We start from the raw sequence: 72,089 nt of genomic DNA on the forward strand, positions 1-72,089 counted from the left end.
GTTAATGCTAAGTTGTTAATGTACCCCCCCACCCCCCCAAAAAAAAATAATGGGAAAAATGGCAGTTGACCAAAGGCTGTAAGTAAATGTAGCTTAAATGTTGAAGCAAAACACAAAAGCGAGTCCGCCGGCCACGGCCACCGGAGCGGCATAAGCGCAGGCCCCGCCTACGTGAGGACATGTGTGTAGCATTCAATGTGGAATGCAAGTCATCAACCACTGTCTCATGCAACGACGACCTACTTGGGGCCAGAATTTATTGCATGCCATTGTTATCACAGTGTCACTTCTAAAGGGAATCTTTGTTGCCCATTACAAGGCCAAAACTCACTACCCCACATAATTGATATTACAACTAGTGCCAATCAAACTCAGTACTCCCCGACATATATTAAATTTAGATTATTGCTTTAATAACAATATAAATGTACATGATTACTATTTACAAGTAAATATAATTTTTAATACTAATTTTCTCAAATACACAAAGAGAGAAACTCTGGTAGAGTAAAAAAAATTTGATAAAGAAATAATATTTTAATGAAAAGTAGTTTAAAATAGATAATTTGGTGTAGGTGTTTTTTGAAAAAGGTTGTGTAATATAGACAAAATAGGTCATTATCCTAAAATAAACAAAAAAATTTGTATGAGTTAATTTGAATGCTCTTACAATGATTTTACTTTACTTTAGAGTAATAACTACTTGCCATGAAACTAAATATGAAGTTTTATTTTTTTGCCAAGAACCATGTAGCTCAATTAGTTGATACCTACCACCTCTTGATGTTACAATAGAGATATCTATGGTTTAAATTCCTTCACCCTCAGTGATCAATGTATAAATATATATGGGTTATAAAAAAATAAAAAACCTAAATATGAAGTTAAAACACTAGTACTACTTCTCACACAGACCTATACCTTGTCATGATATTTTTTATAAACTTTTATCCACTTATATGGATTTCTCATATTAATCTCTTATATGTGCTTAAGAAATAAAAATAATATTTGATAGGAAAAACTTAGGTCCAATCATTAACCATTGTACCTATCTTATGCTCTTCAATTAAATTAAGCCACGTAACGCATTTCAAATAATTTTATCATTCTCAAGAATAATTAAATTAATCTATGTGACTTTTTTTATATTAAAAAAAAAATCAACTGTGTGACTTATTTATTTTATAAAACTGCATAATTTATTTTAAGTGGTGAAATGTAAATTTTGGATCATATAGAATTGTATCTACATTTTACCAAATTTTAAGTAATTTTTATGAGATTAATTAAATTCTATAAGGATGTGGTCTCACTTTTCTCTTTTCTGTTCTCACTGTGAGAAACTCAAGGTTGAGACTCACTACCTCAATCCTTCACTGGTAACCACCATTGCCACAATCAGTTCCTTCACCTCAAACACCGTGACACTGTTTTCTGCACCATTGATTTTGATTTGACTTTGAGAAGGTGGTTTTTTTTTTTTTTTTGTGGGTCAGTTTGAAATGGTGAATTTGGAGAATTGGTGAGATGTTGAGGGGAGGTGATTCGATTGGAGTCAAGATCAAGAACAAGAACGATGGCAGTTGCAACTGGTGATAGGCGGATTTGAAGAAGATTGGCCCATGGTGGCTGTTTGGTAAGAGAGAAGATAGGTTTTGGAATTTTGATGAGTAATGATTGTGTCTAATACTATTTCTTCATTATTTTTTAAAATTTTAATATGACATTTGGGAGGGTATAAACCATAAGCATCACACCGCATCCTTATCAAATGTAAACACAATGATTATTACCTATAACAATATACCATTATAATAAGACCAATGGCGACCTAGTTGTCTATTTTCCTTTTATTTTGTGTAATTGTAAATAATTGTGAATTTGTGAAAGCTACTAGGATCCTAATACGATAGCACAACAAAGGACGTGCAAAGATGATTAAGAAAGATAAATAGAATAAAATTGAACACCCAAAAAACAAAAGGAAAAACAGAAAGAAAAAGAAAGATTTTGGACAGTAGCTAAAGGGGTGAGAGATTAAAATTCTAACAGTGTAGGGCCAGGAGTAAAGACAGAGATTCGGACATAGGCCCCACCTTTTTAAGTGGCCCCCAGAACAAAAAAGGTCACGGTCTCTCAACACGTCAGTGACGAGATTCACATAGCAGCGCATGCGTTTGTAGGACCCATCAGATGCATGTCCCGCCACGTCGGACTTGTTTTGTTTTTTCATATTACCACGTACGGCATCGTCGGCAACTGACTAACTGCTGGGAGATCAGCTTTTCTGAAAAATTAAAAAATTAAATTAAAATTAAAAAAGGTTTTTGTACTAGGGAGTACGTAACTGTGTGTGTCTGTCATTCCTTCTATTTCTATAGCTTAAAAGCTAAAGGCGTGGCCGGTTTTTGTTTATCTGTTCACGTTAAGCAGCTCGGCCACAGGAACCGATTACTGTTGTGACTGATTAGATTTTGCGGTGACGATGCGGATCCATCATATCAAACACCCACTTTTTTACATTTCTTTCTTTTTCTTTTTCTTTTAATATTTTCAAAAATATGAATATTATTTTTAGTTAAAAGTTGAGATTACTGCTTGGAGTAATCACATTGGTCAATGCAAAATTTTTGAAAAATAATTTTCAAATTTTTTTTCAGATTTTAAATAATTTTTAAAAACAATAATTTTTCGTTTTTAAATAATATTTCATGTATTTTCATATATTTTTTCACTCACATGTATTTTCAAAAAAACTGAAAACTATTGTTTAAACACATGTATCAAACAAACTCTTACTTTTTCTATTTTGGGTAAGACTTAAGTACAGTATTTAGGTGCTGTTCATTAGGTTATCCTCTTAAAATTCTGCTATGTGGATTTTTTTCTCATGGGAAGAATGTGTATTTTTTATTTAAGTAGCTACATGACTAAATCTTAAGAAGAGAATTTAAGAAACAACACTTAAAATACTATACCTAAATTTTATCATTCTATTTTATACACCTATTTTTACAAAATACCCATATTAGTTTGTCTATTCTACTATCTATTTTATTTAAATAATCATTTTTCTCACTTTATTATTATTATTATTATTATTATTATTATCTCTCTCTCTCTCTCTCTCTCTCTCTCTCTCCATTCACGGTCTGAAACTCGTTCTCTCCATTCCCCATCTAAAACTCTCTCTCCATTCACGGTCACAAGCAACGATCCAAGCACCGATCCACCACAATTGAAACTCGCCAATCCACAAGCACTGATTCACAGAGATTTGTTCTAGTTGACCCAAACATTCTGATCTCCTCCAATCACCAACCCATAGCCACAAGTTCACAAAAATGCTCTCTCTGTCTCTATTGGTGTGTCCATGTGTGGGTGTGTTTGATTTTTGGTTGATTTTGTGGTGTGTTTGATTTTATGGTTAATTATGCGGTGCTGGGTCTGTGTAGATAGTGGGTTTGTGTTGATTTTGCAGTGTTGGGTCTATTGGTGTGTCCATGTGTGTGGGTGTGTTTGTGTGTATCAATGGAAGAAGAAGATGATGAGGGAGAGAAGATGCCTGAGTTGGTTTTGCAGATGGAGAAGAGAGAGGAAAAAAGGAGTGAAATGTGGAATTAATAAAATATTAGTATGCAAAGCTACAATAACTATGCATATATGCACGGTTACTATAGCACTTTTGTATATATGCACAATTTTACAAGCAATTATGTAGGTGTTTTTTTGGTTAAAATGTGTAAAACTAGCCACTTTTTATATTTTGCACAATTTTGCATTGACTGATGCGGTTGCTCTTAAAGTTTGAGAAAAATGGATATTTGTCACTAATTTACAAACTATGTAGAAAAATGTTTATATTTTGAAACTATTTAATGTCTCTATTTTGAAACTATTTAGCAAAATGCCCTTATTTTTTAAACATGATTTTAACAAAATCGAGTTCTATGTAAAACTCGATATTTTTAAAATTGAGTTCTATATATATTTTGAAGTGGAATTCGACATTAGCAATGTCAAGTTTTACTTAAATTTTCCAAAAAAAAAAAAAAAAATTTAAGTGGCAAAATATGCACAAAACTCGACATTTCTAATGTTGAGTTCCACCTGCAACTTGAATTTCAAAACATGGACATTTTGCTAAATAGTTTCAAAACTGGGGCATTTTACCGCATAGTTGGTAAATTAGGGGAAAATGTCCATTTTCCCCCCTTAAATTTGAGGAGTTTTTGAATTTTGTATCATGAAGCTTTGAGATTTAAATTTTATCTCTTTGAAGTTATATTTTAAATTTTATCTCTTTGAAGTTATATTATGTTTACATAGTAGTTATTCAGTTTATATTTTTTGTTAAATGTCAAGTTTGTCATATATGTTTACTTCATCCAATAAGATGATGACATATTATTTTTAAGATTAAATTAAAAAATGATGTGGCATCAATTCACCGAACGAACTAAATATACAGGACAAGGTTATGTGGTACTTAACAAAAAATATGTACGAAAAGGTTGTTGTTACAAATAGAATATAACTTTATGGAATAAAATTCAAATTCTAAAATTTTAGGGTGTAAAATCTAAAGAACACTTTAAGGGTATAGTTTTCACATTAGCCTTATTTTTATTTTCAAACATTCAAAATTAATTTCTTTTTTTTTTTTTACCAAAAAAAATAAATACAATAAATAAAAAATACACTCGTATGGCATAGTAGTATTTTTTGGGGGTATTTAAAAAATTATAATAAAGTTAAGAGTTAGCAAAATTTATCATAATATTTTTGACAATTATTAAGTTGACATTGATGTGGCAGATTGGATTTGAAATTAACAAACTGTTAGGTTTAATTTATAATATTATTAAACTTTAGATCTACTGTTTTTAAAGTATATGGTTTAAAATATAATTATTCAAAAATTAAAAGATGGTGAAATTTTTTACGTATCTCTCTACTCTAGCATTAATATTTTAAAAAATAGGAACCACACAAATGCAGGCCATTATTGGTTAGAAAATAGAAACTCCTCCATGACACAACAAACAAATACCCTTTTGTTTGCAATGTAAAGAAAAGTCCTCTCTACGGCTGAAATTGTTTTCCCCAATTGTTTGGTTTCCACTGCTAGAACAAAAGATAATAAATTGCAAAAGACGTGGTGATGTTTTGTTTGTGAGCGAGGGATCGTTGTCAATGAGGAAAGACAAGACAACCACAAGACAATGTTTTTATTTGTGACCCCATAATTCCATATGTGTTGGGACTGGATAGGGCGTGACAGTAAAGCAAACTGATGAGGAAGAAAAGCAAAAGCCCCAACTACATCGTTGAGAGGTCAATTAATTCTAAATTAATTTGGTGGGTCGTTCAAGTTTTTTGAGCTTTTGTTGAACAATGGGGTTTTAATTAGTAGATGGAATAAAGAAGACAAATTTTGTGTCGTTTTCAATGTTTGTTTTCGACCTCAACTCTTTTTTTTGTTTGATCCAATTACGTCCGTTTGTAGCTAATATGTCTGGTTAATGGGTCTCTTTCTAATTTCTAGCTGCCGTGAATGGTTACCAGATTCTCTGCAATGTTTGATATTTATATATATTTTGTTCATCAAATGATAAACTTTCTTTGCTTCCCATGTATATAAATTCATACCGTGTCTGACTGATGAAAGAAGGTATAAAAAAGTTTAGGACTTTGTGATAATTAACAAGTAGAGCGAATGAAAATAAAACTAGTATATGAATTGAATATCAGGTGATCTCTCTCTCTCAAACAAACCTGTGGGGTCATAGTCCAGCACAGGAATGCATCTACATTGCGACCCCACTTTAACCTATTGAAAAAACATTTCTTGCACTGATTGGTCTCCGAGTTAGACCCCTCATGGAACATGCCACAAGAGGGGTGTCGAACACTTGAGGGGAAAAACCTCAAACTCCGAGTAAAGATTTGTAGAGCTTGGTAACCGAATTTCACCAAAGAGCATATGAGAGAGGTCATTTAGTTCATAGCATTAACATTAATTACTCTAACCACCCACCAATCCTTTTGCATAAAATGCAGTGGAACAAGCCATCATGGTATAGGATTTGAAGGAGTACCCTAGGAGCACAACCCTTCAGCCAAATTGTTGAGGCCTATCCCACTATATAGGGAACTGATCAATAACCTCGACTCGAAAGTCGAAACCTCCCATAATACTCCCTTTAAGCCATTAACAATGGCATGTCCTCAAAATCTCATTACTCTACTATCATTTCTTTAAGCTTATTTTAGGAATTTTTTTTTTTATTGGCTAAACATTTTGAGTGCCTTTGAGGCTTCAACCAACCCTATTGATTGGTCTAAATATCATACGAAGTAGCTTGCTTTATCCTTGCAAGTTCTCATCCAGTGAATTAAGAGCACCATGTGATGTCGCCACTTGTACTCCTATTTAGAAAATTGGATATTGTTTGAAGGGGAAAGGAAGTATATTCTCAAGTATTAACTTGTGCATATATATATATATATGGTTCCTTGAGTTTACTTTGTTTTTAAGGTTGCTTATAAGAGCTATTCAATGAGAAGTCATTTTTTGGAATATTGTTGTCATGCATTTATTGATTTTGTATGTAGGGACCTTGCCTTTTGGTTTGTTTCAAATGAGATATTAGGTGGACTAAACACCTTGGCCAAACAAGTGTTTTTCTTTGGTTGGATACATGACATGTTGTGTCAAGTAGAAGTATTCTATTTGGGTTAGGTATACTAGGTGGGTTGAGCTAACTTGGTTACATGCCATTCTCTGTATTATACATGTAATTGATAACTCTAAAAAGTCGATTAATGGCAACTGACTAACCCTATAATTTTTATATAATGTAATGAAACCTGATGAACTCTGGGATATCAGTGGACTGAAAATGCCGGGCCTTGGTAAAGTTGCGACTGAATCCTGAGAAAACAAGTAAAAACTCAGAGGAGACCGGTGGAAGCCGGCCAAGAACCCTCCGATGGTGAAGTTAGTCTCTGACTGAAAGAATGAAAACTTAGTTTCTTAAGAACAGAATAGAATGCCTTACTCTTTCATTGGCGTGTGCTTATATAGTATACGGGAAGCGGTTACTTGCTTGGTAACCGCTCCTACAGTTGAGGAATCCAACAGGCTCGGAAATAACTGATTCAGAAGTTCGTATTTCGTAACGGTTGGGCTTGGCTGGTGACGGTTTGTTCTTCCACTCGGCGGAGATAGTAATCCTCCCTTGTCCTTTATGGACGAAGAGATGCTGCCAAGCTCGTCCGTCCTTTACAGACGGACGAATGCTAAGAAGCCCGTCCGTCCTTGAGGACGGACGGATGATAGCAAGTTCGTCTGTCCGTCTGTGTTGAGAACAGACGGACGAGTAACTGATGAATAACCTCGTCTATCCTTTGGACGACGCATATGGACAGGAGACTGACCTAGCGAATTTTCGTTGCACATCAGTTGCCCCCTTGTTCATATGGGTCGTCTAAGGAGACGAACAACCAGGTGTTGTACCTAGAAAGCCCATACGTCAAGATGCCATGTGTCACAGTCTCATTGGTGACGAGTTTCGTCGATTCATTTTTCGATACGAATGCCACGTGTCACTCCCCTATTGGTTGTGTCGTTTTGTATGCCCAGGTCAATTTCCTATAAATAGGGGAATTCCTGCGTTGCCCCTTGCATTTCTAAGATTTTCGCTCCTTGACATTCCTCGTCTAAGATATTCCTCGCGTCCGTAGCCTCCATTCGTCTTAGAGCCAGGTATTCCCTCTTCTCTCGTCTTTTAGGTTTTTTAATCTTCTTGAAGAAAATGTCGTCTAGCGACAGCCTAGAAAAAACCATAGACGAGTACCAATCCGTGTCTAGTACCAGTTCTAGTGGTTCTAGTAGTAGTGATGGGGGGGAAACTCTACGGACGAGGAATATGTTTCCGGCGTCCCTGGGTTTCCCTTAGAGGCTATACAACAAGAAATTAGGAAGGCCTCAGGGTCCCAGGCAGGTACCTCGTCCAGGGTTTCCTCGTCTATCCCTCCAACTGTCCCTTTGGACGAGGAGGAGGTCACTGTATTTAGTTGCGCAGTAGACATACCTTCTAAAACAGACGAACAAAGGTTAGATAATCTGAGGGCATGGTACCAGATCCCAGACGAGCTTAACCCTAGGTTGCCCGTCCGTGGAGAATGGTGTTGTGATCCTCGTTTTGGGATAGGCGTCTATGAGGCTTATCTTCTGGGGGGTTTGAGATTCCCTTTAAACGCTTTCATTAGGGAGTTACTAGTTAGGTTAGGTTTGGGGATATGTCAGTTTAACCCAAACGCATGGAGATTAGTCATTTCTATGCAAGTCCTATGGAGAGAGGTGTTTAGGGGGGACCGTCCTCTTACGGTGGACGAGTTCCTCTACTGTTATAAACCCTCCGAAATTCATCAATCCCTTGGCTTTTACCAGTTTACTGCCAGGGGCAAAGATTGTAGAATGATTAGGTCCCTACCCTCGTCTGACAGAAAGTGGAAGACGGAGTTTTTCTTCGTCTCCGGGAATTGGGCTGGAAACCCTTCAGACGTTGGACGGGACACTTTTGGTCGTTATACTGGGGACCTAGGGAACCTTCGTCCTCAGGGTAAGTCTTTTTTTTTTTTTTTTTTTTTTTTAAAGTTATTATTATTTTTTGCATTCTAACTCATTCCTTTACAGCTGTTAGGCGTCCTTCCCTTAGCAAGTTCCACCGTGATCGCGTCCACAGAGCACGTCTATACGCAGATAGGAGTTTCCACTTCCTAGTGACTCTTAGACGACTTGCTAAGTGGGGACTTGGTCCTGATCCTTCTGACGAAGCACTCGCGCACGAGATAACAGTAAGGAGAAGTAAGCCTCTAACTCAGGACGTCTTTTACCCTTTTTTTTATGTTCGCTCTAAAAACTCTTTTTTTTTGTGTTTTAGGAATGGCGACAATGAAGGGTAACAAGGGAAAAGAGGTAGCTGGCGAGGGGGATCGTCCTGAGGCTGGGGACGCTCGTCCTGACACTGTACCTCAGACTCGTCCGTCTGCTGGGGACAAAAGGAAGTCCCTACCAAAGAATTTGGACTTAGGGAGCCTCCCCAGCTGTCGTGACAAAAGAATGAAACAGTCGTCTAAGGTGGCCAAGCCTGTTTTGCCTCAGCCCAACCTCTCCGTCCAAACAATCGATGTGGACGTATCTCCACCTGTGGAGACAACCTCGTCCAAGACTCCTCCCAGGACGACTACGTCTGTCTCGTCTCAGCCCCCGCCGAGGGTATCTTCGAACATAATTGAAAACGAAGACTTGGCTTGGCAACGTTTTCAAGAAGCTGTGAAGGATGAGGACATACAGGCTTGCTATGACATGTCTTTAAAAGATTTCGAACATTCTGGTGTTCATGATCTGTTCAAGGTAAATTTCCTTTCGTCTTGCCTTTATTATTTCACTGTCTTTTAGACGTCTTAACCAAGCATTTCTCTTTTGCAGGCCATGTCTAAGTTCATCGCAGCATCCAGGCAAGCCACTGAGTTGGACAAGACGAGAATTTTGCTGGAGACGACCATAAAGAGCGTGAGGGACGAGAGTAAGAAATGGGCTGGGGTTGCTGCTGAGGCTAAGCAGAAAGAAGCGGAGCAGCAAAATTTGATCGCAGAGTTGAAGGCTGCCGTGGTGGAGAAAGATTCTCGTCTCGACCACCTTCAAGTGAAGAATGACGAGCTGAGTAGTTCCCTCTCCAAGGCCAAGGACGATGCCATTGCGGAGTTCAAAGCGTCCAAGGAATTTACAGACTTGCTGGACCGCAACTATGCAGCGGGTTTTGAAGATTTCAGGATGGACGCTGTTGAAAACTTCCCTAAGGTGGACTTCAACTCTATCAAACTTAATTTGAACGCTGCTACCAGCTCTCTTCTCCAAACCAGCTCTGAGGACGTCAATATTGAGGACGATGCCTCCACCCAGCCACCCAGTGCCCCTCCTGCTTAAGAACGAGTTTTTTTTTTTTTTTTTTTTTTTTTTTTTTTTTTTTTTTTGTTTTGATCCTTTGTTTTGGGATCTTTTGATGTAATTCAAGTACACTGATCTCGTCCAAAATTCTTAGGACGAGGTATGGAAACTTGTTTTTCGCAAGGGTGTTTGGACGTTGGTTGTCCGCCCTTGAACAGTTGGTGGATTTTTACTTTTTATGTATGGACGAGATTTTTCGTTTCGCATTTTTAGCTTCTTGCTTTACTCGTCCATATTTGGTGTGCTTAAACCATCTATTAAAATTTCAATGGCTATTTCTCGTCCTTAGACTAAAAAATTGTCATGCACTCTGATCGTCCACGGACTTATGGACCTTGCCCGTCCGTAGACTGGGTTTTGGCTCAAAAATCTCGTCTATGGACTTTATTATGGATGTGCGTTTTGCCTCGTCCTTTATATAAGTTTGCCCAGGGCCTAGGCAAGTTGTGGGTTCTTCCTCGTCCTTTGATCTGGACGAGGACGCCTTTACCTTGCTTTTTACCCTTATGGACGAATACGCCTTGGGCTCGTTATAGGTTCCACCTTGTTCTTTGACTAAAATAAAGGTGTCTTGCTTTACCCTTAGGAAAGTTTTAGACGTTACATCTCCGCGTCCAAAGAATTTACTCGTCTGATTGACAATTAAAAAATATTTTGTTCTTAGTCACCCTGTAGGTTAGCTTTGAACGAGAATGCCATGGAAATCTGAAATTCACACAACATTTTGTACATTACATAAATATCGTTTACAGATAAGGCAAATACATGCTAATGCCTTTTATTTAGTAAGCACTCCATAACTTCGTCCATAATCATGATAAATAACCACAACACAAATAACAAAGTGATAGTATCAAACACAGCATAAAACATAAGTAGAATGTAAATAGGGTAGCAAGCTTCAAGCTCGTCCACAGTGAACCTCATTTCGGCCCGCTTCTACTGGTAGTACCTCCTCAGGTGCTCCACGTTCCAAGGATGTTCTAGCTTTCTCCCGTCCAGGGTCTCCAGGTAATAGGATCATTGTCTTTTGAAGTTGATGACTCTATAGGGTCCTTCCCAATTGGGGCCCAATTTCCCATGAGCTGAGTTCTTGGTTGCTAAAGAGACCTTCCTCAGGACAAGATCTCCTATGTTGAAACGTCTTGGTTTCACCCTTGCATCATATTGCCTAGCCATGAGGTTCTTGTACTTCGCTGCCCTGTGCTCTGCTTCTGTCCTTACTTCGTCCATAAGATCGAGGTTCAAGCGGAGTTGCTCCTCGTTATCCTTCTCCTCATATGTCATCACCCTATGGTTAGCCATGTGCACTTCTGCAGGTATAACTGCTTCACTTCCATAGGCTAGTTTAAAAGGGGTCTCCCCTGTAGGGGTCCTCACTGTCGTCCTGTATGCCCATAGGACACCAGGTAACTCATCTAGCCATACTCCCTTTGCCCCCTCAAGACGAGTCTTGATGATCTTCAGCAAGGATCGGTTTGTAACCTCAGCCTGACCGTTTGCCTGTGGATGTGCGGGGGAGAAATAATGATTTTGGATTCCAAAGTGTAGACAGAAGTCCCTGAAAAGGGTGTTGTCAAACTGTCGCCCGTTATCGGAAACTAGTACCCTGGGTACTCCAAACCTGCACACTATATTCTTCCAGACGAAGTTCTTTACATTCTGCTGTGTAATGTGTGCCAATGGTTCTGCCTCCACCCACTTAGTGAAATAGTCAATCCCTACCACCAAGAATTTCATCTGTCTAGTTCCAAGTGGAAATGGACCTAGGATATCTAGGCCCCATTGAGCAAAGGGCCACGGGGCCATCATTGGGGTGAGGTACTCTGATGGTTGTCTGGGGACATTACTGAATCGTTGGCACTTGTCGCATGCCTTGACATAAGCTTTTGTATCCACTTGAACAGTTGGCCAATAGTACCCTGCACGGACGACTTTTTGGATAAGCGACCTGGCTCCTGAATGGTTTCCACAGGCTCCTTCATGAACTTCCCTCAGCACACTTGGCTATGATAGCATCCTCTGCATTCATAAAATTCTGGGCCGAGTGGACGAGTTCGGCCATAGTCTGAGGCTCTTGCTCATATAGCTTGTGGATGAACAAGTCAGAGTGAACCCCATTGTGGAAAGCCGCCAGGAGTAGCTTGTCGTCCATCTCGTCCACCGCTAAAGCTTCCCTATTGAACCGCGTAATGAACGACCGCAAACTTTCATTCTCCCCTTGTTCTATGGTCAGCAAACTAGACGAGGAACGCTTGTGCCTCTGTCCTCCGATGAAGTTGTTGACAAACAACTTACTTAATTCTTCGAAGGACGTTACCGTGCTGGGAGGTATTTTGCTGAACCACACTCGTGCGGGTCCTTTAAGAGTAGTAGGGAAAGCTCTGCACATTATTTCATCCGGAACCCCTTGAAGATGCATAGTAGTTTTGAAGGTGGCAATGTGGTCAAATGGATCTCGCGTCCCATCATATGAATCTAAGGAAGGCATCTTGAACTTCGGTGGCAAAGGGTGAGCATTGATAGGAGGCACAAATGGGGAGTCAGTCCTGTGAACCAAGTCCTCTACAGGGTTGGTCCTCTTCATATTTTCCTTCATCTCATTCATAGTTCTTCTCATTTGGTCCATCTCCCTTTCCAAGTGAGGCACCCTCCTTGAAGGGGTACCCCTTGACTGGCTCTCAAACTCGACATTCCTCTCATCTTGGCTCTGGACCTGTCTTCCAACATTCTCATCGCGATGCTGCCTCCTCATGTTAAGTTCTCTAACCAACTCCTGGTTCTGGCGGGTCAATTCTGCCATAGTAGCAGCCATGGATTGCACGTGTTGGACAAAAGGCGGTTGTACGGTGGGCACCGATTGACGGTCGCCTCTGCTATCTTGAAGGCCTGGGCTGGTAGCCCTTGACCTTGTCCGGACCATTTCAGCCCTTATGTCCAAGAAAGAAATCGCAGAATCCAACAATGGAAATCAAACGTTATTCCTCCCACAGACGGCGCCAACTGATGAACTCTGGGATATCAGTGGACTGAAAATGCCGAGCCTTGGTAAAGTTGCGACTGAATCCTGAGAAAACAAGTAAAAACTCAGAGGAGACCGGTGGAAGCCGGCCAAGAACCCTCCGATGGTGAAGTTAGTCTCTGACTGAAAGAATGAAAACTTAGTTTCTCAAGAACATAATAGAATGCCTTACTCTTTCATTGGCGTGTGCTTATATAGTATACGGGAAGCGGTTACTTGCTTGGTAACCGCTCCTACAGTTGAGGAATCCAACAGGCTCGGAAATAACTGATTCAGAAGTTCGTATTTCGTAACGGTTGGGCTTGGCTGGTGACGGTTTGTTCTTCCACTCGGCGGAGATAGTAATCCTCCCTTGTCCTTTATGGACGAAGAGATGCTGCCAAGCTCGTCCGTCCTTTACAGACGGACGAATGCTAAGAAGCCCGTCCGTCCTTGAGGACGGACGGATGATAGCAAGTTCGTCTGTCCGTCTGTGTTGAGAACAGACGGACGAGTAACTGATGAATAACCTCGTCTATCCTTTGGACGACGCATATGGACAGGAGACTGACCTAGCGAATTTTCGTTGCACATCAAAACCAAAAATAAATAGTGTTTAAAACAACACATTTTTTTAATTATAAAACAACACTATTATATTTGAAGGGGTAGTTTTTTGGATGAAAAAAAAAATCCCTATGAAAAGGGGTTGTTTTAAATCAAACCCTAAGTTGATTTACCTTCTTTGTGTTGTCAACACTTTCATCGTCAATCATATCTCGTCCCATCAAAATCGAACAACCCACAACCAATACTAGCCAATAGCCAACCAACAATTTCCTCTACCCAAAAAAAGAGAAAAGGGTTATATTTGGGGGATCAAATTTATAAAGTAAAGGGGCAAAAATACAATATTGGAAATATAAACACACATGACCCAAAAAAAAAAGAGTCTTGCTCACATAATAATTTTTTTTTTTTTTTTAATTTGAGTTAAAAATTTCTCTCATTATAAGATAAATCCAAGCACTAACTAACGAATTCAACATCTTTTTAGCCATCCACATAAGTGATATGTGGCAGACAATTCACCCAACCACACTTTCTTTTGTTGCTTAGAAAATTACCATCATGAAAAACAAATGTCCTATAAACTATAAGAAGTCCGACCAAGGTCGTCTGCCGAATGTCTTGGCTTTTCTAAACAAATTACATTTTCTTCAGATTACCTTTGCACTTACTCTCTATGTCGTTGTAACATTGCATAATTAGTTGCTCAATCCAAAATTCAATTTGCTTTATCTCTTAATATTGGCATATTACTATCAGCTTAATTAGCATAATGTCCCTATTTGGATTAAGACCTAAGCATAACTAATTAAAAATTAAGTACCTTGCGTTGAATCTCTATGTCCTTGTCACATTGCATTAGTAGTTCCTCAATCCAAAAACCAGTTTAATCTCTTACTCATGGCATTTTACCAGCTTGCGGATTACCCACAATGACCCCATTTGGATTGAGACACAAAAGCATAAGAACATTCACATTGGCCTAAATATTGGTTAATCCAACTAAAATTTTACTCACAATCCAAAAATAAAACACAAGCTATTCGATAATTACAAACCAGGCAAAATGTATTTAAGCTACAATACTTGGGTAAAAAAATTACCTAGCATAATTCAAGTATGCATTCATTGTTATTATTGATAGATAAGATATAATTTCAACTTATGTCGTTTACTCAACGATGATTATCATGCTAAGATATTAATCAATTTATGGTGTAAGCAGAATTTGAATTTCAAATCTCCTATTCAACAACAAAATACTTTACCAATTAAAGTAACTGAAAATCACAATTCATTATATTATTTAAATATTTAATTGACACAAATTGTAAACTTTTTGTAATCAAAGCGATGGTAATTCTAATGTTTTCTAATAAGCTTTTCAATGTAGATAAATGATGTTCCAACATATATCAATAATATACTCATAGCGGATTTTGACTCATTTTCTGTTTAATGAAATCGTCCATCTTTCCGCTATTAAAAAAAAAAAAAAAATTTGTGTTTTACTTTTTACGAGTTTACCATACTGCCCTATTTTTATTCCTAAAATTACCATTAACAAACCTTGGACCCGACCAAAAATCCGGAACACTCAACAAACCCATGACAAAGGGTCTTGGTGTTGACCGATGACTATGGAGAGGGAGAGCTAGAAAAGTAAACTGGCCCTAGGGTTAATTAACCCTAGAGTTAGGGGCCTGGGAGCTGGGACGGCATAAACTTGACCATGGTTGAGGTACATGGTTAGAGATTGTTGCCTTCGTTTCAGGAATGCACATGGAACATGTTAAATTTGTGATTACCTACATTCATTAATTGTCATTGACGATCTTGCTCTGCGTACCCAAAATTGCTACACGTACAGGAAGTTATCCAAATTTCAAATTTCAATTAATGTTAATTAATACTTAATTGAATATCACTAATTTATTTAATCTATTTTTTTATTATCTAATTAATTGAATGCTTCGATCTTTTGCAACTTCTAGGATTTTGATTTTTTTTTTACCTCCACTTGCTTCGTGACGCGTGGACGACAATTGAATATCAGTGATTCAATATATAATCTATTTGACTTTGGTTTTGGCAGTGGGGTAAATGTTGGATACTCATTTTGTAACCCATAATACTCATCGAATTAACACTATGGTATTACTTGCTTGTAATTTGCAACCCTAAAACTCATCGAATTAACTTCGATGTTTGTAACTTGTACTAATTTTCATGTTTTGGTCTTGTTTAAGATGTAATTTTATAAAAGAACATCACTAAAACACATTGTCTCACAAACAGAAAGATAGATGTTTTCAAAACATCTTTATTTAATTTAAACAAAAAGGGGTGTTCACATTTTGAATAAAATAAAAGGCAAGTTGTAAAAATTATTGATATTAACTCCATTACTTTTCAAAAACGGTTGTATTTTAAGAAGACATCCCAAAGTAGAAAGAATCAAACAATATATAACAAAAAAGAAATCTTTCCTCGTTATGAAAAAATAAAGAAAAAACTAAAAGGTAAGGGAAAAAACCGATTATGTAATGAAGAAACTTATTGAGATTTGATAAATATATATACTTTTATAATAATGATAATAACAAGTAGAGTGGGGGGGTGGGGGGGAATCATGCCAGGGGTAGGCCTAAAAATTGAGTTAGAAAGCTCTAATCTGAGTAAGCATGTCCTTGTTAGCTTAACTCAACAAAGTCGAGACCCAAACACATAACCTAATATTGGTGAGTCGGGGCTAGCGATCCTCAAAAATTTGTCTAGGGTCCAAAGTCTCTTGACAAACAACCTGATAAGTTTAAGTTATATCATGGGTTGACTTGGTTCTTACACTGAGACATTTTATGTCAGTACTGGATCCATAAAAGCTTAAGGAAAGTTCAATGCCTATCCTCCTCCTCCTCCCCCCCCCCCCCCCCTTCCAAATCAAGATTAAGGTCAATAGAGAGGCATCCCCATTTTGCATGTATTAAGGCAAATTTATCATTGCTGGCACTAAATTTAACTTGATTGCTCGTGAGTAGGTCATTCTCGTTTTGCACTTAGATGATTAGTGAGTTTGAAATATTTCTAATTTCTTAGAATTATCCAATCACACACTACCCTTAATTTGGTACACGTTAAGTCTATGAATCAATATCTAACCCTTTTGACGTTTAGTAGGCTACTTTAATTTGTATTCATTTATTCATTTTATGCTTTAAAGAAATAAAGAACATGTGATACATGTTAAATGTACGAGGACAGGAATTCAAAAGGTTGGGCATGAAAAAAGATAGCAAAAGAAAAACATCAAAACGAAATTTAACCCAAAAAAAAAAAAACGATTCTAAAAAAATTCATAATGGCCAAAACAATGTATGTGAACACAATCATTATTTACTTTAGATCCAAAAAAAAAAAAAAAAAAAAACCCATAAGCCAATACAATACATGCACCGTAATACTGTATCAATTATCAACCGTGATGTTGTTATCAAAAAAAAAAAATATCAACCGTGATTTAATTTTTTATATATATTAAATGTGATGTATTTATTTTTATAAATAATTTGATAAAGCAGAGAGTGACAACACGTGCTTGAATCGAGAGTAAGACTGAAAAAAATATAGAAGTACGTGTGAATTCAGTGTTTAAGATCTGAAGAAGAAGCAGAAACAGAAGATGGAAAAAGAAGAAATTCACCTGAATGATGGCATTGGTCTAAACTTAGACTTTTCGAATCCCAAAAAAAAAAAACAAAACCCATTTTAAAAAAAACAAAGAAAAAAGAAAAAAGAAAAAAAAAAAAGGGAAACTGTATGTGTCAGTATTGCCTATATGTTTGTTCTGTTCCGTCAAATCTCTCTCTCATTCGCATTCACATTCACATTCACTCTTTCTCACTCACTCACTCGTTCATTCATTTGTACAGTCTGGTCGGCAACCGAAAGAAGCTTCAGGTGGCTATAACACTTCAGACATAAAACAAAACACAAACCTCATCAAAGTCTCATCTCAAACAGTACTGTTTCTTTCTCTAACCAAGTCACAACCTTTCTCTCATTCTCCGTTCTCTCTAAGAATTGGGTTGAGACTTAAAACTCTTTTAGAAGAGTTGCGTAATCCGGATTTTTCGTTATCTTATCTTGATTGAAAGGTAAATCGTAACCGACTCAGACTCTTTTATATCCTCTATATAATACGCAATATATCTTTAATGTTACCTATGTAATATTCTTGAACGTCTTGTATGGTTTATGAGAAACCTGCCGGAAATTTTCCAAGGTTTGAAGAAACCCAAGTTTTAGAATTTTGTTTTTCTTTCTTTCTTACTGATTTAGTGTTTAGATTTTATCAAAAGCTACAATTTTCTCAGTGTCTACACACAGACTATTTTCTCTGTCTGTTTCTATGTTTGAACAAAGAAAATTCTGGTTTTTTTTTTTTTTTTAAATATATTTCTTACTCGAGCTTTTTGATTGCTAGCAGTGTTCTTACTTGGGAAAAGTCAAGGACTTGAGTACTATAAAGGCTTTGGATTCGAACAACAATGATTACTGTGATGGATTCTGTGAAAGAAATACCAATGAGAAACTCCGACAAGAGCTTGGATTCTCAGCTATGGCACGCCTGTGCTGGTGGGATGGTTCAAATGCCACCCATTAACTCAAAGGTCTTCTATTTCCCTCAGGGCCACGCTGAACACGCTCTGGGAGGGAACGTGGACTTTGGGAATTCTCGGATTCCTTCTCTGATTCCCTGCAGGGTTAATACTATAAGATACATGGCAGACCCTGAGAGCGATGAGGTTTATGCTAAGTTAAATTTAGTACCTTTGAGAAATAATGAATTGAATTTTGAGGATGATGGGTTTTTAGGAGCTAGTGGGGTTGATCAAGGGCAAGAGAAACTTGTTTCTTTTGCTAAGACTTTGACACAATCTGATGCAAACAATGGTGGGGGTTTCTCTGTGCCTCGTTATTGCGCAGAGACAATCTTTCCTCGTTTGGATTATAACGCTGAGCCACCGGTTCAGACTATTTTAGCCAAGGATGTGCATGGTGGGGTATGGAAATTTAGGCATATTTATAGAGGGACACCTCGTCGTCATCTTTTGACTACAGGGTGGAGTAATTTTGTGAATAGGAAGAAGCTTGTTGCTGGGGATTCAATTGTGTTTTTGAGAGCAGAGAATGGGGATCTTTGTGTTGGGATTAGGAGGGCTAAAAGGGGTATTGGTGGTGGAATTGAGTACTTGTCCGGTTGGAACCAAGAGGCTGCTAATTGTGGCTCTACTTTTGGGGTATATTCTAGTTTTATGAGGGAGAGTAAGAATAGTAGTAAACCAATGGAATTAGGGGGAAAAGTGAGGAATGAATCTGTTGTAGAAGCTGCAACTCTTGCTACTAATGGAAAGCCCTTTGAGGTTGTGTACTATCCGCGTGCAAGCACGCCGGAGTTTTTTGTTAAGGCCTCTGTTGTGAGAGCTGCAATGGAAATTCACTGGTCATCTGGGATGAGGTTTAAAATGCCTTTTGAAACTGAGGATTCCTCTCGGATTAGCTGGTTCATGGGAACCATATCTGCTGTTCAGGTCGCCGATCCTGTCCATTGGCCTGATTCTCCATGGCGTCTTTTACAGGTACTGCATACCTTGACATTCATATTATGTAACTAGTTTCTCTGTTTATTAAACAAAATATATATATATATATATATATATATTTTTTTTTTTTTGATAACCAAACAAAATATTTTATTTTGTGTGTATCAGCTAATAATGTGACTTCAAGTTTTTGTGCTTGTTCATAGAAATCTTAGTTTCTATATTGGAATGGTTCGTTTTATTGCATGTCTCTGCAAACAAATCATATATAAAATAGCACACTTTTGGATTTATTGATTATCTTTCTTTGATTATAAGACCTTGAAATGTTCAGTGAACAGAATTCATACACTGCTTTGCTTTAATCACAGTGATGACTAGCCATATCTGTTTTAATTATTTGTTTCAGATCAAATGGTTGTTCTTTATGGTTATCAAATTTGGTCGATCATTCTAAGAATTTTGGGCAAATGATCTTCCCAGATAGTACCCAAAATTATTGTTCAATTGTTGACACAGGATATTCACACGCGTTATATTCAATGTATGCTAAATCTGAACAAGGAAAATTCCTAATTGTGTGAAGTAAATAGACTTATCTCTTCATGATTGTAGTACATCCAATGCAGCAGTTAATACATTGTTGTCCTGCCCTGTGTAGTTTTTCTTGTAGGCTTAAATCAGGTCTTATTTAAATGAATTATTTGCTTCTGACAAATTCCTTGCAAAATTCTATCAGGTCGCATGGGATGAGCCAGATTTACTCCAAAATGTGAAGTGTGTCAACCCATGGTTGGTCGAATTGGTATCAAACATACCAGTCATGCATATACCCACATTCTCACCACCAAGAAAAAAGATGCGGTTTCCACAGCAAGCAGATTATTCCCTAATCAGCAAATTCCCAATGCCATCGTTTTCCAACAACCTCCTTCATACCAGCAGCCCCTTTTGTGGATTTTCGGACAATATTCCTGCAGGCATACAGGGAGCCAGGCATGCTCAATTTGGAATATCTTCAGAAGATCTCCACCACAACAACAAAATGCACTCAAGTCTATTTCCAACTGGTTTTCAGCAACTTGATCATGCTGCTACACGTAGAGTCCCTGGTGGCAACTTTATTGACCATGCTGAAAAGAATGATGCACCTTGCTTGCTTACAATGGGGAATACAACCCGGAGTTTGAAAGATAACAATGAAGTAAAGGCGCCCCACATTGTATTGTTTGGTCAACTCATTTTCACTGAGGAGCAGATTTCTAAAAGCTGCTCTGGTGATACAATTGGAAATAGCTCATCAGATATGAGTCCTGAGAAGGCGGCAAACTTCTCTGATGGCTCTGATTCGGTGTTACATCAAAATGTTTCATTGGAAAATTCTTCAGATGGAGGGTCTCCCTGGTACAAAGATCACCGTAATAATGATCTCGCTTTAGAGCCAGGTCATTGCAAGGTTTTTTTAGAATCAGTTGATGTTGGTTGGACACTAGACCTGTCCAGCCTTGGTTCATATGAAGAACTGTATGTAAAGCTGGCCAAAATGTTTAGGTTGGAGAGTTCACAAATGCTGCTTTACCAGGATGCACTAGGTGCTGTTAAACACACAGGAGAAGAAAGCTTTAGGTATTGAAATCTGCTTTCTTTATTCACCAATTTTTCTTGTTTGGCATTGAGAGATTTTAATTGGACCTTACTAATTCTTTTTTTCTATTTTTATAATTCTTTGCAGTGAATTCGTGAAGACAGCAAGAAGGCTAACTGTTCTTACAGATTCAGGCAGTGACAACATTGAAAGTTAGCAAATGAGTAGCATTTGTTTATTGTACAGCTGAATTTTCAACTTTGGTTGTTTTGATTATCACCTAACTACTCATGTTTTGGAGAGTTGTGGGAAATCTCACTTCATCCAATTTTGGAATATTGTAGCTTAGTTTTAGTTGTTTCCAAGAAACGAGTATTGTATTGATTTCGATAAATGCCAAATTCCATTCTGCAAATTCTTGGTTTTACCTTATAGTTTCTCTCGAAAATCATATAAATACATGCAATATAGCAAAGCCCTTTTTCTAGTACATGGAGCCAGGTAGATGCTAAATGTTGGAGTAACTTTGTTTAAGATGACATTGAAAAAAATTAGTCTAAATATAGAGGGAAAGTCTTCTGTTCTTTTATCCAAGTTCAATGACATGTTGAATTGCCTAGTGGTGATAAATTTTGTCGGATGCTTCTATGTTTTGCAAAAATACAAAGTACTAAGAATGTAGGGTCCTTGCAGAGATAAAAATATTCCTCACATGTTTTGAGTGCAGATAAAAACAAGTACATTTTTTGTTTTGGCTGTTAGCAGGATTTACTTCAGCTGATTTACTTGTGTTTTTATCTGCACTCAAAAAAATTGTACTTGTGTTTTTATGTACTTCAGCTGATTTTATGCATGAAGACTAGTGTATACTGTATATTTTCTCTTATACATTGTTCCTTTTCATCTGCATGTTAGTATAGAAAAATGTTAAAAGTTATTATCAATCAAAACTTACAAACTAAATATATGTTTGAATTAATTTTTTGTGATTAGTGACAATTTATAGTATCATTAACATAATATAACCTAGCAGCGATAACTGTCTTTACATGGACCACGACCAAAAGGAATATGCTGCAAATTTTGGTTCATGTCTCATCAATTTTTTATAGGGCAATAGAATGGCAGACATTGATGCTTTTTTCTCATCCATTGGTAAATCCCAATTTGAGACGTGTGGGGTTCTTCTTTATCACATTGAAGTGTCATAAGATGTCTCAATGAATTGTTTTAAAATTTGTTGTGTATAGGCTAAGATTGAATCCCATTACAGAACAAAAATATTTCTGTTAAGATCATGACATGGTATGGGTCATTGGTCAACAAATCCGTAGATTGAGGCATGAGAAGCGAGGCACTAAAACCAAAAATCTACTCAGAATTACTTTGCCAAAGTCAACAAAATCCTACTCAGAACTAACAACAATTTGCTAAGTCAAATATACATTACTGTCCATTACGTAACCTCACACAATATTTTAGTAGCAACTCCTATCACCATTCAGTATTTGATCACCTTGATATAAAAGATTTGGTTCTTACACTTTGTTTTGAACAATTACCTCTCGATTTGATAAATCACAACTTATGTTAGTGTTTTTGGTTAAAAAATAATAGGCAGAGTTTGAAGACAAACTTAATTATAGTTTAAGGATACAATTCTCACTAATATAATTAACATGATTACATATTTTAAAAATATAATTGTTGGATTGCATATTCTTTATTGTTTTAACACATGTTGAATTTCATATCAATTGGGTATTATTTACTATTTGATCCATAAACTTTTTTTTTATGCATAATTATATACTATAAAAACATGAAATTTAAAATTTTGATTGATGATATAGCTATTTATCTTAGAATTTCTTAAAATTTACAAGCGTGGATGATATAAGAAGAAAATTTAATATAATCATGGATTTGTTACATTCAATAAAAAAATATTCAATGAAATTGTAGCCTTAGGTTACAACCAAATTTATTACTAAACTTTGTCCAAAAATAATGAATTTTTTGAAACGAAAATATTAATGAGTTTAATCAAGTGATAAAACCTAAAGCTCAAGGGGTTAATTGTTAATGTCAAAAGTTCAAGCACAAGTTAAAGTAGTAGGGTAACATTTATAAAAAAAATAGAACCCTTTTTTTCTTCGGTCAAACTTTCTTCCATTAATTAATTAATGATTCAATTAAATACTTTAACCCTTGCTTGCTTATAATATTCCATATCCATTGTAATACTAGTACATTTAATACTATCTCCCCCACTCTTTTATTGCAACGGTAAGAACCCTATGACGCCTATTGTAACGAACCTTGTGCTGTGCTTTAAACTTAATTGGTTCTCACATTGCAAAAACAAGGAATTCATTGTGTTTCTATTGAATCAAGAAAATATGTTTAATTTACTATTAGCACATTCAAAATTTTCTAAGTTTCGGAACATAGTAACTCGAGTGGTTTCACAATTTCAATGTCACCTAGTTGAATAAACATGATTTTAGCTTGATTTCATAAATGAGACAAGCTTTGAAACCCTCCCTAGATGAATTTTTTTTTCTTTTTTGTAGCAACAAAAAAATTTATTATTATCTCTCTCTCTCTCTCTCTCTCTAATAAGTCATACCAAGCAGACAAAGATTCACAAGTCAAGGAATGCCTTGCCTAGCCCTAGACACTTTCATTGAAGGACCTATCCCTAGTATAAAGTATTTTGTGTAACAAGTTGGAAGCAAAAAATATTTGCAAAATTAAGATGACAGACAAGACACACTCTCTGTCCGTGGAAATGGGATCAATAAATAATCAACATTGACGAGTGTGATTTAAAAAATGAAGTTTTTTTTCACTATAAATTAACAAATCCCAAAGTAATTAAAAGAATATATGTATATACTATCAAACGGCTTAGCCATTATAACAAGGTCAACCATGCCACCACGATGTTAGAGGAAATTAACAAAAGGAAAATGTTATAGAATTAAATTTTACTAACTTTCTTGACAGACACAAAGTGTTGAATTTGAGAAGTGACCACAGATTTCAATGGCTTGGATCCGTGTTACACTGCTCTACATGTTTATTTTAGTGACTTAGATCCAAGAATTTTATAGATATGTTCGTGGGTCAAACGAAAAATCTGATTTCCAACATGGGAATTCGAGTACTCCAACCTGTTCTCCAATCTCTTCTTTCTTATTTTTTATATGTAATTACGGATCACAAAGGAAAACAAACTTAAAACATGGAGCATTGAGACCAGTATTATCTACTATTTATTCATTCTAAGTCAACTCACAATTTTTTTATAAAAAATTTCGTCAACTCACAAATTGTCAAACATCATTGTGTTTTGTATATATTGTTTCTTGGAGATATTGTTATGAAAGATAAAATTACAATGAACAAATTGGTAAATGGATAAGAATCTAAAATTTCGAACAAAAGAATGGAGACATGAATGAGAACATAAAACTTCGTTTAATTGTTTTTTTCATGAGCATCTGTTTATGGTTGAGTATGTTGTTTTCATTTGATTTAATATGTTGAAAGGAGAGAAAGCCTCCATCACAAAAATTTTCTTTTAACTTTTCACATTCTTTATAGAAATGTAGAACTCCTCAACCTCACGCAAAGAGAAATAATAATACCACAGAACCACTATCGATGAAAGTAACTCTTTTGAGGTCAATTTGGTACTAATCTTTAATTCTTCATTGGTTAAATCTTTTTTATGTACAATTTTTTTTGAGAAAATGTACAATTAATTAGTTATTGTACCTGTGGGGCCAAGGAACTTACTAACCCCGGCCCACTCTGTACTGGGCCCAAGGCCAGCACCGAGGAGGGAAAAATGCCCGAGGACGTACGAAGAAAGCCCAAACGTCCTAGAGACGATGTCGAGGACGATCTTGTCCTCGGCACTCCAGAACCCAGGGGGAAAGGACGACACGCCATCAAAGGCATCTTCCCAGAGCGCCCCCAGAAGAAAGGACGAGTACAGAATGACACACACGGAGGTATGGTGTTAGAGCAATTCAAGGAGAAGCTGTCACCTCCGCATTGAATGCACCCAACTAACGTTCTGGCCGCATTAATGAGGAAAAGACCCCTGAACAGTGCGGCTTTAGTTGTCACAACTCACAGAGGGTTTGGGAAAGTGGCTGATGGGACGAGCACTCGAGTGATGACCTGCACGATAAACAAGTGGAGGGTTAAGATCGATTGAAAAGAAGTATATAATGTGAGAAGCCCTCCAAGAATGGGGGATCGTGGAAAGGAGAGGAGGAGGAGAGAAAAAGGAGAAAGCGGTGTCAATCTGCATGGTCTTGAAAACCACTGTAACCTAGTACTGAAAGTAGAAGAAGAAGAACATTAAGTTCCTCGAACGAAACGCCCGAGGACAAAATTTCATACTTTAATCCATTTCCTTATTGCCCAGCCTACATCTAACCGTGCCCAGTGATTGTGGTTCAGACTAGGATCTAGTTCTTAAACCCATTCTCTAAAAATTTATTGTATTGGGTCAGTTGAGCTTGAGACCTTTCGTCCAATAGGAGGAGCGCTCAAACCCACCCCTTACAGTACCTTAAGTTTTTTTTATTAAATTGTTTTTGAGAAAACCTAATGTTTTTTATATTGTATTAGTCAATGGAGTTGCATGATTGGATTTAATTAAAAAAACCTAGGGTATAATAGTACCTATATGAAATTACACATAAGTTTTGCCCATACTTATAAATTTGATCTACTCATCTACTTTATTCACTGAATTATTTACTTGTAAAACATAAAATGTTTTTTTGGGTAAAATTCATAAATACCCTTGGTACCATTAACGTGGTACTCCACACCAATAAAAATTAACCACCTAATACAAAAATTTATCACAACTTTTAAAAATCAAGTGAAACAATTAAATTTTGTGTTAGGCGATTTATTTTTATTGGCATGATGTATCATGTGACTGTGCTAATAATTACTCATGGTTTTTGGTAGAGAAGGGGCTAAAGTTTTTGAGAAGTGCTACTTTCACAGCAAATTATATGTGGTAAATTGTTGCTGGTGCTAATTTGAACTTACTATAAAAATTATTTTTTTACCTACCAGTAACAGCTAATAATAATTTATCACTTAGAATTTATTACGAAAGTATTCTAAAAATGCTATGAAGATAGTGAGAGTTTTTTGCACGGCCACAATCTTGTTTGCTTGTACTTTCCAAATGATCTGTGGTACGTTTTTTGGGAATAAGACCTCCCCCAACCTAGTCATTTTAGTATATCTGCTTGTTTTTGTTCGAAAAAAAGACTAATAACATTTTTGACTTTATGGGGACTTCCATGAGCCAATTAGTCAAAGTTTGGTGTTCTCTCTTGATGAATCTATTCTAATAAAGAAAATATATAAATAGATTTTTATTACCAATTTGTTATAATTAATTAAAACTTTTGTTAATTATCTCACCTACTATTTATTCCAAGTTCCTAACTAATTCTCTTTCTTCATTTTTATTTCTTTCATGAAATAGTTTACCTCTCTCTTTGAAACAATAGTAACGTTGCAAATGTAGGTTCAAAATTGTCAAAAAGAAATAGCAAAAGGAATTAACAGGAGCTATGTTGAAAAAGGAACGATATTGTTTAAGAGCAAAGTAGAATTTGCTAGAGTGATTCTTTTGACATAGGTTTTAGTCTTTAAAATTACAGTAACTCCATATTATTCCCACATTTTTAGAGAGAGAGAGAGAGAGAGAGAGAGAGGTGCAAGTTGAAGTGAAGTATTGTTAGATATCATAAATTTTTGTGTAGAATTTAAATTTATATGAGATAGTTTGTACTTGACAAAACTTTATGCAATACAAGCAACAATTTAGAATGCTATTACAATTAACCACTTATCATTAAAATCATGCTATTACAATTAACCAAATTGGTTTAAACTTTTAACTAACTAGATCCATTAGCAAGGTGAGTTTTCTTTCTTTGATCTCTTCTTCTGTTAAATAAGATCCATATGAATCTCTTAATTTAGTGTTAAGTTTTAATTTTTTTTTTTTGGTTTGACACTTGTGTCTTTTCTTTGATGCATGTTAATTTGACCATGAATTGATTTTGCTTCATTATTAGTTTTTTTTTTTTCTTCGTTTGTGTTTCCTATGGTTTATGCCCTTAGATTTTAAGTCTTTATGTTCTAACGTGTAGCAATTTTCACATGTGCTTTTCTGATGATTATGATTTTTGTTTGATTTGTTAATATTATCATAGATTAGTTGTATTTGATTCTTAGTGCTGGTTGATGTTAAAATGATTAGTTTATGTATTGGACTTTCGAATGGTGCAATCCAAAATGTAAACTTCAAGTTCGTGTATTAGGATGTGTACGCATCATCAAGACTGTGTACAGTGATTTCAATCCTATGTACATAATTGAACATGTTAATTGTCCTTTGCTTTAATTGAATGTTTCTACCCATTGTACATAACACCACTAAGGCATGGGAGAATGCATAAGTGGTTGAATCTGGATTTTACATGTGGAGCAATTGTGAGAAAAGGGAGAGGAAGTGTTGGCTAAGAGACTTTGTCTTGGTCTGTGCTAAAGGCATGACTATCTTGAGAAGGAAGTGAAATTTACACCTAACATGATACTCAAGCACTCACCAAAAAGGAATATAATGACTTTCCAAGGTCAAAGGTTATGAGGACACCCTTATTGGTTGAATGCACAATGAGTCACCTCAGAGACACGTGTATCAATCACAGTACTCCTAATATCCCTCTCAATGACCAAGACTTATCTCCCAAGCAGAGGCAAAACTACCTACCTACGGGTCCAAATGCCACGTTGGCGCAGTTCTTATCCTCTAGTCAGTAGATAATATCACAGTTGTGAAAAGGTCTAAAAGAGAAAATGATGACTTGACACCTGTCCTTGTACTCAACCATATTTCTCAGAGTATAAGATGAACATGCAGCTGTGCTATTAGGGCAAGAACCTAAGTAGATATTTTGGGAAGAAAGTAGAGAGTTGGTAGGAAAGGAAAATAACCTGATTGTAAGAAATTAATCTCTTTTCACAGATAATACAAGCTGAGTAGAGCAAGAATGCTACATTCTTACTTAAACTGGGTTTTTTTATTCATTCTTTAGGGTTTTCCAAGTACATCTGGTATTGCTTTAGTAATCAGTTTCTTCTTCTTGTTTAAATGTGCGTCTTTTTCATGTCCTATCATCACTTTCTTTCTTTCTTGTTTGAGTGTCATGTCAAAGTTTTCATCTTTTCGAGCTTTCTCATGTAGATGTACTATTAGATAACTTATTTCACTTCTCTATATAAACTCAAATCTAACTTGCACGTACATCCATGTATTGTAATTTTGTTAACTTTGAATTCCTAGAATTATTTTAAGTAATTTTGATAAATTGTTTGTTATATATATTTTAGTCAATTTTTTGTCATATTAGGTATTATATGAACCATGTCACTATTTGTCTAATATGATTTCTAATTCCTATGTGGTTGAATCTGATTTCATTATGGGTTTAAATGAGTTTCTTTCTATGGTGAATGCAATCTTTGACATGTGGTGTATGTGTGTGTGTGTGTGTGTGTGTGTTTTAATTAATACTTTGTGTGTGGTTAGGATATGATTAGAGCTCGTTTAATAAAAACTATATTTAAACATGGTTTATCAACACATAAGTGGAGGCTAGCCAACAGGCTGGGCAACTTAGCTGCTTAACACCTTCCCAAGCCGTACCTTAACTCTAGACCTAATGTCTAGTGTGTATGCCTTTGCAAGAGGCTCAAGTTGGTTCCTAAAGCTACACCAAGTGACAACTCCCAACCTTTTGCCTCTTAGGCCCACTTAAATGTGGCGTACTCCCCAAGAGTAAACCATGTCATAGGACAATGCACTCATAGTGAAAAAAATTAAATAAATAACTACAAATAATATTTTATATAAAAAATGAAGATTCTCTAAACATGCCCATAACGTGTGTGAATCATTTGTATGTCATTTTTTTTAGATACATTTGTTGTTACGTACATTTATATTTCATAAATTTAGGCTTTGATTGCATAACCTCATGCACATTTGTATTTCATAAAAGAGACTACGAACACACAAATATGTTTAAACATATTTTTATTTAGGATTTTAACTCTTTATGTTTTGATTATTATTATTATTATGGGGGAGGGGCAAATGGAGAATGTGTAATGTGTTTGTTATGGCATAGATTCTTGAAATTTCGGTGATGGTTGTTACTAAGGCTTAGGCAATGTGTCAAACTATCTCGTATACATTGCAAATGATTTTAAGGTGTTAGAAGATAAAGAAAAAAAAAGTTGAAACATAAGTTCTTGAGTTTTTGTTTGATTGCGCCGTCCTTGCATCACGAACCTACGATATTTTACAAAGAAAGGGGAATGTAGTAGTATTAGACTTTTCTTTTTTTCTTAGCCACTCATGTCTACCCCATACCAAATCTATCTAGATAGAGTGGCAACTACTCCCAAGAACTGGAAAAAATCCAAGGCAACTAATAAATTCTTCCTAACACCTATTGAGTGTTGCGTTAAGACGACCTTAACAAATTATTAAAAAGACAAGTGTTCATAGGAGTATGAATAGGGAGTTTGGGCCTCTCCCCATTTTAGAGAAATGAAATTTTCAAATTTTGGAGTAGAATTATTGCATTAATGGGGTTTTGGATAACGTACGAAATATAATTGCCTATAGAATAAATATAGGCTTTGCTAAGGTACATAAAGACAATTTATGTGGGTTTTTTGTTTTTTGTTTTTGGTTGGTATCATTGTTTATCTTGTTAAGACATGTTATTTTATACCATTACAGTATCAATGTAAGCCTACTGTAGCACGATAGTGACATATTCAACAATTAAATTATCACAATCAATATTTTAATTTTTCATATTTTATTATTTGTATTAACCATCAAGATTTTCAATTTTTTTTTATAATCTTAAATTTTTTATTTATTAAAAAAAAATTGAACACTAATATAAACTAATTTTAATGCACATAAATTAACACATTAAGCGTTCAACATTAACAATATATTAGAACAAAACAAAAAACTAAACCAAACAAGACAAACACTTGTCATTTTTGTTACGTTTAAATGGTGGTAATTCTCTTTATATATAGTCATATCCCTCTATGTTGTGAATGGCAAGGGAAAAGTCTTAACTGAGTGTACCTTTAAAGTGAATTGCTCTCAACAAACATGTTCTTAAACCTAAACATAAATATTTTGCTAAACATAAATGTTATGTAAGCAATTAAATCATTTTTAGTTTCGTTCCATGTTGCTATTTTTTGTACTATGTGATGCACATAAAATGAAAAGTATTGCATTTTTATAGCCATAACCAAAATAGAGCTAAAAATTATTATTTTTGAATTCCAACATGTAAAGTGTAGGGGCACAATTTTGGTGGCCCAATCCTTGTCGGTCAAGTCTTGGCCCAAGAAGTCCCACACAATGAATTTTTTTGTAGAGTATGGGCTAAAGAACTTATTTTCAGTTAGCTTAAACGGTTTGTTGCATGGGTTAAGGGAATACAGAAATAAGGATGAAAAATGCCCCCGTAAAGAGAGGTCCCTCACAAATGATAAGGCATAAAACTTGATTAATAGACACAGATTAATGCAGTAAGATTTCTCTACAGTGTTCTCTCCTTTTTTTCTCCGTCCTCCTTCTTGGGGGACTTTTTACATATTATATAGGCCCTTTCATATCATCTGGGCTTTACACTTGTTGATCATCCAAACCCCTACTTGAGCACCTGTCCCATCAGACACCCCTATCAATTCTTTGTGAGTTGCAGTAGCCAAGGTAGCATTGTTCAGGGGTCTTCTCTTCATTAATGCGGCCAGGAGAGTAGTTATAATGCATTTAATGTGGTGGTGGCAGCCTTTGCTGAGATATCTCGGGTTTCCTTCCTTTTTGCGTATTTAGAAGATGGACTGTAGTGGCTTGGACGCGCCTTTGATCTGGATTTTGCAGTGTCCGAGGAGAAATTACTCCTCGGACATGTTCTCTTTGCCCCAGTGGGCCTAAATAAGGATTGCTTGGGCCACGATGTCTCCTCGGATGGGCTTCGTTCTTGGACGAGCCTAGGGCCCAGCCAGCCTATTATTTTGGGCCGGTCCCCACATAAAGAAAATGTTCTAAGAAGGGGGAAAAATATAAAGGAATAATAGTATACATATTTTTATGATTCCAATGTGTACCTAATTCAAATAAAAGAATGGGGACATAAATGAGAACTCAAAATTTCGTTTAATGTTTTTTCTCTTGAGCATCTATATATGGGTTTTTGTGTGTGTGTGTGTGTGTGTTGAAAAGAGAGTAAGCCTCCATGACAAAAATATGCTTTTAACTTTTCACACTCCTTATAGAAATGTATAACTCCTCACATATTGAAATAAAGATAATATATCAGAACCAAATATCAATGAAAGTAACTCTTTTGAGGTGGATTTGGTACTAAAATTTATTTTTTAAAAAATTATATACAATATCTTAGCTTAAATTTTTTTATTAAATTGTTTTTGATAAAACATAATGTACTTTATATTGTATTAGTTAATGGGGTCACATGATTGGATTTAATTAAAGAACCTAAGACATAATAGTACCTAAGAAATTATACATAAGTTTTACCTATACTTATAAATTTGATCTGCTCATCTATTTTGTTCATTAAATTATTTACTCGTAAAAAATAAAAAAAATAAAGAAATAATAATTTTTTGTGTAAAATATTCTCAATATACTGTTAATGTGGCACTCCATAGCAATAAAAACTAACTACCTAATGCAAAAATATATCATAACCTTTAAAAATCAAGCGAAATAGTTAAATTTTGTATTAGGCTATTTTTTTTATATTGGTATGACATATCATGTGATTGTGCAAATAATTACTCGTGGTTTTTGGTAGAGAAGGGCTAAAGTTTTCGAGAACTGCTTTCAAAACTTTTTACAACAAATTTTAGACGGTAAGTTGTTACTGGTGTTAATTTGAACTTATCGCTAAAATTACTTTTTTACTTACTAGTAACAATTTGTCACTCAGGAGTTGTTGTAAAAATATTGTGGATATAGGCATAGCATTTCTTGCTTGGCAACAAGGCCCATAATCTTGAGAAGTGCTTCCAGAACTTTTCACAACAAATTTTACGTGGTAAGTTATTACTAGTGTTAATTTGAATTCATTACTGAAATTACTTTTTAACTTACCAGTAACAACTAATAACAATCTGTCACTCAGGAATTGTCGTGAAAGTGTTGTAAAAATATTTGTGAATATAGGTATAGCATTTCTTGCTTGGCCACAAGGCCCATAATCTTGTTCGCTTCTTAAACGCACCTTCCACATGATCTGTGGTTTGATTACACTTGAGAGTATTGGGAAGATGCCTATATAGAAGCCCATTGATCCACAATCAAATTGGGACTGGGGTATGTTTCCTGGGAATAAGGTCTCCCCCAACCTAGCCCATTTAGTATATCTGCTTGAGTCTGTTCGAAAAGACTAATAACCTGTTTGAATGTTTGAATTTTTGTGGACTCTCATAAGCCCAATTAGTTCAAGGTTGGTGTTCTCTCTTAATGAATCTATGCTGATAAAGAAAAATATTTAAAGAGATTTTTATTATCAATTTGTTATAATTAATTAAAACTTTTGCTCATTTTCTCACCTACTATTTATCCCAAGTTTCCAATTAATTTTCTCTCTTTATTTTTATTTCTTTCACTAAATAGTTTGATCACGATAGTTTTATCTTACCTCTCTCTTTGAAACAGTAATAATGTTTCAAATGTAGGTTCAAAATTGTCAAAAAGAAATAGCAAAAGGATTTAACAGGAGCTATGTTGAAAAAAGAATGATATTGTTTAAGAGCGAAGTAAAATTTGTTAGAGTGATTCTTTTGACATAGGTTTCAGTCTTTCGGATTATGTTTAGTAACTCCATCTTATCCCCTCATTTTCACACAGAGAGAGAGAGAGAGGTATTGAAGCGAAGTATTGTTAGTGACCGTAAATTTTTGTGTAGAATTTAAATTTATATGAGATAGTTTGTACTTGACAAAATTTTATGCAATACAAGCAACAATTTAGAATGCTATTACAATTAACCACTTAACATTAAAATTATGTTATTACAATTAATCAAATGGTTCAAACTTTTAACTAACTAGATCCATTAGCAAGGTGAGTTTTCTTTCTTTGATCTCTTCCCCTGTTAAATAAGATCCATATGATTCTCTTAATTTAGTCCAAGTTTTATTTTTTTTTTTGTATGACGCTTATGTCTTTTCTTTGATGCATGTTAGTTTGACCATGAATTTATTTTTGCTTCATTCTTAGTTTTTTTTTTTTTTTTCCTATGTTTTATGCCCTTAGATTTTAAGTCTATATGTTCTAACGTGTAGCAATTTTCACATGTACTTTTCTTGATGATTATGATTTTTGTTCAATTTGTTGATATGATCATAGATTACTTGTATTTAATTCTTAGTGCTGGTTGATGTTAAAATGATTAGTTTATGTATTGGACTTTCGAATGGTGCAATCTAAAATGTAAACTTCAAGTTTCTGTATTAGGATGTGTACGCATCATCGAGATTGCATACACGAGATTTCGATCATGCATACATGATTAAACATGTTAATTTTGCTTTGTTTTAGTTGATTGTTTCTTCCCATGTTTTGTGATTTTGTTAACTTTGAATTCCTATAATTATGTTAATTAATTTTGATAAATTGTTTGTTATATTTATTTTAGTCAATTTTTTTGTCATATAAGGTAGTATTTGAAATATGTCATTGTTTGTCTAATATGATTTCTAATTCCTATGCGGTTGAATCTAATTTCATTGTGGGATTAAATGAGGTTCTTTCTATGGCAAATGCAATCTTTAACATGTTATGTGTTTTTTTTAATTAAAACTTTGTGTGTGATTAGGATTTGATTAGAGCTCTTTTAATAAAAATTTTATTTAAACATGGTCTATCAACACATAAGTGGAGACCAGCCAATATGTCGAGCAATCTTGGCTGCATAACACTTTCTCAAGCTGTAGCTTAACTTTGGACCTAATGTTTGGTGTGTATGCCTCTGCAAGAGGCTCAAGTTGGTTCCTAAACCTACACCATGTGATGACTCCCAACCCTTTATCTCTTAGTCCCACTTGATCGAGGCATACTCCCAAAGAGTACACCTTGTCATAGGACAATGCTCTCACAGTGAAAAAAATTAAATAAATAAATACAAATAATATTTTGTGGTACCCCAAAACTCTTCAAGTAGTAGTATTTGGGCCTCAATTTATTTTATTGTGGGCTATATCACTATCCTACAAGTCAGGCCTCAAAACTTCACCTGGTTTGTCTTATCCTAATCTTACCTCCAGTTTCTCCTTTGATTTCCCTTTGTTCCCCTGTGTTTCCAAGTGTTTCTCTCTTTATTTCTCACTCCCCAGCTTTTTCCAACCAACCCCCATGTTGACCCCTTCCCCTCTTTTATAGTCTCTCATTAGTGGGGTTGTCATCATTTCTTTCCCACTTTACACATTGTTAGGACATATGTGATTCAATGTTAGGAACATATGTCAAAATTTTATGTAATTGGCTAATCCTTTGACAAAATGCACTTTACTTGTAATTGGGTAGATCTAGGATGTGTTTAATGCTTTAAGAAACAAGGTTTCAAGTCCAAGTGTTAAAGCCATGCAAGTCTGTCCAAGAATCAAGTAATGAAGTGATGGATTTAAAGCTCGACAGCTAGCATCTATCGAGGTTTAAAAGCTATTTCAGCCCGTGGCTCGACAGCTATCTCGATAGATGGCTATCTATCGAGGTTTATGAAATTCAGTTTTTTAGAGCTATTTTTCATCCAATCCGTGAGTATGTGTATGAAATAGTTTGTACTTGACAAAACTTTATGCTATCACATATGATGCCATTACCATTGAACTATCATTTATCATTTGAACCCAAAAAAAAAAAAACATTTATGGATAACTACAATTAGATATGCATGAAATGTTCATACTACTTAATAAAGTTTCTTCTGCCAAATAAAGATATACAAGCAATGACCAGAAGATTAGAGGAAGACTTAATATGCGTAACGCTCTATTTGTTTTGAAGGAAAACCTTGTGTAAAGATAATTTTTCATATTTTTCAGTGTTTGGTAGCATAAAAAAGATAAATCAAAGAAAAACTATCTTTGGTCAACATAAAAAGTATAACTTATTTTTAGAGATTGTTTTCCATTAAATATTTTTGAAAAACAACTCTATAGTTTTATAGAAAATACTTCTTTGAAAATGACCCATTTTCTAAAAAATATCATCACTGAAACAAACAGAGCATAACATCTAACACATGTAGACCCATCTTCCCTTAGAACGTCGAACCTTAGTAAAAACATCAATACACCACCCTACAGTCTACGCTACACCTACTCTTACAGTCTTCTCAACAAATCCAACTCCAATCTAATAATCTATTTCTATACTGCACTTCCCGCTCTTTGAGATGTCAAGTAAAAACTTACATTTCTATACTAATATGTTGTTTTTAATTTTCATTCTGGTGTCGTAAAACAACTTATCATTATAGTTCTTAAACATTACTTAAAGAGGCTCTCATTTAAGTCATAATTTTGAGTATAATACGATATATATGTATTGTATCAATTTAAAAAATTATGTATCGACCATATTTATGAATTGTATGATATACAAATGCATATAAGATGAATAGTACATGTTGGACGATACATAATCATGAGAGTTTAAATTGTGTTTTGTTTGTTAAAATTTGTGCTTTGATTAGAATCCAATAAGATGTTAGCTTTGTTTTTAACACAAATTATTGGACTAGATTAAGTCAATAAAAATAAGATGTCCATTATCTTTTTTCCTCTCTCTGTCTCCTACAAAATTTGAATCTCACTCCTGATACTTCATGATTGTGATTGTGATTAATGATGAGAAAGTAATTATTTTGGATTATATGTCATTAATTATCATTTTGGACAAATTTGGCTCCAAACATGTTCTAAACTATATTTTCCAACCTATTAAGTGACAAACTATAAAACTATCCACATTTATTATTTAAACAAATCATATGACTCATTAAAAAAGTTCGGTAACTAAACACATAGATAGTTTCTTCAATTATCACATAATAAGTTGGAGTAAAATAGCTCCAAATATGTTTGAAACCAAAAATTTTCCTATCACTTTTGAATTTAATCAATTTGAACATGGATGTTATGAACATATTATAATTTGATTTATTTAACTCGCTTTGCTAATTATTACTACATAAGTAATAATTAAATTAATCATTAGCTGATTCTAATAAAAATATTGCCATTAGTCATATATATACTTTTTATATATGTATATATATAATTTTTTTTTTTATAAATCTTATTATGTATTTATGTATTTTATGATACTATACACATTTTTGCATCCATGAATCTAGTACCTAATCTTGACGCATTATGGTAAAATGTTTGCTCTACCCTGCTTCATCTCTCAAAATTCTCAAGGAAGATCAATTTTGTCCTTCTTTGCTCAAACATTTGGAGAATCAGAAGTTTAACCATTTTTTGTAGGTCACATTCCCGATCTTAGAAAAGCTGCAAGAGATATAAACAAATCCTATGAGGCTCATCTTGAAGCTTGGTCAGCCCTCAAGCTTCCAAGATTATCCAAATGACTTCCTCCTATTGGCTGGGTCAAAATAAATTATGATGTAGAAATTATTAATCACAATCACAAGTTCCCAACAGCTTGGCATTATTAATCAATTCGGTGAAGTCATCTTCGAGCTTCCTCTCTTTCTGGAAGTCCTACTAAATGCTTAAGGGCAGCTGGGATTCCGTCACTAAGTAGAGATCACTCAACAATAACCCATAACCAAAGACCCAACAGGAAAAATATAAAAGCCATATAATAGAGAGGCGATGAGAACACTGAAAAGAGTGGCGAAGTGCTGAAAAAATACAAAGAATCGAACGCAAATGAGCACATGGTTATCAATCAAAGAAAATAAGCAAAACACAAAAGCAATTGAGAATAATCACATGCCTACGACAAGAATAATAATGAGAAAGGCCCATTATATATATATTATGAAGTGATCCCAATCTTATGCGTCTGACAAAGATATTCCTTAAAAAAATCTTTAAAAAGAAAAAGAAAGAATCTACATACATTGCTTTCATACTTTCATGATCTTGCTATTGCCATGCTTCTTCTGAAAAAGTTTGAACCAAGAAAAGGACAAAAAAATTTCAGCTGATTTTTAAGTAAAAAAAGTGGAAAAAAACACTATTTACTTTTACTGTTCACGGATTATTATCCACTGACACTGTTTACTTTTTACTGTTCATGACATTGTTCACTCCGAAATTTTGCCTATTTAAGGAGAGTTGTCCCTTAAGTTTAGACAAGTTTTTACTATAGAATTTTCTTCCCTTAGAACTTCTTCCCTTAGGACTTGTAACTAGGACTAGTTCAAGTTTTGTAACTGTTAACTTGTATTGTTGAGATCTTGTATTCACTACAACTGTAAGTGTTTATTCTACTTTCAATAACAAGTATTTTCAGTTTTATATTCATTATTCTACTTGTTGCTACCGCTACCTTGGACAGATTACTGCCATAACCGATAGTTCTAAATTGCTTTCATTTACTTTTCATATATATTGCAATCATAAAATCCAAGTGAGTTATTGTGAACATAAACCAAAAAATCTAGAATTAATGAACATAATTTTTTTTTTAAATGGATAACTTACATTTCTATATAATAATATTCATACAAGACTTTTTAAAGAGTTAAAAAAAATATAAAAATAACTATTAATAATATTTATATTATATATATATAAGAATTATATTATGTATCTTAATGTATATTTTTTATATATATCCATGCACATTCACGGGGTTACAAGCTAGTTTAAATAAAAGGCAAGATTGACTTCGAATTATAGGTTCATATGATCCTACAAACCCAGCGATTAGCATCGGTCTTCAGCCCTAAGCAATCCTAATTGATTTGATATTGTAGGATCATAGGATTGTACAATCTGCATCTCAATTTTAACAACAATGCAAGAAATGGATGTACGTGGTGCAAAATTGAGAATTCAATTGGAATCTAATTTGATTTTTTCTAAGTTTGGCTTTTAATATATATAGATAGGTTATGACATATTTTGTCCCTACCATTACTCTTTTCATGCAAAACAAGCATTCCAGGAGTAGCTACAACATAATTGTCTAGCTGAATAGATTTAAAAATTGGTATCACTTTAATTGGTTGTAACCAATCCCGCCCAAAAAAAAAAAAAAAAACCAAACAAAAACATTATAGGCTTTTTAATGCAAGACAACTCCACTTACCAAAAAAGGAAAAAAAAGAAAAAGAAAAGAGTAAGAACTCCAAATTGGAAATTATTCGGCCCTCACTATTCATCATCAGCGGATGCAGAAGATTGATGGGGGAAAGTAGACCACACATCGGCCCATGTCGTCCGTCCATCAGTCACCTCCTTAATGACTGATGCTGCCCGTTCCACATCAACACGGATTTGATCCTTGCTGTCCCTCTCCCGGATTGTCACTGAGGACGTTGAATCAACAGTGATTGCAAAGGGTACCCCAAGTTCATCAGTCCTTGCATATCGTTTACCAATTGATGTCCCTAGTAAACATCATTCAAACATTGAGACAATCAGAAACATTCCACATATAAATGCATTAGGCAGTCCTCCATCTTATCATTTTCTGAGGCGAACAATTACCTTTCTATTGTGATTGATGTTATTGCAATACAGAGTAAAGAAAATGCAGTCATTGCCAAATGATAAAGAAAGAAATGATGACTAATGTTTAAATCCTAAGATGAATTTAATAGGCTGATTCAATAAACTTGTTGAAATTCAATGTAAATTTAAACGCTAACAATTTTAAATGCTATACGGATCACATGAAAATTAACTTTCATGGGCAATAGAGACACCCTCGAGTGCTTCCCCTGTTGCCTTACTCCCAAAGAGAGAAAATTTTATATATGTACAGACTTCTTTTTATTTTTTGATAGGTATATACATTTACACAGTACACACTTCAGTCACCTGGATTTCTAGATGGTAACTTTATCTAAAAACTTTGATGAAAGTACACAAATCATTGGTTTCATACTTCTTAAAATTGGCAGAGATTACAGCTCACAAAAACAGATTAAAAGGAAGAAAAAATATACTGACATATGCAGTCAAGCGTGAGAAAAATGCCCCTATACCAATGTCCATATTCACAAATTAGTGGAAAGATGAAATACCTGTAATGTCAATCTTATGTGAGATTCCAGCTGTAGTCAATGATTGAGAAATGACTTTAGCAACCTCCTCATATTGTTGATTCTGAACAAGTGGGAAAACTGTGCATTTAATAGGTGCAACAAGAGGCGGGAAACGGAAAACATTTAACTGCTCATCCCCAGCTTTACTTGGCCTCGTGTAGAAAGAATGTTCATAGAGGCAATATATTATCCTCCCAATGCCAAAAGATGGCTCGATCACAGATGGTGTAAAAACTCTCTGGTGTTCTTTCTTAATCTCCTTTGAAATTGTGACCATGTTCTTTGTTATAGTTACATTTTTCCCAAGTGTGCACACCAAAAACTCAGTCTCCCCCTTGGATTCTAAAGTGGCCTTCATTTCCAAAGCTTCTTTTTCATTCATTGCCTAACACAAAAAAATAAAACAAATAATAGATCAACATTAATGCAGCTCTACAGTTTCTGAAAATCATGGCATCCAGGACCAAAGAGGGCTACTGAACTGTATACCTCCAAAGCTTCAACCACCATCCTTTGGTTCCCCTTGAATGCAAGACCCAGCTCTTTTTTCACTGGATTGATGACTAGTTTCTGAAATTATACACCATGAGTCAAGCAATTTTCAAGCAGGTGTACTCAAAAGAGCTTCTTGTTGTGTTGTGACAAAAGTAATGCACCCATGTTTATAGTACTAATTATGATGATGGTGGGTATGGTAAATTAACAGAAGGATTACCTCCACTTCTCTAGGTTCCGAGAATTTTTCTTGAGCCACAAGCGCAACACCGCTTTTATCCTGTCATAGATCAAATATCAAAATTCCATAACAACATAGCATCACTATTGCCAGAAAGTAAAGTAGATACATCCTTAGCATTTTCTTCTATGTTGTAATGGTACAATGTCTTGATACAATATACGTTGTCAGCAGCTTGCAAATAAAAGCATTAACTAACTTATTATGATAACAATGAAGGTTCACATCACATTAGCAAGCTTTCTGAACAATAATGTGGCAAAATGAACCCAAACTATCCATTTTATTCTTAGAAATCATGGCATCTCATCATTAAAGTGATTGGAGCATATAATTTTTCAAAAACATCTAGTTTACTGTCTAATTGTAAGAATCCTGAAATAATACCAATCAAATTCTTACCGTATGAGCACGCAAGTCATATGCAGACCTATCTGCAATACCAACACATTCAATCCATCCGTAGGAACTCTCAATCTCAGCATCCCAACAGTCAGCTGCATAATGGGCCATTTCATTTGCGAGATGCTGCCGGAACCGTAAACGGTCTTCATCTATACCAAGGCGAGTTAAGAACAGATATACTCTCCCAATAAAGTAGCCGAGAGTTTCATTGTTGACAATTCCCTAGAAACATTTAACCACAGCATTGTCACATAAAAAAATGCAACCAAGCAATTGAGAGAGGAGAAGCCAAGCCAAACGAAACCAAAAAGGAGGGGGAAAAAAGCAGATATTCTTCAAACCAACCCTTGAAACTGCTTCACCCAGTGGAATTTTCTTTGCTGAATGGCCAGACATTTGTTCTTCTCTTGGGAACATTAAAAACTCCAAGTTAGCGACTTCTGAAAATTTTGGGTGGGACTTGTTTTCAGGATCTACAAAGTGCTCAATCTCAGCCAGGGTGAACTCACGGACTCTCAAAAGGCCTTGGCGAGGAGAAATCTGCCCATATGAAAAATCACATTAGCTCTTTCTCTCTCTGTGACACTCAAGACCCAGGTAACAGGAATTGAGAAACATTCTCAGTTCCACACAATATAGCAATTTACATAAAGAAATACTAGCATAAGCCCACGCAACATGCACAGAAACAGCTTTTCACTTTTTTTATTTGACAAGTAAAAGTTAGAAGCAATTTGTTAGAAAAATAAGTTAAACGCATTTCTGAAAGAATTACCTCATTTGTTAAATGCTTTTCACTTTTAGGGAGAGAATTACCTCATTCCTGAAAGCCTGACCAATTTGAGCTGCAGCAAAGGGGAGCTTGTTACCATTGTAATAGTACAAGTCTTTAAAATTAACAAATATGCCTTGCGCAGTTTCAGGACGCATATACCTGCAGAAAATGAAATAATTAATAATTCTGCTTCCAAGGGTAAGTACTTATAATTCTGCATACAAATTCAAGAGATGATAAAAGTCAATCAAAAGAATCTAAAGAGTTTAATACAATCAGATGTAAACACCCCCCACCCTACAAAAAAAGGTCCTCATTGTGAGTGCATTCCCCACTTATTTGGTAGGGACAAAATAATTCCTAAGAACATAGGCATGTCTACCAAATACTCACCCAGGACTCAAGCCAGATGGGCCTATCGATGTTTGAAACATTAAGTTGAATGGATACGGATCAGACAGTGGATTCTTTGTGTCTGGAGCTGTAATGCCATACTCCTTGATCTTTGCACCCAGCTCTTCAGATGAGAGATCATCCAAGACTGCAAGTACATGTTTCAGTTCTGCTGCCTTCTCTGCAGTTATGCTAAGGTCTTTCTGAAGCTTCTCATTGCAAAAGTCCTTGAGCAAGTGGTCAGCACGGTAGCAGGTGCCCGTTTTCTCATCCTTGACCATAAGGTCAGTGAATTTATCAACATGCCCAGATGCCTTCAGGACAACCTCAGGTGTGACACATGGGCAATCAACTTCCAGCATGTTCTCCTCAAGCACGAAATGCTGCAAACAAAACCCAAAATTAAAATATGAATGAACTAATTTTGCAATAGGAATGTTTAATGTTGACATAAATGCACAACTTCTAAGTTTGTCATCATTCACACTGGTTCGTTAATGAAATCTTAAAAAATCTAGGTCAAATGCTAGCAAAAAAGTTCCATCATGGTTAAATTTCAAGTAAAATTGCTGTGCTGAGGTCATAAAAAATGAAAATGATGACTTATAACTTGAAAACACATGTAGATACAACAAATGACAATATTGCATGCTTTATTCATGGTGCATTGTGCATCAATCCATCTCTTCACCCCTCCCCTTTGCTTAAGATTTCAAAACTTCGTTTGGTTCAGACAACAAAAGATCAACAGAACCATGCCTGCAGCACTTGATGCTAATCACTTCATGGTTCAAATTGGATATTCTAAATCTAGTGGCATATTGAGTACCATGTCATTAAAAATAATTTTAAATAACATGGCAGACTGTAATAAAAACTGAACCATTACAAGTGAAATGGAAAGGTTATGTTCTGTCCACTCCCCCAAACCTTCAAATACTCCGAAAAACTAAACCCCCGAGAGCCAAACTCTAACCACTAGCCTGCACTGTACTCACCAATTTTCTTTTTTCTTTTTTCTTGTGATGACAAAGGAGAACTTTACTCAGATTAGTTGCATGTCGACTGTTAATAAAATTCCTATAGGCAACTGACCCCACCCACTAGGACCAATTACCGGGTAACCATGATAGGCTAAGCACCCAGGAGGCTCTCTCATTTTTAACTCCTAACTTATTATGAATTTACAAGCTCCATACATCAACATTCATAATTAAAACACTGTTTTATTGGATTTGATTGACACCATCAATCACATTACATAGCCCATCACTACACCCAAAAAAAAAAAAAAAAAAAAAAACTGTTATACTGATTGAAGTAATAAGCAATTCAAATATCATGGAAAACTTTAACATATATAAAAGTGTGTGTCTTCTGTGCTCAACATTATAACCCCAAATCCTAACAATGTATTCTCAATGCAATTCATGCACAAACTTCTTCAAGTAATCTATGCTATAACCAAGCCCTGAGTTGCTAGTTTCAAAACAAAGACAAAGTAGATACAAAGAATTTGAGCTTTGAGCTAACCTGGCGCCAGAAACCGAGGACGTTGGACTTGATGGCACAACCGGGAGGCCCGTAATCGTAAAGCCCAGCAACGCCGCGGTAGATTTTGAACGACGGAATGTAAAACAGCCGCCGCTCGAGCGTGTTATTCACGGTTTGCCGGAAAGCTTCCCTGTTGAGCGACCCATCGCCACCGCCGCCGGAGACGGTAGCCTGGAGCTGCTTCTCGATCGAGGCCTTCTCGAGCTTCAACCCGTTGAGGGCTTCGATTGCGGCATCAACATCGGCCTTGGCGGCTTTGGCAGCCTTGAGAGCACGAACGGCGTTGCCTTGTGAATCCACGGCCGATTGCTTCTCGGCTAGGGCTTTACGGAGAGTCTCCTCCATTTGAATCGTCGTGTAGGGGGGGCGGCGCGTGAACGCGTGGGATAGGGTTGAGTGAGCGGAACGGAGAGTAGTGAGAGGAGATAAGAAATTGTGACCAAAGGAATGTGTTGATAGAGCTATAAGAAGAAAACAACGCATGCGAGTATGAGTTCGAGCCTAGCTAGCCCCGGCGATACTTTTTTGTTTTCACTAGGGTTTTATCTAAATGGTTTTTGAGAATCACATACCCTGCGTATTGAGTAAAATAAAATTAAAAAATACCCTTGTTTTTAATCCTAACCATTGAGTAAATTTATTGGCGCAATACATGGCATCTCATCAAAGCAACTTTAATTCTTTAATTATTTCAAGTTTTTTTTTTTTTTTTTATGCCACAAAAATTATATGTTATTATCATTTTATTGGATAAAGTAAACAACTTTGGTAATTTTATGTGCTGCTTAATGAAAAATATGAACGAAGTTACTTCAAAGATAAGATTGAAATTCTAAAATTTCTAAGTATAGTTTGCACTTTAGCCTTCAAAATAGAGAAATTTTACGTTAATAACATTTTTACACAGTACTTTCATAGCAAATTTTAGGTGGTAAGTTTTTATTGGTTTCAATTTGAATTTTCTGCTTAAATCACTTTTTGACACACATATAACCGTTTGTAACAATCTACCATTTAAGATTTATTATAAAGTATTGTGAAAATATTGTAGATATAACATTTCTTTTAAAAATAACTACAATAGGTATAGAGTGATACTACAGATACAAACTTTTTTTACAAAAAATAAAATAAAATAAAATTACAAACTGTTATGTGGCGAGTGGTTATTGATAAATGAAAAAATGATGTTAATGATAGGTCTAAATAAAAATCAATAAGAAATTCACCACATCAACAATTTGTAAAAATGTTATAAAATAGTTTGTCGTTATAGTATTACTCATATATATATATATATATATATATATATGGGTTCAAGTGATAACTAAGTGCTTTCTCAAAAAAAAAAAAGTGATAACTAAGTGCATGCCCCATATATGTGGTTACAACTTCCAACCCCCCGTCTACCTATCTTCCACTGTCTACCTATAATAGTAATAAATAAAATAAAACTATAATTAGGTACATATAAAATGTTCATACTTGAATTTAATGCTAATGATATTCATTTTTTTTTTTAAATGGCAACTCTTAAAAAGAAATACAATTTTATCATTTGGTAGAATATTCAAATGAGTCATTCTTGATTGATTTATTCAATAAGGGGAAAAAATTAAATAGTTTGTTGACATATGTTTATACTTAGATTTTTACTTTTTAACATAATGTTTTGATCCCAAAAAAAAAAAAAAAGCATAATGTTTTGACCGCGATACAATGATTTTTGTTAATATTTATTGTACTTCTCAAATAAATTATGAAAATCTATTGCAAAGGCGCACTAATAATTAGAACAAGGTAAAATTTTAATTGAGGTTTTTACTTTCATTAATGGAATTTTTTTAAAGAGAATATAAATTAGTTTCGATTTTCAAATGGTTTGAGAATAATTTTAAATGGTTTTGAAGTTTTTTAAATAATGTGGAAATTAAATGGAAATTTGTAATTGAGTTTAAAATTAAAATAATTCAATGGACTATGACTAATTTTAAATAAAAGTGACACTTGACACCAAAATATTGAAGATATGAAATCTAATTTAGGATACTTGGTGCAAATTAAAATGAGAGTGAACTGATTTAATATTTGTTGAGTTATCATTTTATTAAATAAGTATAGATTGTATAGTAAATTGAATCTTGGCGAAAACACCATTTTGATCACTACATTTTAATAGCAATCAATTTGGTCCTTAATATTTTCAACTTGCACTCAATTTGATTCCTATTGTTAATTCACTAACAAAAATGTCTATTTGGCAAACGGTTTATACAATTGGCATGTCTAATATTAAAATATTAAATTAGATGCTAATGTGAGTAAATTTGAGTGTTTAATATGGCCACATCAGCACATAAATGAAAAAAAAAAATACCACATATGCTTTTAATAATATATAGTATATTTTTTTGTACCAATTTTTTTCCTTTTCTTTATTTTTTCTTTTTCTTTTGGAAACCCACAGCCTCACAAAAACTTAAAAACACGAATGAATCTTTTTTTTTTCTTCTTTTTTTTCATCTCTCTCAGTGGTTAATCTTTTGTTCTAAACCCAGATCCACCAAGCCACTCCCCTTCATCTCCACTGAATCAACTTTGTCTTCTTCCATCATTCTCTAATCAAAATCTCTCACTTTTTCTCTTACAAAGGTCCATCCCTTTTTTGTTAAAGCTGATCTTTGTGAAAGTCCTAACAGGCAAAGACCATCCATTTGGAGGTGGAAAGCTCTAATATGATCAACAACGTGAAGGCCAAGATCCAAGATGAAGAAGTCATCCACCCAATCAATCAATAGCGTTTAATCTTTGTCAAAAAGCAATTGGAATGTACTCTCGCCGATTGCAACATGAAGAACAAGTTCATACTCAATGCAGCGACAATACGAGGCTAGATCCTTATGAATCAGGCTTGAGATGATGAAATCTAGATTAGAGGAGTTGCGGTCAATCTGTGGCCATGGTCCGGGCTCCATGGTGGATTTGTGGTGTTTGGCAGTTGGGCTGTGGTGAACACTGAATATGGGTTTAGTAAATCTAGGTTTTGGGTTTTAGTTTGAATTTGGAGATTTTGGCTAAAATTTATGGAATTTATTTTATCTTTCTTGATTGATGGCATAACATTCACTGTGATTGAAAGCCAAATAGAAGGCTAGAATTTAGAAACAATGTGATCTTTGTTGATTTGAAATTGTTGGACTAGATTAGTGTTTAATTATCAGGAAATTGCAAGAAATGAATTAGAATGAAATTCTTTTCATTCTAATTAAAAATATTTTGATGGAATTTTTTTAAATGACTCATTTTCTAAAAATTATTGACTTATTTTCTTGTGTTTAATACATTCGAGAAAATATAACTAAGTACATGCTCCATATATATGTGGTTACAACTTCCAACCCTATCTACCTATCTCCCACTAGTAATAAATAAAATAAAATAATTAGATACATATAAAATGTTCATACTTGAATTTAATGTTAATAATATTCTTTTTTTTTTTTAAATGGCAACTCTTGAAAAGCAATACAATTTTATCATTTGGTAGAATATGCAAATGTGTCATTATTGATTGATATATTCAAAAAGGGGGAAAAAATGAAATAGTTTGTAGACATATGTTTATACTTAGATTTTTACTTTTTAACATAATCTTTTGATCGCAATATAATGATTTTTGTTAATATTTATCATACTTCTCAAATAAATTATGAAACTTTATTGCAAAGGCACACTAATAATTAGAACAAGGTAAAATTTTATTGAGGTTTTTACTTTCATTGATGGAAGTTTTTTTTTTTTTTTAAGAGAATATAGATAAGTTTCAATTTTCAAATGGTTTGAGAATAATTTTAAATGGTTTTGAAGTATTTTTAAATAATGTGGAAATTAAATGGAAATTTGTAATTGAGTTTAAAATTAAAATAATTCAATGGGCTATGACTAATTTTAAATAAAAGTGTTTTAAATAAAAGTGACACTTGACACCAAAATATTGAAGATATGAAATCTAATTTAGGATACTTGGTGCAAAATGAGAGTGAACTGATTTAATATTTGTTGGGTTATCATTTTAATATATTAAATAAGTATAGATTTTAAGAGAATAAAGTTTAGTTACAAAATTTGTTGTAACTTAACGTTACAACTTTATTTAATAAAATTAACAATATTATATATTTTGAAAACCTAACCATTGAATTGCATGTTTTTTTATGCTCTTAATATACATGTCAAATTTTGTGTCAATCAAATATTATTTACTATATGATCTATAAGCTTATATTTTATGCATAATTTTTAACTGCAAAAACTTGCAATTTAAACAATTTATTGATGATGACGTAGCTATTGATTTTGAATTTTCTAGAAATTTTGCAAGCATGAAGGATATAGAAAGAAAATGTAATCCTATGATTGATTTGTCAAAATTTACCTGCAATAAAAAGATATTGAGTAAAGTTGTAGCCCTAGGGCTACAACCAATTTTGATGTCTACAACTAATTTTGTAGTTAAAACTTAAGGCTATAACCTTACTCAATATCTTTTATTGAAGGTGAATTTTGACAAATTCATCATTAGATTACATATTCTTCTTTTATCACCCATACTTGCAAAATTTTTAGAAATTCAATATTAATAACTATGTCATCAATAAATTGTTCAAATTGCAAGTTTTTATAATTTAAAATTATACATTAAATATAAGTTTATAGATAATATAGTAAATAATATCCAATTGGCACAAGATTTGACATGTGTATTAAGAGCGTAAAGAACATACAATTTAACGGTTAGATTTTCAAAATATATAATAATGTTAATTTTTTTTTTTTAAAGGATGTTGTAATCTTAGGCTACAATCAATTTTGTAACTAAACTTTGTCCATTGATTAAATTGTGTTCCACCAATAATGTATTCATAAGTTAATTTTGATAGCCACTAGGTAGAGATAAAAATCTCAATTTAGAAGAAGAAATATTTGCTTATAGGGAGACACTAAATTTTATCAATAGTTTTTTCTTCTTCTTTTTTGGTTGGGGTGGGAGGGCATAAAGAATTGCACTGCATGCCATCTATATATATAAATTTTTTAGCAGCAAGGAAGTCATTAATATTCCTTTTAGTGAACAAACAGCATTTTTCATGAACTTTTGAAATAGAGAAAATTTGTTCAACAGTTCTGGCTTTGTAAGCAGAATGAAAAGTACTTTCAACAAAACTAGTTTTATAAACAGTTTTAGTATCAACTTCAGGAATATTCCAATTACGAAAATCAGGGATCAACTCATTATCATCAATAGTGTGATCTTCTTCATTTACAATATCAAGAGGACAACTAATCCTAGAGCTGATAGAGGAGTTCGATCTCCACAACTTATCCATACTATCCTAGGTTCAACACTCAGTTATCATGTTTTTCTCACAACCGTTGCATTTCGTAACACATACCCTAACCAACCTTATACCTCTCATGCCCTACACGCCCTCTCTTGGCTCAAACGGGCCTTACAGTTAGGTTCTAGGAGTTCACTTTACGACTAGGGTGGCGCCAACGACGGTAAGAAGGGAACACAACAACAGAATATCAAACATTCGGGTAGACACGGATAAGAAACAAAGACACAATAACAATACCACCGGCCAGAAAAGAGTGGCTCTGATACCATAAAGGGGGAAGGGGACACACTGCTGAAGGGAAAAGATGGAAGCACAGTGATATTGTAATGAAAATAATGTATGTAACTTGAAAGTAAATAACTTGAATGTAAGAACAATAATAAGGCGATAGAACCAACCAAGCAGTATATATCAAAATAATTTAACGTAAATGAAAACAATAATTCAAAGTAAATGAAAACAATTTAGAACTGTCCGGTATGGCAGTAATCCATTTAAGGTGGCAGTAGTAACAAGTAGAATAATGAACATAAAACTGAAAATACTTGTTATTGAAAGTAGAATAAACATTTACAATAGTAGTGAATACAAGATCTCAACAGTTACAGGTTAACAGTTACAAAGCTTGACAGTTACAGGTTTGTAGGATTACAAGACTTGTAGTGAACAGGGTGAACAAGGTAGTAGTAGTAGTACTCTGTAGTAGTAGAAACAAGGAATTCTCTTTCTAAGAAGGCTTCCTTAGAAAAGGAGTTCTAAGGAGAGAATTCTGAACTAAAACTTGACTTGAAAAACCCCAAAACTTAAGGGACAACCCCCCTTAAATAGGCAAAATTTCGGAGTGAACAATGTCATGAACAGTAAAAAGTGAATAGTGTCAGTGAACAGTAATCCGTGAATAGTAAAAGTGAATAGTATTTTTTTCACTTTTTGAATTAAAAACTTCTGAACTTTTTGTCTTTTTCTTGGTCCAAACATTGTCAGGAGAAGCATGGCAAAAGGAACATCATGCAAGCCATGTACGTAGATTCTCTTTTCTTTTTTAAAAGACTTCAATATGATTTCTTTTGTTGGCTTTATTGAAGCCTTTGTCAAACGCATCTCCGCATAACATCTCATCTCTTCATATATCATCATTTCATGGCTTGTGGCTTTTCAGATGCATTTTGAATATTGTAATAATTTTGGCCATGTGCAGGCTAGACAAATAGGAGAATCAAAATCTTCCGCAGAATCCGGAGTATCATGAATCAGTTTCGGATTTTCCGCAACATATTTGTGAAGGACAATAAAATATTTTGGCTTTTGTGCAAGCCAGAAAAATAAAGTAGCACCAGTCTTGTAACAGTAGTGACCTCAGGAATATACTCATCAATCAATAGAGGGAGTATCGGATGGATAACTATCAAAAGGATCAAAAGGACCTTGTGGAGAATCACATTCATGCTCATGGTAAATAACATACTGGTTACAGAATCCACAATATAAAATTGGCTCAAACGTTGGAGTTTTCCCCAAGATGAGAAGACTCCTTGGATTACAATGATCAGTAATTCGCAAATGAGCAATGGCATCAGAATATGGTCTGGGACCAAAGACAGAAATCCTATCTGTGCTTCCCATGAAATGATAATTTTTCCATAAATTCTGAGCGACATTACAATGTTCAACAGATAGAAAATCCAATTAAATTCTAAATTGGAGTCTAATTTTGCGCCATGTGTCTCATCTAATTTTTTTTATTTTTGTGGCAAATGAATTATTGGGTGCAAAAACCAAAGATTCTAGATCCAATTAGATTTTAAATCATATATATATATATATATATGAGAAACCATTACCCATTTTAGAAATTCATCCGTAAAAAAATGTGTAAGTTGTAATTCTTACACCATGTGTGTGTGTAATTGTGATTATTTTTAAATGAACTCATGCATATGCATGAGATTACACACTAGTTATTATAAATGGACATGACTCCTAAATTGCAATAGTTTCATATAAGTTTGAGATTTTAATTTACAAAATTATAAACTTGATGTCCAATTTTAAATAGGACATAAGTTTGAGAGCTAATGTGATTTTTCAAAAAATTAACCTATAATTCCCCCTAGATTTGGAAAGATTGGACTTGAGCCCAATAACCCAACTCATAAGAAAAACGGGTCAACTTATACTTGGCCCATTGAAATGCTAGGTTGGGTTAGGTCATCTTGTACCCGACCCCATCTTTTAAAAAAGGGAACTTAATAAATTGAACCACCCCAGTCACTTCTAACAAACCTCTGCAACACTTTTGACAAATTGAACCAGCCCAGTCCCGCATGTATGTTCCTTTTGGGTGAGTAAGAGCATCCACATGGGTGAAACAATTTTTTAATTATTTATCACAAAAAAAAATTATTTTATCTATTCTATCTACTCACTTTTTAAAATATTTAGTATCAATAGATCTATTTTAACTTTCAACACAATAAAATAATATAAATATCACAATAAAATAATATATCTACTACAATAGCAATGTGAATGCACAAATAAAAAACAATATATAAGAAAAGAAAAAAAATATTAGATTAAAAGAACAATAGTAGTGTGAATGCACAAAAAATACATAGCAGTGTGAATGCTATATAAAAAATGAAAAAAAAAAATGAGTAAAAGAAGTGTGAACATACAAACAATAGCATTGTGAACACAGAAAAAGAGAAATATGAATAAAAGAAAGAATAAAAATGAGCAAAATAATCAAAAGCAGTGTGAACGCACAAATATAATTTTTTTTTTTTACCTTTCAACTACATTGCATAGCCAAAAGTAGCTGTGCACTGTAACTGTGGAGCCAAAAAATATATCTTTGGCTCCACCATTGTAGGGAACATTTTGGTATTTGGTGGTACTAAAAATAGCAATATAGTTATTTAGCACCACCAATGTGGATGCTTTAAGTCCGGTATAATAACTATTTTCACAATTTTGTTAATATTTGTCCATGGAATTGTGATCCAAATGAACCTACTAGGTTTTTCTTAGCACTTATAACATGTTGGCGAGGGTCAAAATTAAAAATATTGTTATAGTAGTAAACATAAAAAATGAAGAAACTAGAAACAGAGACAAATCTAGGGAGGAAATCCCAAAGGAGTAGTCTATGTGGGCATGAGTTAGGAAATGGTGCCTCATTCTCTTTGAAGAAGAAGTTCATGTGTCCATTGAGAATGGTAACCCTTTGGGCATTTTTATTGGCATTTTCTTGTTACTATTTGTTAGGTTTATATTTTTATGTAATTGGCATATTATATGACAAAATGCATTTTACTTATATTTGGGTAAATCTAAGTGGGTTCAAGATGATTATTACAAATGGTTACATTGAAGACATGAAGAATACTCAAGAAACTACTCAAGAAAAACTAAATTTGCAAGTCTCGATACTTATTGATCTATCGAAATTTAATGAAGCTCGATACCTATCTCAATACCTCTCAATCTATCGAGCTACAAGATTTCAGAATATAGCCTTCAACGTTAATTCTATTGGCTATTTGTTTATGGGTTTGTGTAAATCTAATAGGAACAGGAGAGCCCAATTAAAAGGCCCATTAAGCTCCTATTTAAATAAGTAGGTGGAAAAAAAAAAAAAAAAAAAAAAAAAAAAAAAAAAAAAAAAACCCAACCCTAAAAAGCTTTATATGATTTTCTCTTTGAAACTCTAGCCTCCTCCTACAAAAGAAAGAAATATTGCTGCATTTCTTGTGGGCCTTTGGGTACTGTAACCAAGCAAAGTCTTTAGCACCAACATTGACGATCTTATTGGTGTTTCTATATGAAGCTGTTGCAAATCAACTACAACAATCAAAAAGTTGTTGTGGAGTCAATCATGTACTTGGATTCATGTAAAGGAGTTAGTCACGTTGGGAGCTATGCAAAGGAAAAAGTCTTTACAAGATCAAGTCCAATTGGGTATTGGAGCAAAGGTTCAACTACAAGTTGTTATTTTGGGATAGTCTAGGGTAGTGGTAAAATTCCTTACACTTGTAACTGCTTAATTCTTGATTAGTGGATTCTTGGAAATGGTGACCTGAAAATCACCTAGTGGGATTTTTGCCTTGCGAAAGGTTTTCTCCATTAGTTAATAAATCACCGTGCATGTCAAGTTTATTTTCTGCTTCACTTTAGTTATTTTGGTGATTTGTTTGTACCTCCACGATTTGCATGTAATTTGACCTAATTATCAACTTAGATAATTGAATTAATTAACCGGGGTCAATCTATAACCCAACAAGTGGTATTAGAGCGGGCACACTCGGATTAGGTTTTAAATTTTTGATGTGTGATCCATTGACCCCTGTTGTTATGGAAACTACTGATTGTTTTGATTTGCATGATCTTGTGTTGAATGATGATGATGATATTCAAGATGCCTATTGTAAACTTTATAAATTTCATGTCAGATCTGTTAAAAGCTTTACAAAATTTAAGGCTAAATTTGAGAATGTCAAACTTGAAAAAGATGAATTGATTGCAAAATTGGATGAAGCCAATAAATTGAGTGAAACTTTTATAAATCAGTTTTCATCTCAAAAGGACAAAATTAAGAGTTAAACTTCTTGTTGAGCCTAACTCTAAAGAGAAAAAAATTTATAATCCTCCATTTAAAAGGAATGATGAAGAGTTGAAGACTAATATTGTTAGGATAGACAAAGGTAAAAAAATCTAATGTTATAGCTGAAGTTTCTAAACCTATGTCTAAAACTTCTCCTAGGCTGAAAGAAAAATCTGAATTTGTCTCCACTTGTCATCATTGTCATGTCGTTGGTCATATTAGGCAAATTGTCCCAATTTAAGGTCTTTTTCAACCTCCAAGGTTAGACCTCCTTCTAGGAAGCCTAGTAGTTCTAAAACTACTCATGTTTGTCACCATTGTAATGCTTCTGGTCACGCTCATCCTAAATATTTTAAACTTTTCCCTCATAAGCGAGTGTCTAATTGATCTCAACCTTTGTCTAAAGGCTCTGTATCTATTCTTGGTGAGTTATTAAAAGTTTTAAGCTTTTTAACTCAATTTCAGGGGAATTCTAATTCCTCTATGTCCTTTAGTAGACATACTAGGACACATGCATTTTCATCTTCATGGCCAAAGACTCGCGCTGTGTGGGTGATAAAGGATCCTAAGATTTAATTTTCTTTCTATTTGTCCTCTGCTTTAATTCTTTCCATCTAAAGTTGCTCTTCATGTTTTATACATGTCGATACCTCCTCGATACATCGAGATCTTCTTTGACACCACCCCAATACATCGAGCCTCTTTCCTTAACCTTCTATCTGCTTGATACCTATGTCGATCTATCAAAGTCTTCCTCGACACCTCCCTGGATACCTCTTGATAAATCAAGCTCCTCTTGCATGCATTTCATATGTTTTTCATGTTTTGCATTTTTGTTATCCCTTTGTGTCCATAGCATCTTGTTTTCATGTTTTTTCATGTTGGTCTATGGTTTCTTGTTTTCCTTGTTCCCTTTATGTCAGTTTTATGTCTGTCTCTGGTCAAGTTTTTTAGCTTTCTATGCCCTTAGTTTGATACACTTTGATATTGATATATTTTGATATGTGTATCTTTGTGCTTTCGTTCACATGCTATGAGTGAGATATTCTTGTTGTTTATTTTGCTAGCACTATGAATAAAAGTTCACATGCGTCTTGTTTAGTGCCTTTCAAGAAAGACAGGTTAAAGCCAAGTCAAGATTCCAAGCCTTCTTCTTGCGATTTTGTCACGAATTGCCAACGAAGGAGATTGTTAGGTTCATATTTTTATGTAATTGGCATATCCTATGACAAAATGCACTTTACTTGTATTTGGGTAAATCTAAGTGGGTTCAAGATGATCATTACAAGTGGTTATATTGAAGACATGAAGAATACTCAAGAAACTGCTCAAGAAAAGCTAAATTTGCAGGTTCTGATACGTATCTTGTACATGTCAATCTATCAAGATTTAATGAAGCTTGATACCTGTCTCGATACCTCTCGATCTATTGAGCTAGGGGATTTCAAAATATAGCCTTCAATGTTAATCCTATTGGCTATTTGTTTATGGGTTTGTGTAAACCTAATAGGGATAGGATAGCTCATTTAAAAGGTCCATTAAACTCCTATTTAAATAAGGAGGTGGAAGAAAAAAAAACCCGAGCCCTAAAAAGTTTCATAAGTTTTTCTTTTTGAAACCTTAGCCTCCTCCTACAGAAGAAAGAGATATTACTGTGTTTCTTGTGGGTCTTTGGATTCTGTAATTAAGCAAAGTCTCTAGCACCAACATTGACGATTTTATTGGTATTTCTATATGAAGCTGTTGCAAATCAACTACAACAATCAAATGATTGTTATGGAGTTAGTCACATACTTAAATTCGTATAAAGGAGTTAGTTACGTACTGGGAACAGTGCAAAGAAAGAAGTCTCTACAAGATTAAGTCCAATTGGGTATTGGAGTAAAGGTTTAACTATAAGTTGGTATTTTGGGATAGTCTAGAGTAGTGGTAAGATTCCTTATACTTGTAACCGCTTGATTCTTAATTAGTGGATTCTTGAGAGTGGCGACCTGAAAATTACTCGGTGAGGCTTTTGCCTTGAAAGAATTTTTCCCCATTAGTTAACAAATCACCGTGTCAAGTTTACTTTCTGCTGCACTTTAGTTATTTTGGTGATTTGTTTGTACCTCCATGATTTGTATGTAATCTGATCTAATTAATCGACTTGAGTAATTGAATTAATTAACCCAGGTCAATCTATAACCCAACACTATTTGAGTTGGGAGAAATTGGTTTGAGAGGAAAATGAATTCAAATAATACTTATGAGTGTGATGAGATGTGGCACACACAAAATTATTCACATGCAAATGCATTAATTTCATCACACTCTTAAGTATTTTTTTGTGATTGGAAAATGCAGCAATCTTAAATTAGGATGAATGAAAAGTATTGACCTTGAGAGAGAGAGAGAGAGAGCAAAGACTAGTTTTCTTAATCAACTTGAATCAATGCACTTTTTGTGTGTTTACAATGTAAATTTATATGGCAAGTACAATGTAAACATATAAAAATCCTTTAACTAATTTATATAAGCCTCTCAATACTTCATCATTATTCTATTTAAATATTATTTTCTCGTCATAAAATATAGTGTTGGAGCATTTTAATATTAAATAATTAAAATGAGTAAATGTTATAACATATATGTAAAGATGTGGGAGTGAATATGGAAGATGAAGAGTTGTGAAACATGTTTAATCCCACATTGAAAAGGAGAGAGACTATTTTATTCTTTTTAATTGTGGTGATTAATGGGCTAACATGAATTGTCTCAGATATTGGGCTAGATACGTGCGCAAGGGGGAGGTGAAGAGTGGAGGTATCAAAAATTGAAATGAATCAGCCCCTTGGAATATTTTCTTTCTCTTAAAATATATATATATATAAACACACAATCCTTCCCTAATTTTCTCTCTTGGTCATATTCTCTCCCTTCAATGCCAACCACTTTGTAATGGCACCACCACTTCTACTAGAGAAGCAACGAATCATCGATCAATACCCATGCCATCAAAGAAAAACAATTTCAATAATCCAAAGATAAATGAGGAAGCCAATTAGATCACAAAAGAACCATCTCCAATAACACCGACCCCTTTTCCAATCTCTTTATTTTGATTTTGGACAAATGGATCTAACGGCTGATAGTGGTTCAATTTCATTCGCAGAAGACAGGAGATTAAAAGAAAAAAAATTATGGGCTTTTTTTTAAGACCAGATCGCAACACCATCAAAAACACTAGATCGCTCCGCCACCAGATTGCACCATCCTTCTATATTTGAGCTTGAGCTTTAAAGAAAAAATTATATTGGTGAGGAATGGGAAGCTAAGGGAAAATACATCTTATTATTAGTTGAAAATATTGCAATTGCAAATGAAATCACATAGTTAATTTTCCAAGCATAATATCAAAAGATTAAAACACAAATACAAGTTTGGATGAAATTATTTCGAGTTACTCACATTTGCACACATATAAAATACAAATAAAAGACTAGGTATGAGAACCACACTGAACACTCGTTATTCAATAAACCATAAGCATGCTTATCTAGTATGCCAGAAAAGTCTTTCCATCCATTGTAAAACTTTGAAGGAGCGTAGAACTTTATGGGCCTGCGATTAGTCAATAGAAAACAACATAAAGTGGAAAAGTTCAACGTAAGTAAAGAACTTAATACTAACATTAAGAAGGTGAATAGTTTGATTTTTTACCTTTCATGTAGCTAAGCATGTTGTGCTAAATCCCAACGCCAAGAAGAATGTCTCTGATGAAATGCAGCTCAGATATAACCTTGCTAATGTCCCATCGTTCTTGTGGCAACTCCACAGAGCATGCAACTCCAACCTTGACCATGGAGATCAAACACTCCTCTATTCTATTTTTAGGGCTACAATTCTGATTATCAATCACTTCATCAACATTTCTTAAAAGTATTGGGTCTGAAATCTCCATTATATGGTTAGGCAAGGCCATTTTAGCATATTTGTGAAGGTTAAGGCCTCCCTCAAACACACAATCTGTGGGTCTCTTTCCTGTTATCATCTCTAATAATAAGATTCCATAACTGTAGACATCCCCTTTAGTTGACACCTCCCTTCCTAGACCGTACTCTGCCATTCATAATATTTGATATTGATAATACGTTCACATTATGATTTGGAATCTCAAAAAGTAATCATGGTTAATGTGGGAAATCATATATGTTAACAATTAAAAAGTCTAGTAAATTGTTGTTACCAGGAGGAGTGTACCCAATTGTTCCCCTTATTCCAATCGAGCTGCTACGTTCTAGATTTGTAAGTCCTAGAAGAAATTTTGCAAGCCCAAAATCTCCAACATGAGCAGTCATATTAGAGTCGAAAAGAATGTTACTTGGCTTTAGATCACAGTGAACAATTGGTGTTGGGCATTGGTGGTGTAGGTAATCAAGTGCACAAGCAACATCAATGGCAATGTTTGTTCTTTGAAGAAGGCTCAGATTTTGTATATCATTATTTGTTTCCAAATCCATATGTAACCAATTTTCTAGACTTCCATTCGGCATGAACTCATAAACTAGAGCCTTAAAATCATTGCCCTGAAAATCCACACTTGAGCAAGAAGTGATGATCTTCACAAGATTTTGATGACGAATATTTTTCAAGGCTTCACACTCGGAGATGAAGCTTTTGGAAGCACCTCGACGTTCAATATTTAGTACTTTGATTGCTACAATTGATTTTTCCTCACCAAGGATGCCTTTATACACTGAGCCAAAACTACCAACACCAATCAAATTTATTGACGAAAATCCATCAGTTGCTTTAAGGAGCATTTGGTAAGACACTTTCAAAAGTGACTGCCTCAAAGAAGATTCTGAAGATTTATGTTTTCTTCTATTTTTGTGCCTACAAAATAAGAAAAGTGACACTATAGTTACTACTAGAATAACACATGTCATTGAGATTACCACTTTGAGTGCAAGAGGCCATCTCATTTTCTTCTCTTCTTTTGTTAAGCACCTAGGAAACTGTAGCTCTGATTTGCCCCCACATAGTCTATTATTTCCGATGAGTGATATTGTGCTAGCATTTGCAAACACTCCTTTTGTTGGAACCTCTCCTTGAAAATCATTGAAGGATAAATTCAAATTCTTCAAGGAGAGTTTCTCCAAGAAATTTGGAATTTGACTACTCAAGTTGTTCCTAGAAAAATCCATGACTTGAATTCCTCTCAAAGAACTCAAGGATGTTGGAATTGCTCCTTCAAAGAAATTACCCTCCATGTAAAGGTACTCAAGGCTTGCACAAGAGCCTAGGCTGCTTGGAATTTTCCCAAACAACTTGTTATCAGATAAATCCAACTTTTCTAAATGGACAAGATTGCCTTTTTCTAATGGTAGTGTTCCTACGAAAAAGTTTTGAGACAAATTAAGTGAAATTGACAGTGTGGAAATTGCAAAGACTTGCTTTGGAATGGTGCCATTGAGATTGTTTTGAGAAAGATCTAACAATAGCAAATTTTGGCAATTTTCTATACTTGATGGGATAGTTCCTTGCAATCTGTTATTTTCCAAGTACAATTCATTTAACAATGATAGGTTTCCAAGGGAAATCGGTAACCTTCCTGAGAGTTTGTTGTTACTCAAATATAATCGTTGTAATTTTTTAAGATTTCCAATATTATTTGGAATTGTCCCTGTAAATTTGTTACCTTGCATCGATAAGGTGGTCAAGTTGACCAAATTACCCACCCATAAAGGGATCTCTCCAAAAAGAAGATTGTCGCCGATTGCAAAAAAGGTAAGTTGGACTGAAAGATTAACCAAAACATTAGGTAACGTACCTTTGAATTGATTCACTTCAAGATATATTTCTTGTAAACTGCTACAATTGAGTAGAGATTGAAAGAAATTCATTTCATCATCATCTCCACTTCCTAAATTATTTTCACCAATAAATAATTCCTCCAATTGTTGTAAGCCTCCAAAATTTATTGATACTTTTCCCGTGAAATGGTTCATGTAAACTTCAATCTGTTCGAGCTCTGAAGCGTTAGATAATGAGACTGGAAGAGGTCCTGTAAATTGGTTGTCATGGATTTGAAACCCTTGGAGATGAGGAAGGGTGAGGAATAAGTCTGTAGGAAGACTTCCACTAAGCTCATTATCGGCCAATGAAAAATCAATAATAGTCGAAAGATTATATAAAGATGGAGGGACTGAACCTGAGAATTTATTTCCACCAAGTCCAAGAAATGTTAAGCTTCTTAATTGACCCAAGGCAACTGGAATATGTCCACCCAATACATTTCTGGCTGCAGATAAAACTTGTAGAGAGCTAAGGTTCCCAATGAAATGTGGGATTCCACCCTTGAGATTGTTCTTGTGAATAGAAAGAAACTCCAGCTTTGACAAAGAAGCAAGCTCTATTGGGATTGACCCTGAAAGGTTATTTTGACCTACTTTAAGAAACTTGAGGTTGGAGCAATGGGAAAGGTTTGCAGGAATTTCCCCCGCGAAGGAGTTGTTATACAGGCTCAATACTTGCAGCCTGAATAGATTGCCAACTTCATCAGGGATATTGCCTCCAAGGGTGTTGTTCGAGAGCTCGATTTCCCTAATGAAGCTGAGGTTGCCTATGTATGGAGACAAGGAACCCACCAAACCTCGAGACTGCAGATCTAACACAATCACTCTTCTATGCTTGCGGCCACACGTAACACCTTCCCACTCGCAGAAATGGAGGGAAACATTCCAGGAGCGGAAAACTTTTGTAGGGTCATCTGTTATCTTTGTCTTGAAGGCCAACAAAGCTTGATGATCTGTCTGACTCCCACCGAAATAATTGGAGTTTCCAGTACTGCCAGCAAAAACAGAAAGTTTTTTTACATGCTGCAGTGCAACGAACAAGAGAAGATGAATAATAGCTTGGAAGTGAATTGTGCACAATAGTTTCGGACTCATTGTTGCAAGTGAGGATCCTCTTCCTTGCCTTTTCATTTTCAAAGTGCAAAATTTGGGTTGTGCTTGTCAATAGGGTATCTATTCAGTGGAAATGTTGGAGCTAGCACCAGGGTTTTGATGATGAGAAAGTAGAATAGAGTGGGATAGTGAAGTGAGTAGAGGTCAAAGCGGGGAAAATTTTCAAAGTCTAGCTTGAAATAATGGTATGAACTGTGATTCCATGCAAGAAACTATGATAACTTGCGTAGTGCTGGTGTATTCAAAAGCATATGCCACGAACTTATGTTACAATTTTCTCGTCTAATGCTCCTAAATGGTCCAAAAATATGATATTTTTCTATTGATATTGATGAAATTTTAATGGTTCCTGCTTTGTTCAATGGGAATTTAATAATTTTCTTTTGAATTCAAGTTGTCATCATGGTTCCCACCTTCGATCTAATCCCACGAAATGTCATTGTACCCCGTGTCCTGTGTCCTTGTGTGTGCGGATATGCTTGCCGCGTACATATCTTACAACTTTGTTAAAGGTATGGTAATGCCACTTTGGATCAGAATTTCTGTAAAAGAAAACGACATTGTTAAAGGTCTGCAACACTTTTGACAAATTGGAACCACCCCACATGTATGTATGTTATCAACAAATTTCTTTCGTGTTACCATGTTAATTCCTTGAATAGTACTGTAATGGTGTGAATTGAAAGAATTCTGAGGTTGGGGTTTTGTTAGTATGATTATGGGATTTTCTCGTTATATTTTGCATTTTTGCTAGTCCCTTAAATTAAATAATATATATATGTGTGAAATTGAGTTCCAAATTAAATAATTTTATGATTTTGGGATTTTCTCTTTATATTTTGTAATTGGCAGAAATATAGGATTTTAAGATTTTTATTTAGGTATGAATTTTGGGGTTTGTTCATCCAACTGCAACTATCTCAAATTGGGTGTTTTAGTGTGCGCTTGGCTCCAAACTTAGCTTATTTTACTATTCAGTTTATTTTTGCTATTATTCATGGGTCCCACTACACTTTTTGATACTATTCATGGGTCCTACTGTACTATTTCAATTAACTTTTACCTTTATCTGTAATACTTTCAGCAAAAAATTTTCAGTTTTAGCAAAATAAGCGGATCTCAAACAAATCTTTAATATGTGATTAGCATCCCTACTTGCAACTTCAATTAAGTTGGATGTAAAATCGGTTGATTTTTGCTGGAGGTTGGGCTCTTGAAATTCTAGACCCCAGATTTTCTTTGGGGTTGTATATCTAAACCAATATCAAAATATTTTGTTCCCCTAAGTTAAAACAAAACCACCTTAGGCATGACATTGAGAACCTTTTGATAAATCAATAGTTATAATAGGAGTGGAAAGATTGAATCTTGTATATCTCCATTGAAAACACCAGAAGGTACCAATTAAATTATAAAACTATTAGCGACATTGACAACTTTGGTGAAAATTCCATTTATGATTTGTTTGGAGGGGTTTTTGGTGTCTACAAAAGTCCCAAGTGCATTTTACAAATTTTTGTTAAATTTAATTACAATTTCTTGGACCAAGTTTTATAAATGGAGGGTGTAACAGTAACCCCCATGACCCATTATATAAGAATTTAGTACTTTTAAAGGGCCAATTTTGTAGTTTTAGTCAAATTTTCTTGTAATCTGGGTCAAATGAAAATTTAGTCTTATAAGGATTTTTTTGGGCAGATAGAAAAGTGGAGGATAAAAAAAAATTGTTTGATTAAGGAGAAAAGTGAGAAGATAGAAAAGATAATTAATATAAATTGACACATATGTGCTTATTAAAACATTATGCCTACTAAAAAAAAAAAAAGCAATCAGGCCAAGTTATTAAAAAAAAAATAAAAAAAAAATAATGCCTAAACATATATATATATTTTTTAAAAGCAAAGAGCGAACTTTTTTTAGGGGAAAGACATCACCACTTATATTAAGAAAAACCGGCTAAATTAGCCTGAATTATAGAAAGAAACTGTAGTGGAATATCCTCCCTCTAGAGTAGCATACTTAGTTAGACTATGAATAACCTTATTACATTTTCTCTTTATATGACAGTGAGTAAAAGAAAACAAAGCCTCGCATCTTCAATCAGCAAACCATAGGGGGTTAAACTTTTACTCTCATTTATCAAAGCTTTCATAACCATCTGAGAGTCCCACTCTAAGACAATTTGGTTGATCCCTATCTATGAAGCACACTAGAAAGCCTTGGCAGTGGCTAAGGAGCTATTTGGTAGTGTATTTTAAACAACAATTTTCAGTGATTAAATAACATTATACGTATTTCCATACACTTTTTTATCCACACATATTTCTAAAAAATACAAACAACGTTACTAGAACAACATTACCAAACGGATCCTAAGGCTTCAATTTCCATTTGGGCAGTAAGCCTCTGGAAGTTGTTGCTGAGAGAGAAGCAATCACCAAACCTTGGTTATTCTGAATAACTACACCAATCCTAGAATTATTTGCATCTAGGAATATGGCTCTATCAAAATTTATTTTAAACAAAGATTGCCTAGTCTTTTGACACCTGGGCAATCTGATGAGGGCTGTCATGCCCACCAAAAAAAAAAAAAAAAAAAAAAACCAAAATACAATCATCTACGGCCAGTTAGCCAAAAAACAAAAGAAACAATCAGCCAAAAAAGTAAAATGACTAGGACCTCTTTGGTAGGCAAGCTCAAACTCACATTTTCAGTTTGTAAACAACTTTACACATATTTTTACACATATTTTTACCCACACGTATTTCAAAAAACTACAAACAACATTATTCAAACTCCTCTACCAAACGACCCTAAGGCATCACGTACAGCGTACAGACACAATACACTAGAAGAAAGCTTGTGATTTGGGTGTATTTTTGTCCAAATATTTTTGCCCCCATCTTCTTTTCCATTTTATTTTGCATAGATTGTGTTTTGGTGAGCCCAAAAAAAAAAAAAAAAAAAAAAACTCTTGAACCCATCAAAAGCTCTTCACTTTTCTACCCCAATCAAATAGGAAAAACTAAAATCTTTTCTTCTACCTCAAATATTTTCTATTCCCACCTCTACCAAAGCAAAGCCTTACTCTTTTCACTAACTACAACACCACAGTTTCCTCTACTAGTTTGTACTTTGCACCACCTATAGCAACAATTTATTTCAGTGTTGTCTAGGTCCTTGTCAAACGTCTACAATGTTTGAAGATAAAAAGTGGAAGAGACAAGTCTTGGTGGGTAATATTTGAACTTTGAAAATTGAAAAGATACGTTTAAATGTGTGAAGATAAAGTTTTCTTGGAAATTGGATTTACTAGTTTGCACTTTGCACCACCTATAGCAACAATTTATGTCAGTGTTGTCTAGGTCCTTGTCAAACGTCTACAATGTTTGAAGATAAAAAGTGGAAGAGACAAGTCTTGGTGGGTAATATTTGAACTTTGAAAATTGAAAAGATACGTTTAAATGTGTGAAGATAAAGTTTTCTTGGAAATTGGATTTACTCACTTGTCAGATTAGACGTGTGATGTGGAGAAAAAAATAAATAAATAAAAATAAATATGGGAAGGGGTATCTACTAGGCTTAGAGCAATAGTATTAATTAGCGCAAAATTTTTATCTATTTTATAATAAAAAATCTACTTTTTCTATTTTACACACTTATTTTTATAAAATACCCACATTAATTTATCTATTCTACACATTTATTCAATAAACTATTAATCTCTTTAACACTCATCTCTCTCACACACTGTCGTTCAACCCACACACTGTCATTCAACCCAGCAATATGGATCTGAGAGAGTTGATTTGAGAGATCAACGCCTCACCCTGAGCAAAACCCACTTATCAATATCGATGCAAAGAACTAGAAAAAACAAGCCGATCAACCCAAAGACCCACCGACCCACACCCATAATCCCATACCCACAATCAACCAAAAAAAAAAAAAAAAAACAATGATGGGGCTTAGGTCAGCGGCATGGATCAGTGAGAGAGTTGATCTGAGAGAGTTAATCTAATGAAATGAGAGAGTTGATTGGTGAGAATGAGGTGAGTCAGAGGTACTGAGATGAGAGAGAAACAAATACTAAAATATTAAATGGAAGAGTTATAGTAACCGTGCATATATGCACAATTACTGCAACAATGGTGCATATTTGCACACTTTTACACTAACTGATGTGGGCATTTTTTGGGTTAAAATGTGCAAAATGATGCACTTTTTGTATTATGCAAGATTTTGCAATTGTTGATGCGGTTGCTCTTATGCTTAGTGCATTGCTATTGGCAATTGCAAATGGGAAATGTAGAGGAAAAGTACAATCAAGACACAAAAAGGTGTTAGCAACCGGACTTGTAAAATGCCAAAATTGCAAATTTTTTTAGTGGGTAATATATCATATTATTTTAGTGGGTAATATATATTATTTTAATGAGTAGAATAGGAAAATAAAAATTGGGATGTTTGGTGTGTTGTAAAATGATATAGGATAATTGATAAAGTAGATTTTTGAGATGGTAAAATAGGATAGGATACAATTTTTCATTGCGAATGCTCTGACTTGTGCGTGTGGAGAATAAAAAAAAATGAATGAAAAAAAATTAACTAAAGGTGATAAAAACGATGGAAGGAGAAAAAATAAATAGGAAAAGAATATTGTTTTTTTTTTAAGCAAAGGATGTAGGGTTGGTTAATGTATTACGTACAGTTTTCAAAAAAAATAAATTAATTGATCCAATAATTACTAAAAAGATTAAGATTAGTATTATAAAAGTTTATTTTGTAAAGAAGTATGATATATATATGTAATTATTTTTTAATATATCAATGAAAATAATGAAATAATAATTATTACATTTAATTATATATAATATTTATTATAAAAATATAAGTAAACTCAAAATGATATAACAATATTGACTTGTACTAAAACATATCATTTTCTTGACCAAACTGAAACCCATCCGATACAAAATTAATTCACTTAAAAAATAATAATAATAAAATAAAATATTTTCTTCTATCTCAAATATTTTCTATTTTCCCCTCCACCAAAACAAAGCCTTATTCTTTTCACTAACTACAATACCACAGTTTCCTCCACTAGTTTTTGCACTTTGCGCCATTTTATGTCAATGTTGTCTGGAAACTCATTCACACTTGATTAGACATCTCCCCACCTCCCCCCTTCTCTGTTTTTGGACTTGGTGTTAAGGACCTTGTCAAACGTTTGCAGTGTTTGAAGATAAAGTCGAAGAAACAAGTCTTTGAAGATAATGTTTAAACTTTTAAGACTGAAAAGATACGTTGAAATGTGTGAAGATGGCCTGTTTGGTGAGTGAGTTCAAACTCACATTTTTACATTTTAAATAATATTACACACTTTTTCACACACTTTTTCACCCACACATATTTTAAAAAATTTCAAACAACAATTCTCAAACTACTCTACCAAACACCCCAGATTGGCAATTGGATTTACACAATTGTTAGGTTAGACATGTGATGTGAAGAAAGAAAAAAGAAAAATAAAAAGAAAAGAAAAGAAAAGGTAAACAGAGATGGGAAGAGGGGCTTGGGATCCAGTGCACCGAGTGCAATTCATCATTCCTACTTACAATTTTTTATTTTTTACCTTTTTAACTTTCACTTTTTACTTTCTTTTCTTAACTTTTTTAATTAATGGTTAAGATTGAAAGTTATTTTTTACAACTATTACTTCCAACAATTCAAAAGAATTGATCAGGTGCAATACTTGTATTAGGCTTACCTATGCGTGTGGAGAATTAAAAAAATGAATGAAAAAAAATTAACTAAAGGTAATAAAAAAGATGGGAAGAGAAAAAATAAATAGGAAAAGTATATTGGTTTTTTTTTTTTTTAAAGCAAAGGAGATTGGGTTGGCTAATGTAATAGGTACGGTTTTTTTTTTTAACTATATTAATTGATCCAATAATTACTAAAAAGATTAAGATTAGTATTTGACAAGGCTGTTTTTGTGTATACTCACATGTCTTCTGCTGAAAGCATGACTTTGCTAGATCAGATTTGTTTTGGGGAATTCAATCCAAAAAAAAAGTCTCATAGACCAATGGCTTCCAGTGCATTTTTAGCCTAGAAAATAAATAAAATTCAAAGTCTATGAATCGCGATAATAGTTGAAATAAATATATATATATATATATATTAATTGATTTCCAATATTAGAGAATAATTAATTAAATGTCATATGTCCAATAATGGGACGAGTCCAATAGTCCATATCCAGGTGTGGAATAGTTCATGTTAAACATAATACGATATGTCTAGAAATGATCTATGTCCAAATAATGTATGTCAAATAGTTTATGTCTAGTCGTGGTTCATGTTCAAATAATATAAGTCTAGCGGTGATTTATGTCCGAATAATATATGTCCAATTGTGGTTTATGTCCAAATAATATATGTCCGGTGGTGAGATAGATTCAATTTATTAATATATATATGTTCATTAATGGTGCAATGTAGTAATGGGCTTTGATGTTGCCAAGTAGTTAGCTTGGGCTTTTGATAAATAATTTGTCACGGGTTTAAATCTTGGGCTTTGAATATGGTATTTGAATTTCATTGATAAAATAAATTTGTCACGTGTTTATACCATGGGCTTTGATTATGGGGTTGAATCCCATTGATAAAATAATTTTGCCATGAATTTGAATCATGGGCTTTATTATATTGTCAAGTATATGTTGTCTTGTGCTTTGAAGGAATAAGATGTGTGCATTAGGCTCATAGGGCCAGTTTTGGGTTTTGCTAAGCGTTAAAAAAGAGAGAGCAAGATATGTGGTTTTTGGGCTTTATGATAATGGTTTATATTGTGGCCCAATTTGGTAACAAGATAGTAAATATATGTGGACTAATTTGGTGATGGGATGAGAAATATTTATGAGGGCTATTTGAGTATTTTGGTGAGTGGATAAATAGGATCAAATAGGTATGTGCATATTTTTATGCTATTGGATAGGAATAATTTGCAAGGGAATTAAGTGTTTTTGTTGAAAGCTTATCTGATTGAACTGTTGGAGAAGAAAATTGATTGTCCAGTGATAGGAATGGTTTCGGTTAATGAGGTCCCTCTTTTATACTGAAGTGATGGATAACAATGGGTTTGTTTGGCGGCACAACAGTTTACTACTAATGAGGTCATCTATTGCTAATGAGATAAATATGTCCAGCGATAAGAGGGGTTTCTACTATTGATGCCCTCTGTGGCTGGAGAGATGAATATGTCCAGCAGCAAGAAGGCTTTCCACTGCTGGAGCCCTCTGTGGCTAGGATGATGGGTAATAATAAATTATTTTAGTAAAAAGAGAAGTTTCTACTGCTGATGTCCTGTGTGACAGGAGAGATGAATATGTCCAGCGGTAGGAGGGCTTTCTACTACTGAGTCCCTTGTGGCTGAAATTGTGGGTAATAATAAATTATTCCAGCAAAAAGAGGAGTTTCTACTGCTGATGCTCTCTGTGGTTGGAGAGATGAATATATCAAGCGGCAAGAGGGCTTTCTACTGCTGGAACTCCCTGTGGCTGGGATGGTGGATAATAATAATTTATTCCAGCAAAAAGAGAGGTTTCTGTTGATGAAACCCTTTATTGCTGAACTTTGAACCTTTTTTTTTTTTTGCTGCTACCGCTGGATAGACTTTTCATTTTTTAGGGATAAGTGCTTCTTTTTTCTTCAACTCATGGGGGCCATAAGCTTAGAATAAGCATGCTGAAAGCCTTGGAGTAGCTCAAATAGTTGAGAGATAGATGATTTGACATCTCATGGAATATCTTAAACATAATAACATTATGACTCATCTCCATGAGCTGCTAGATTAAGAGATATTGAGCATGTGATATGTAGAAGTTGAGATCTCCTTCATGATACGTGATTCTAGACTTTTGGAGACACGATAAGGCTATACTTTATGACTCCCCAATGGAGTCGCCAGAATGACGGGGGCTGTTTTTGTGTGTAGCCACGTGTCTTCTGTTGGAGGCGTGACTTTGCTAGACCTGAATTTGTTTTGGGGAGTTCAATCCGGAACTTGATATTAGGCAGCATAGACCAATGGTTTCCGGTGCATTTTTAGTCTACAAAATAGATAAAGTCCAAAGTCTAAGAATCGTGATAATAGTTTAAATAAATAAATAATATGGTTAGTTGAATAGCTTTGATTAAGTGATGAGTTGAACATCATTATTATATATATTAAGTGATTTCCAATATTAGAGAATAATTAATTAAGTGTCATATGTCCAGTAATGGGATGAGTCCAATAGTCCATATTCAGTTGTAGTATAGTTCATGTTCAACATAATACGGTATGTCCAACAATGGTTTATGTCCAAATAATGTATGTTAAATAGTTTATGTCTAGCGGTGGTTTATGTCCGAGTAATATATGGTCAGTGGTGGTTTATGTCCAAATAATGTATGTCCAGTAGTGAGCCCATGTTTATTAAATAGTGAGATAATATTAAAGTAGTTTGCATCCAACGGTACAGTAATAATGAGTTAACATATACTTAATAATTTGATTTTAAAGATAAAGAAATGTTGACCTATCTTTGTATGATTTATGGTTCCAACTATAGCATCACTTTATATGTCCAGCTGTGTGCATAGGTTGGTTAAGTTTTCCTCTTTATAATGCACTTAAATGATATTCCCTATGTAATGTTTTTCTAGTTTTTAGTCAAATATGAGTGAAATTGCCTTCCATGAGAAGGACTTTTAGTATTATAAGTTTGTACTTTTCATAAGAAGGATTTTTTGCATTATAATTATATGCCTTCCGTGAGAAGGGCTTTTGATAAAATGTTCTTGGAAGAGTGTTTGATATGTTTTAAGATGCATGAGGATGATAAAAATATATATATATATATATATATATATGTTTTGTGAGATATGGTATTTGTAAGATATATTAGAAATATATGTAGGATTTATGTGTGGATAGTTTGTGAGGAATGTGTTTGTAAAAATATATATGGAAGTATGAGAGATATGAAGGTTAAATATAGTAAATACATGAGCTTATTGTTGCTGCTGGAGTAGTTTTTCATGTTATATCATGAGTTATGTGCTTGCTCACTTCCAAGTGCAGGAGATCGTAGCAATATAATTCTCGGAGTACCGAGGTCGAACCAAAAGGAGCAGGGTAAATTCAAAAACAATATAATTAAATAACAATTTGGATGAAGAAGAAAAATACTTTTACTTGGTAATTGTTAACAAGAATAATAATATAAACTGATTTAAATCAATAATGTAAATACTAGGGCATTGGGGTGTTTTCCTATATCGATATGAAATTCTTTGTGATCTAAGAAAATATCTATTTCATAATTGATTGTTCTTATACAATTAAAAACTTATGATTCGGTTGAACTGAGACAATTCAAGAACGCATGATAACCTCGATTGATAATACGGTTAGAAAAGTTTTCAGAAAAACCCATTCACTTTAAAACCTGATTTCTACTTGAAACTATTAGAAATTCATCTAAACAATAAGAAAAACATGATTGAACTTATTGAAAGCATGGAAAAACTAATACATCAAAAGAAATCTAATTGAACAATCAAATATGTTATTGATAAAATCCTAGAAAGAATCACATTGAATATTCATACCGTATAGAAGAAACATAACCCCTAGCCCTAGCAAAGAGTTTAGGCTGCCATTAGAGAAAGAAAAATACAAGGTTTTCTCTGCCAAAATCCGCTCTACCAGCCTCCCTTCAAAACCCTAATGTCTAAGTGTCCAAAGAAAATAAAACATTTACTATTTTAATTTCCGTTCAGGTTTATAGCGGTAACTTGTGAGTTAATTTCGGCCTTCAAAAATTGAGAATTTCAAAAAACTCAAAACTGAAAAGTCGTAGATATTTAAGTCACGGTTCCAACCCATCTAGCCTTGTGTCAATTGGATTTTTGAGGAGAGAGATATGCCCAAAATACTGATCAGTGCTCAAATCAGATTTTTCCTTTTCAGATTCTGCTTCTTTGATTTCTTTCCTTATTTGAAGCTTCTAATCATGGTAGACGATCCAAGCACTCCAGCTGCACCTCCTTAGACATTTAAGCATGGTCCTTTAGCTCCACTTTAATTCTAGTTTGGCCTCCATTCTCTCACAAATTCCTATAAACTCATCTTTCTCACATAATTTCCTGAAAGTAGAAAATTACACACAATGAATAGCATTTTATTCAAGAAATTATGTAAAGATAAATAATAGGAACTAATGCAAATCATGGCTTAATTATACAAATTAAGCATAATAATAAGGAGATAACGCCCATATAAATATATAACAAATATACATTTTAAGGCGTTATCATTATGTTGCTTTAAGAAGAGGGATTTTGTAAGAGAAATGGGCAAAGATATGGAGATTCTCTCTCCTTAAATACCCACCAATTCCCTCATAGGCACCCTGGATCATAATCCCTTCAGTTTGTCATATAGAGTATTTAATTAGTATCTCAAACTACTTTCCTTTGAAAATTAAATATTCTTTTACAAAAAAAAAAAACAAAAAATTGCAATGTTTCTTCCTAAGTTGAGGACAATTAGACACTGTTTTTATATCTGAAAGCCTTTGTTTTTCACCCCAACATCATTAACAACTCAATCAGAAACAACTGATCAAGTTATAAAAGGGTAATGCCACCACTACCAATGATAGGCATTCTCTCCTCCATCAATACTGCAAGTGGCACTATGTAGGAGCTTGGAGCCTTGAAATGTTTTAAGTTTTAGAGGAAATTTGCAGGCTAGCATAATTTTGGGAGAGAATATCGTTAGTTAGTAAGGTTTTGAAACCATTTAGGAAACTAGCATCTCAAGTCTTTGAAACTCGAGTTCGGCGATAAAATCGAGCCTCTAAGACTCGAGTTCTAGTGTTGAGATGGAGTAATTTATCCACGTGGAACTCGAGCTTCTTAGACTTGAGAAGTATCTGAAGAACAAAGATTGGAGAAGACGATCTGAAGAACCGAAGAACCAGATCCGAAGGAAGAAGAAGACACAATCTGGAAAATACAATATGAAAAACGTAGATTCGAAGAAGGAAAACAGATTTGGAGTGGAGAATGCAGAACGATTTGAACTAGAAAACGTTGATCCGAAGAACGCAAAACAATCTGAACAGAGATTTGGAGTTGAGAATGCAAAACTAAAAAACAGAGAAACTTGAGTATTATAAACTTGAGTTCTACGTGGATAACACATCAACAATTTTTGTTTGCCAGCTCTGGAACTCGAGCATTTAAGACTCGAGTTTTATTATGAAACTCGAGTTTTAGAAACTCGAGATGCTATTTTTTTACATTGTTTTGCAAAAATCACCACTAACAAAATTGTTAAAAATTTAAGGCCAAATGGAAAAAAAAAATAATAATAAAATAAAATAAAAAATTCTTAAGTTTTACTTACACTAGTTGCATATCCATGCGATGCGTGAAAATATATAATTATTTTGTAATGTGTTATAAGGTATAATTTATTTTCTAAAATTTATTGAAGATAATATGTTTTTCTTAAAAATTGAACTATTTCTAAAAGTTTTTTTCATCTCTCTATCTCTACAAAATATACTGTATCATTCTATTATTTTGGGTTTTTTTCCTTAGAAACTTGGGTGTGATTGATTGATATTATTCTTTTTGGAAGTGGTTTATGTTCTTTAAACTTTTGGTATAATGTGTTTTTTTTTGGTACAAATAAACTTTCTTACGTTTCAAATTAATGATTCAAATTTCTCATTCTCTTAAGTAGATTATCATGATAATCAAATCTTATCCAAGTCATGTTGCGGAATAGGATAACATTATATCATTATATACTATAAAATGTCATACAATAATATCTATCAATTAAAGAGAAGGGAAAAGATAACAAATTAAAACACAACCAAATCGCGTCAACCCAAAGTAAAGTTTGACACAAAAGACATCAACCTAAAGCAAAGATGCAATAAAGAATTAAAATTCTACCAAAAGAA

The 72,089-nt window shown here is 34.2% G+C and overlaps 3 protein-coding genes and 1 long non-coding RNA gene across 4 annotated transcripts; 1 reads left to right on the plus strand and 3 right to left on the minus strand.

Moving 5' to 3' along the window:
• The first annotated feature begins 17,394 nt into the window (after positions 1-17,394).
• LOC126697250 (auxin response factor 18-like) lies at positions 17,395-21,195 on the plus strand. The gene is made up of 4 exons (XM_050394157.1): positions 17,395-17,746; positions 18,079-19,231; positions 19,935-20,821; positions 20,928-21,195. Exons 2-4 carry the CDS (start codon positions 18,140-18,142, stop codon positions 20,995-20,997), a joined length of 2,049 nt encoding a protein of 682 aa, XP_050250114.1. The 5' UTR covers positions 17,395-17,746; positions 18,079-18,139; the 3' UTR covers positions 20,998-21,195.
• Positions 21,196-36,254: 15,059 nt separating this feature from the next.
• On the minus strand, positions 36,255-37,495 carry LOC126697252 (uncharacterized). The gene is made up of 2 exons (XR_007646171.1): positions 37,072-37,495; positions 36,255-36,850 (listed from the first exon to the last, which is right to left on the minus strand). It is a non-coding gene; the product is annotated as an uncharacterized LOC126697252 (long non-coding RNA).
• Positions 37,496-38,127: 632 nt separating this feature from the next.
• On the minus strand, positions 38,128-43,639 carry LOC126697251 (glycine--tRNA ligase, mitochondrial 1-like). The gene is made up of 9 exons (XM_050394158.1): positions 43,072-43,639; positions 41,539-41,921; positions 41,187-41,304; positions 40,716-40,910; positions 40,368-40,592; positions 39,945-40,004; positions 39,719-39,799; positions 39,209-39,614; positions 38,128-38,569 (listed from the first exon to the last, which is right to left on the minus strand). Exons 1-9 carry the CDS (start codon positions 43,573-43,575, stop codon positions 38,334-38,336), a joined length of 2,208 nt encoding a protein of 735 aa, XP_050250115.1. The 5' UTR covers positions 43,576-43,639; the 3' UTR covers positions 38,128-38,333.
• A 12,874-nt stretch (positions 43,640-56,513) lies between these two features.
• Positions 56,514-60,312, minus strand: LOC126697253 (receptor kinase-like protein Xa21). Its single transcript, XM_050394159.1, has 3 exons — positions 57,326-60,312; positions 56,800-57,198; positions 56,514-56,700 (listed from the first exon to the last, which is right to left on the minus strand). The coding sequence occupies exons 1-2, from the start codon at positions 60,066-60,068 to the stop codon at positions 56,825-56,827; spliced, it is 3,117 nt and encodes a 1,038-aa protein (XP_050250116.1). The 5' UTR covers positions 60,069-60,312; the 3' UTR covers positions 56,514-56,700; positions 56,800-56,824.
• Between the last annotated feature and the right edge of the window lie 11,777 nt (positions 60,313-72,089).

Source organism: Quercus robur, chromosome 8, assembly GCF_932294415.1.
Source record: "Quercus robur chromosome 8, dhQueRobu3.1, whole genome shotgun sequence".
In the NCBI taxonomy this organism is placed as follows: Eukaryota; Viridiplantae; Streptophyta; class Magnoliopsida; order Fagales; family Fagaceae; genus Quercus; species Quercus robur.

What these genes read in the sequence shown, in the direction of transcription:
- LOC126697250 (XM_050394157.1), top strand. Translation starts at nt 18,140, where the DNA reads ATGATTACTGTGATGGATTCTGTGAAAGAAATACCAATGAGAAACTCC. An exon ending in CTCCATGGCGTCTTTTACAG is followed by an intron (nt 19,232 to 19,934) that starts GTACTGCATACC and finishes AAATTCTATCAG; the next exon opens with GTCGCATGGGATGAGCCAGA. An exon ending in ACAGGAGAAGAAAGCTTTAG is followed by an intron (nt 20,822 to 20,927) that starts GTATTGAAATCT and finishes AATTCTTTGCAG; the next exon opens with TGAATTCGTGAAGACAGCAA.
- LOC126697251 (XM_050394158.1), bottom strand. Translation starts at nt 43,575, where the DNA reads ATGCGTTGTTTTCTTCTTATAGCTCTATCAACACATTCCTTTGGTCAC. An exon ending in GTCAGGCTTTCAGGAATGAG is followed by an intron (nt 40,911 to 41,186) that starts GTAATTCTCTCC and finishes TCATATGGGCAG; the next exon opens with ATTTCTCCTCGCCAAGGCCT. An exon ending in ATGACTTGCGTGCTCATACG is followed by an intron (nt 40,005 to 40,367) that starts GTAAGAATTTGA and finishes GATCTATGACAG; the next exon opens with GATAAAAGCGGTGTTGCGCT.
- LOC126697253 (XM_050394159.1), bottom strand. Translation starts at nt 60,068, where the DNA reads ATGAAAAGGCAAGGAAGAGGATCCTCACTTGCAACAATGAGTCCGAAA. An exon ending in AATTGGGTACACTCCTCCTG is followed by an intron (nt 57,199 to 57,325) that starts GTAACAACAATT and finishes TATGAATGGCAG; the next exon opens with AGTACGGTCTAGGAAGGGAG.